Source organism: Solanum dulcamara, chromosome 3, assembly GCF_947179165.1.
Source record: "Solanum dulcamara chromosome 3, daSolDulc1.2, whole genome shotgun sequence".
Taxonomy (NCBI): Eukaryota; Viridiplantae; Streptophyta; class Magnoliopsida; order Solanales; family Solanaceae; genus Solanum; species Solanum dulcamara.
The window spans coordinates 31,770,119-31,837,613 of NC_077239.1; the positions used below are offsets into that span (position 1 = coordinate 31,770,119).

The 67,495-nt window shown below is 35.7% G+C and overlaps 3 protein-coding genes and 1 long non-coding RNA gene across 4 annotated transcripts; 2 read left to right on the forward strand and 2 right to left on the reverse strand.

The window, feature by feature from the left end:
* Positions 1 to 22,133: 22,133 nt before the first annotated feature.
* LOC129883535 (uncharacterized) lies at positions 22,134 to 22,797 on the reverse strand. The gene is made up of 3 exons (XM_055958174.1): positions 22,731 to 22,797; positions 22,322 to 22,641; positions 22,134 to 22,220 (listed from the first exon to the last, which is right to left on the reverse strand). The coding sequence occupies exons 1-3, from the start codon at positions 22,795 to 22,797 to the stop codon at positions 22,134 to 22,136; spliced, it is 474 nt and encodes a 157-aa protein (XP_055814149.1).
* A 2,541-nt stretch (positions 22,798 to 25,338) lies between these two features.
* LOC129881607 (josephin-like protein) lies at positions 25,339 to 26,840 on the forward strand. Its single transcript, XM_055955765.1, has 2 exons — positions 25,339 to 25,556; positions 25,973 to 26,840. The coding sequence occupies exons 1-2, from the start codon at positions 25,473 to 25,475 to the stop codon at positions 26,435 to 26,437; spliced, it is 549 nt and encodes a 182-aa protein (XP_055811740.1). The 5' UTR covers positions 25,339 to 25,472; the 3' UTR covers positions 26,438 to 26,840.
* An 8,349-nt stretch (positions 26,841 to 35,189) lies between these two features.
* On the reverse strand, positions 35,190 to 44,258 carry LOC129882514 (sodium-dependent phosphate transport protein 1, chloroplastic). The gene is made up of 9 exons (XM_055956834.1): positions 43,693 to 44,258; positions 43,463 to 43,618; positions 43,160 to 43,375; positions 42,679 to 42,888; positions 37,597 to 37,734; positions 37,135 to 37,236; positions 36,740 to 36,805; positions 36,443 to 36,527; positions 35,190 to 35,649 (listed from the first exon to the last, which is right to left on the reverse strand). Exons 1-9 carry the CDS (start codon positions 44,233 to 44,235, stop codon positions 35,552 to 35,554), a joined length of 1,614 nt encoding a protein of 537 aa, XP_055812809.1. The 5' UTR covers positions 44,236 to 44,258; the 3' UTR covers positions 35,190 to 35,551.
* A 4,158-nt stretch (positions 44,259 to 48,416) lies between these two features.
* LOC129881608 (uncharacterized) lies at positions 48,417 to 51,840 on the forward strand. The gene is made up of 3 exons (XR_008765633.1): positions 48,417 to 48,662; positions 48,893 to 48,995; positions 51,303 to 51,840. It is a non-coding gene; the product is annotated as an uncharacterized LOC129881608 (long non-coding RNA).
* Positions 51,841 to 67,495: the final 15,655 nt, after the last annotated feature.

The window sequence follows — 67,495 nt, forward strand, 5'->3', positions numbered from 1 at the left end:
AAGATTCCAGAGATTTCTCCTTCAAAACTTGAGGTAAGTTGGCGAGTTGGGCTACCAGATTGGCGACTCGCCGACTTGGACGGCGAGCAAGACCGATCTCACCAAATGGGCTCAATCAATATTTTAATGGTTTATTTTTGATTTTTCCTACCCAATTAATCCCTAAGCTACGACGTTTGAGCCTATTTCTAAAGACTATAACTACCCAAACCCTTTGAATTCCCTTCATTCTCTCCCAAGACATGGAAACAAAAATCATCTCTCTAGAATTCAAGTCTTCTTCTCCAAAGGATTCCTCTCAAGGTGAATTAGGGTCATTCAAGCTTCAATTCTCCTCTTTCAAGTTTCAAGGCTAGAATCCTTCAAGGTATGTTGGGAGTTCATTCATGGATTCTTTCCACCCATGGAGATCCAAATAATTTCTCCGTATTTCTACCAATTTTAATTCAATGATTCTAGGGTTTTTGATCAAATTGCATTGGGTCAATTCAATTATGTTTTTATCTAATTATCATGATATATTTATGCATGAATTCAATTTAATTACATATTTTAAATAAGTTTTGCAATGACCCATGCATTTTACTATGAATTTCACGTTTCAACTATGGAATCTATGATCACGGATTGAGCATGGTTATGAATGATTTATGAAAGTTTTGAATCATGTTTTAAAGTATATTTCAAGCAAAAAATCGTGAATTATGAAAGATTTTCTCACAATATGAAAGTAAGTATGATTTGGATGTTTAGAAAGGTAAGTGTCCACATGTTATGTGATGATCATGGTTTACAAAGAGCTATTCTTATAGATGCTATTTTACAAATGTGAATTGGTAATTAATTACCTTTTGTAATGATTATGTTTTTATATATTCCATTGGAATTGACTTAGCACCGAGCAAATTTTTGGGTGGGTATCCGCGAGGGAACCCTAGTAGCAACTCTTAATTCCAAAACTATGTGTAACACCCCGACTTTTTGAAATGTCTAAATTAACTTGTATCTTCATGGTAAGACGAAGAGTGATTAATATATTAATTATTATTTGGTATGTCACATTCTAAGTGTTCAAGTTTTGAATTTTACGTTCTGAAATTAAGCGGGTTGCGAAAAAAAAGTTCGCAAAAGTTATCGTGAGTCTCGTTTTAAGGATTTCTCTGAAATTTAGGTCAAATATCTCTGAGCTTTTCTAACAATCTATATAGAATTATAGGTCATGGGACCTATCAAATCAAAGGTCTACGAGTCTAGTTTCCAATATATTAAACCATTCATCCATTCAACTTCAAAATAGAGAGTTAATTGCGTGTTTGTGAGATGATATAAGCAGACACGTCTAGGTGGATCCCAAGACCCTACATCGGTTCAAATTTATATAAGCTGTTCAAGCTTTGTTTTAACTCAGTATAATCAAACAAAAATTCATATAAAATCAGAGGGAAATTTTATGGATCCCAAGCCCCTACATCGGTTCAAATTTATATAAGCTGTTCAAGCTTTGTTTTAACTCAGTATAATCAAACAAAAATTCATATAAATTCATGTAAAATATTGAATATTTTGCAGTATCTATGAATATATATTGACAAGGTAAGGATACTGTACACTTATTTATTTGTTAAAACGATATTCTAAGCTCCTAGTTATGAAAAGTCGCACTTGCCGCCGACTTGTAGTAGTTTCTTTTTGGTTTTTGCTTTGTTTGTTGTTACTACAAGGAGGTGGGTTATTTAGAATTGGAATTCAATCCCTTGTCAAGAAAATGTCTCCACCTATGACCCTGCATCATAATTATGTGTTTTAGTATCATTTTTACCGTCTCTAAGCCATGAAGTGGTGTTGTGGATACCGTGACTTTGGAAATCCCCTTTATCTTACTATGTTTGGTTATTGTTATTGTGTACTAATGGTATTAAGGTGCTGGAGGGATTAGGAAATTTATGTGATTCTTATTGGAGTCGCGTACGATAGTTATTGGGTTGAGCGACATGAAGTACACCTTGTTATATTGCCTAGGGAGCTTGTCGCTCCTTTAAGATGTTATTGGTATATCTTCATTCGATATAGTTGTTTTTTATCATTCTTATTGGCCTAATTTTATGATTTGGACTTGGATGGTTGCATGTGTGACAACGATGCCTTACTGATTGTTTACCGCTCATCTTTGCATCCTTTTGGTTCTCACATTTGGTACATTACATTTGGTTGGTCAAGATTCATTTCAACACCTTTTGGGCTTTAATTGAAAGGTATGTTAAGTCTATTTCTTTCTTTTGACATATTTCCTTAAATCTTAGGAGCTAAATAAGAAGGTGGTGGTTATCATTAATATACTCATAGCCATGATTGTTGGTTGTTCGAGTTGCTATAGTTCTCTATTGTCGGGATTCTTATTCTATTAGTAGCGGACCTATGGTGGGAATGACTTTGAGACTATTGGTATAGGTTATCTATAGATAAATTGCCCAATTTTAACCTATTGAATAATTATTATTATTACCCTTGGGGCTATTGTGGTTAGCTGCATGAAGGTAATTGATGCCTAAGAAGGCTACGTGCTGCCTACAGGGCTATGTTGTTGCCTAAGAGGGCTATGAGTTTCCTATGAGGCTATATTGATGCCTAAGAAGGCTACATGTTGCCTACAGGGCTATGTTATTGCCTAAGAGGGCTATGAGTTGGCTACGGGGCTATATTGATGCCTAAGAAGTCTAGTTGTTGACTACAAGGATATGCTATTGCCTAAGAGGGCTATGAGTTGACTATGAAGCTATATTGATGCCTAATAGGTCTATGCACTACCTACAGGGCTATATTGTTGCTTATGGGTCTAGAGCACTACTAACAGGGGTATATATATTGAATTGGCACCTTCTGGGCTTATGGGGGCCTAGGCAGATGGTCTTATTTCTTGGTTGTACCTGCCGAGCTTTTGGGGGCTTGGTTAGGTTGTTGTTTGATTATATTTGGTATGTTTAGATTTAGGAGTAGGTTAGTACGCTTATATTATTCTTGATTTCCTTAACTCGTTACTTTAATTTAGTCTATTATCATACATGCTCATTTAGTCTAATGCCTTTCATACTCGATACATTATTTCGTATTGATGCCCCATTGTCTGGGGGAGATGCATTCATGCCTGCAGGTCCCCATAGACGACCCGATAAACCTCATCAGCAGCATGATTGACTTCTAGTAGATTGGCTAGCCCTTTCTTCCGGAGCTGCCATATTTTTGAGGTTTGTTAGCTTTTGTTGAATATATTTTTGGGTAGGCTGGGGCCCTGTCCCTCCAAGCTTTACTACTCTAAGAGGCTTGCAGACTAGTGTGTGGGTTTTATAGCTACGTTAATAGCCATGTTGGTACAATTTGTTGTTTGCTGAGGCTTGATAGTTGTTTGATGTATTGTCTTGATATATACCTACTTTTAGCTTCTGTATAGACATCATGATGGTCTCGACGACCCAAACCAGATTTGTGTGCTAGTTGACTATTTCTTTAGATAAACTGTTGGGAGTAGTTGTTTCCTTTATAAAATTATTAATAGGGGCCTTGTCGGCCGAGGCTTATGTTTAAGCCAAGATATACTTATTTTTTCTTGATTTTGTAGCTGTTATGCGCTAGTAGTAAATGGTTCAATAGGGGCATGACACTACGTGCCACTATAGTTCTTTTAATGTCTTAGCTAGTGGATCCACATATAGCTCATGTTATATTTATGATATGGAGTCTACCTTGGAAAGTAGCCTCTCCCTTCTCAGTGTGAGAGTTACATCGGATTCCATGTAATAGCTCTCATAGTCTTAAATTTCATTTAAGGTTAATATCACACAAATTTTTTTAGAGAGCATTAACAAGATCGTGGAGATTATGGGAGTAACCTTGGAGTTGGCTGCTTACCAATTGAAAAGAGTTGCTAGAATTTGGTTTCATCAATAAAAAGGTGAGTGAGCTAGAGAAGTGGGTGCTATTGCCTGGGGAGAGAGTAAAGAGGTGTTTCTTGCCCCTTTTTTTCCTTGAGCTAAGGGAGTCTAAGATTCAAGAGCTTATCAACTTGAGACAAGGTAGCATGAGTGTAAAGGAGTATGCCCTCAAATTCACCCAATTATCAAAATATACTCCATTTATGGTTGCCAATCCTCGAGCCTGTATGATCAAGATCGTGTCGGTTGTTTAAGACTTGGTGTCTAAAGAGTGAAAAATCTCCATGCTAATTAGGTAAATGGATATCTCAAAGTTCATGACTCATGTCGAAAAAATAGAAGAGGAGAAACTAAAAGAGAGAGCTAAGGAGTCCAAGAGGGCTCTGATTGACGGTAGTGAGTTTTCGTATGGAAATTTCAATAATGGTGGTCGTTCACAATTTCACCCAAAGTACTCAGACCAAAATTCTACTAACACTTTGGCTCCAATATTCAATAAATATAGGGTGTCTAACCCTAAGCATTAAGTAGAGCTTCAAGTGGTCAACCCTTTCCCCCATGCAAAAAGTGTAGGAAGAAGCATCTAGGAGAATGTTTAGCGTGTTCGGATGCTGCTTTGGTTGTGGTAAGATAGGTCACCAAGTGAAGGATTGTCCTTTGAGTGTTATTAGAGGTGGAGGTGGTTGACCCCATACTCAAGCTCAGACTACTTCAGGCCGACGAGCTCATTATGGCACTACTTCAGTTAGCGGTCAGCGCCAAAACAAATTCTATGCTTTACAGACTCATCAGGAGTTGAAATATTTGCCCGATGTTGTGACTGGTATGTTAAAAGTATTTAAGTTTAATGTTTATGCATTGTTGGATCTGGGTGGTACTCTATCATTTGTTACTCCCTATCTTGCTATGAAATTTTTTGCTAGTTCCGAGATCTTTTTCAAACCTTTTTCAGTCTATAATCCTGTTGGTTATTCAATTTTGGTTAAAAGAGTTTATAGAGACTGTCCAATATCAGTTTTTTATGAAATCACCTAAGTTGATCTTGTAGAGATTGATATGATTGATTTTGATGTTATCCTTGGTATGGATTGGCTTCATGCATGTTATGCTTCCATATGTTGTAGAACCCATGTGGTTAAGTTTTAGTTTCCTAATGAGCCTGTCCTAGAATGGAAAGATAGTAATTCTGTATTTAAAGGTCAATTCATCTCGTGCCTTAAAGCTCAAAAGATGATTTTTAAGGGTTGTATCTATTATCTAGTATGGGTTAGAGATATGAATTCTGAAGCTCTCACTCTTGAGTCAGTTTCGGTTGTAATGAGTTTTCAGAAGTATTTTCAGATGATCTCCCAGGTATCCCTCTTGAAAGGGAGATAGACTTAGAGACTGATCTTCTTCCTGAACCTTATCTATCTCTATTCCTCCTTACCGTATAGCCCCAGTGGAACTTAAAGAGTTAAAGGATCAGTTAAAGGATTTATTAAATAAGGGTTTTATTAAACCGAGTATCTCTGCATAGGATTCTCCAATTTTCTTTGTTAGGAAGAAAGAAGGTTCTCTCCATATGCGTATCGACTACCGGCAATTGAAAAAAGTCACAATTAAGAATAAATAGCTCATTCCAAAGATTAATAACTTATTCGATCAACTTCAAGGGGCAAGTTATTTCTCAAATATCAATCTTCGATCGGGTTATCATCCACTTCGAGTAAGGAAATATGACATTCAGAAAATGGCCTTTAGAACTCGGTATGGTCACTTTGAATTTTTTGGTTATGTCTTTTGGACTAACAAATACTCCTATAACTTTTATGGATTTGATGAATAGGGTGTTCAAGAAATACTTAGATATATTCGTTATTGTGTTCATTGATGATATTTTGGTTTATTCTCGAAATGAGGAGGAGTATCCTGATCATTTGAGGATTGTTCTCACGACCTGACCTAAGGCCTAGTTATAACACGATGATCGAAACCCCGAAGGGCTCCAACCAATCCTCTTGTTCATATCATAAACATATATAAGGTAAAGTAAAAGAGGAAACACCATAAGAGAGTCTAAACTATAGATAGTAAAAAAAAGAATGTCACATGACAACATAAAATCATAACATTTGTCCAACTAGATGCCTCTACTCATGAACATGGACGGGGTCTAAGACATGTCCGTAGCTCACCTTCAAAATGAAGCATAACAAAAATCTTTGAAAATAATAACCAACTCAATAACTAGTTCCCAATAAATGAGGACTTACCATAACTTCGTCAAATAGGAAAACTCAACTAACCACGTGGATGGATATGATCCTCAACCTCAACCCCTACATTATAAGACAATGTAGGCAAAAAGTATGCATTACTACTTTTGAATGTACTAAGTATGACATGCAATATAAATAATAGAATGCAATGGTCAAGTAAAGTACACAATAAGATGAGATAAGTAAAACATGAGAAAATCATAATGACCAAAGCATTTGAAAAGCATACTTGAGCTCATGAAAATACATAAGAGATCATACATATGTGGGATAGGAACCATAATCAATAATAAGACCATGAGAGCTATAACATGGAATCCTGATGTTACCCCTACACCGAAAAAAAATGGGAATCTACTTGCCAAGGTAGACTCTACCCCGCAAGGTAGGTCACAACGTACGCTATATGTGGATCAACTAGCTAGGCCAAAAAGGACAAGCCTACAGTGGCACATAGTTATGGGACAAGAGACTTTATATAAGGACCCCATATTTCAAGCTCCCACCTCAAGTCCATATTCAGGACTAAGTCAAATTCCACGGAATACATACATAGCATAAAAATTATAATGAACATATATCATAGTCATGATCATAGGTTTGAAATCATGGAGTATCTCATTTTCATAACATAATTGCAATGATGTAGCATCCCTAAAAAATGCTCACAAGTGTTTTAAGAATGCCTTGGGAATAGGCCGCTCAACCAATGCATTATTCTTAATCTTTTTGGAAAATCTGAGTTCGGAATATCGATCAGGGGGTCAAAACCTGCAGGAAAATAGTTTTGGTGGATTTTTAGGACCCGTAGATCGAAAGATAGATTTCTCAAGAAACTGGACAAAACAGAAAGGTTTATGACAAGTCCGTGTTGCGGACCTGGCAAGGGTTTTCTGGCCGAGTTGGCTTTTTAGTAAGGGCATTTTAGACTTTTCTCAAATTGTTAGCTAATGAACCTAGTCATTTTTAGGACCTAATTCAAATCTATAAATTAACCTAAACCTCTAATTCTATTTATTTTTCTACAATTCACCTACTCAAATATTTCTCTCTCTACAAAAGACTCTCAAGGACTCCATTAAAAACTTCAAGTAAATTCACTCAAGCTCTTCATCAAAACGCTCAAGTACTTCCAAATTATTTAGTTTTCTCACTTAAGGTATGTGGGTATTGATTCATGGATTCTTTCATCCATGAATCTCAATCAATTTCTCAAGGTTTTCTATCAAATTAAAGTATGATATTTTATGGGTTTTATGATCCCTATTCCTATTGCATGAATTATAATTCGAAGTATGATCATGAGTCTATTTTGATATAAATTGATGGTTATTGCATTAAATTGAAGAGTTTTCCCATTAATTCTCCTATTTTGATTTTTAGGATTTGTGATGTAAATTATGAGTATTTTAAATTATACTTTCAAGGGATATTATCCTTATGAATTACGTATGGGTTGATATAAAATTTATGATCATACATGTTTTTAAGTTAATTTCATGATTTTCAAGTCAGTTGATCATGCATTCATGTCTTATCCTAATTTCAAGTATAAGCCATGATCATGAATTTCCAAATATGAATTATGTCTATGTAAGTATGATTGTAATGATGAAAGGACAATTCTCACATTACAAGTATGTTATGAAAATGAGCTACTCCATGATTTCAAACCTATGATAATGACCATGATATATGAAATTTTGATTTTTATGCCATGTATGTATTCTGTGGGATTTGACTTAGCACCGCATGTGGACTTGAGATGGGAGGTCAAAATACGAGGTCCTTATATAAAGTCTCTTGTCTCATAACTACGTGTCACCGTAGGATTGCCTTCATGGCCTAGCTATTGGATCAACATATAACGTATATATGACCCGCCTAGTGGGGTAGAGTCTACCTTGGCAAGTAGATTCCTTTTTTTCTTTATTGTATGGGGAGACAACAAAATTCCGTGTTATAGCTCACATGGTCTTATTGTCGGTTATGGTTACTATCCCACATATGTATGATCTCTTAGGTATGCTATCATTTTAAATTATGCTTTTTAAATGTTTGGTCAATATGATTTTATCATGTCTTTACTTACCTCATCTTACCATGTGATTTACTTGACTATTGCATTCCATGATTTACATTGCATGTCATGCCCACATACTTAGTACATTACAACGTACTAATGCATACTTTTTGCCTACATTATCTCATAATGTAGGGGTTGAGGTTGAGGATCACATTCATCTACGTGGCTAGTTAAGCTTTCCTATCGCAGTGGTTGTGGTGAGTCCTCATTTATCGGGGACTAGTTATCGAGCTCGTTATTATTTTCTCAGACTTTTACTATGTTTCATATTGAGGGTGAGCTAGGGACATGTCTTAGCCCCCGCCCATATTCATGAGTAGAGGCATCTAGTTGGACAATTATTTTGAATTTATGTTGTCATGTGTCGCTCTTAAATTTTTATTCATGATTTAGACTCTCTTATGATGTTTCTGCTTTTATTTTACCTTATGTATGCTTTTGATATGTACGAAAGGCTTGGTTGGAGCCTTTTGGGGTTTCGATCGCCGTATTACGACTAGGACCTAGGTTAGGTCGTGACAAATGCGAGTGTTGTCTTTCCACATTACAAATCATACATACATAATCATAGTTCATACTTGGAAATTAGGGTAAAACCTGGATGCATGATCAATTGATTTGAAAATCATGAAATTGACTTAAAAACATGCATGATCATATACTTTCTATCAACCCATACATAATTTGTAAAGATAATATCATTGAAAGTATAATTGAAAATACCCATAATTCATAATATGAACCTTAAAGATCAATATAGGAAAATTCAAGGAAAAACTCTTCAATTCAATGCAATAACTATCAATTTATATTAAAATAGACTCATAATCATAATTTGAATCATATTTCATGCAATTGGAATACAGATCATAAAATCCATAAATCTCATATTTGAATTTAATAGAAAACTTGAGAAATTAATTAGGCTTAATGGATGAAAGAATCCATGAATCAATACCCACATATCTTGAGTGAGAAGACAAAAGAATTTGACAGTTTTGATGGAGAGATTAAGTGAATTTCTTAGAAGTCTTCAATGGAGTCCTTGAGAGCCTCCTGTAGAGAGAGAAATATTTGAGTAGGTGAATTGTAGAAGAATGAATATAATTAAGGGTTTAGGGTAGTTTATAGACTATAATTAGGCCCTAAAAACGTCCAGGTTCATTAACTAACAACTAGAAAAAAGTCTAATGTGCCCTTACTTAAAAACTAAATTCGGATGAAAAACCATGTCTAGGTTCGCGATGCGAAGTTGCTCCCTACTAGGCCAATTTTTAGCGAATGAGATTTTATACATATTTTGACTCAGGAAAATTTACACTAAATGGGAAGAAGTGGGCGACGCGGAGCTTCCATGCACCTTACTGTTTTGCAAAATTCCTTGAAAAATTTATCTTTCGATATACGTGTCCTAAAAATTCATCAAGACCATTTTTCCACAGGTTTTGACCCCCTGATTGATATTCCAAACTCGAATTTGCCAAAAAGAATAAGGATAATGGGTTACGCGAGCGGCTTACTCCCGAGGACAAATAATTGTTTACTAAATTTAGCAAGTATGAATTTTGGTTGAGGTTGGTTCCTTTCTTTTGCCATATTGTGTCCGGTGAAGGGATTATGGTTGATCTTCAAAAAATTGAAGCGGTAAAGAATTGGCCTAGACCTTTATCTACTTTCGATATTCAGAGTTTCTTAGGTTTAGCTGGTTATTATAAATGATTTGTAAAAGAATTCTCTTCCATTGCATCGCCCTTGACTACTTTGACTAAGAAGAAGGTGAAATTTTAATGGTCTGAGGCATGTGAGAAAAGATTTCAAGACTTGAAAGATAAACTTACTTCTGCTCCGATGTTGACTTTATCGGAAGGATTCAATGGGTTTGTGGTATATTGTGATACTTCTAGGATTGGTCTTGGTTGTGTTTTGATGCAAAAGTTAAAGTAATAACTTATGCTTCTAGGCAACTTAAGGTACATGAAAAGAACCGTCCTACTCATTACTTGGAGTTAGCAACGATTGTGGTTGCTTTAAAGATTTAGAGACATTATCTATACGGTGTCCATGTAGATGTATTTAACGACCATAAGAGTTTTCAATATATATTCAACCAAAAAGATTTGATCTTTCGACAGAAAAGATGACTTGAGTTATTGAAGGATTATAATATGAGTGTGTTGTACCATATGGGTAAACCAAATATGATTGCCGATGCTCGTAATAGATTATCCATGAATAGTGTTTCCCATATTGAGGATGAAAAGGAGTTAATTCATGATATTCATAGACACACTCGTTTGGGTGTTCTCTTGGTTGATTCAAAGGATGGTAATGTTGTTGTACAAAATAATTCCGAATCATCTCTTGTGGTGGATATTAAGGCAAAACAAGATAATGATCCCACTTTTTTGAGTTAAAGAAAGCAGTTTCTGAAAAAGACATTAAGACTCCCAGGGGGAGATGATGTACTTAGATATCAAAACCGATTGTGTGTTCCCAATGTTGATGGTTTGAGAGAGTTAAGCTTATCTAAAGCTCATAGTTCGCAGTATTCTATTCATTCGGGTTCCACAAAGATGTATCAATATTTGAGGTATGTGTATTGGTGGAATGGCATGAATAAGGATATTAAGGAGTTCGTGGCCAAATGTCCTAATTGTCAACAAGTGAAGGTTGAGCATAAAAAATTGAGAGATTTAGCTCAAGACATTGAGATTCCTACTTGGAAATGGAAAGACTCGAACATGGACTTAATTATAGGTTTTCCTCATACCTGTAGGAAACATGATTCGATTTGGGTTGTTTTTGACCGAATAACTAATTCGGCATATTTTCTTCTCGTTAAGACATCCTATTATGCTGAGGATTATGCTAGACTTTATATTCGTGAGTTGGTTAAACTTTATGGAGTTCCCTTATCCACCATTTTGGATCGAAGTACTCGATTCACATCTCAGTTTTATAGGTCTTTCCAAAAGGGTCTTGGTACTCAAGTTAAGTTGAGCATAACTTTTCACCCACAAACCAATGGTCAAGCCAAGCATACTATTCAAACTTTAGAGGACATGTTGATATATTGTGTCATTGACTTTAAGGGTTGTTGGGATGATCATTTTTCGTTGATCGAGTTTGCATACAATAATAGATATCATTCGAGTATTCAAAAGGATCCATTCGAGGCTTTATTTGATAGGATGTATAGGTCTCCTATTGGTTGGTTTGAAGTTAGTGAAGTTGACTTGATAGGACCCGAGTTGGTGCATGAGGCTATGAAGAAGGTTAGATTCATTAGAGAAGGATTGAAGACCAGCCAAAGCCAACAGAAGTCCTATTCAGATATGAGGAGAAGGGAACTTGGATTTGAGGTTAATGATTAGGTTTACTTTAAAATCTAACCCATGAAAGGTGTGATGCATTTTAGAATAAAAGGGAAGTTTAGTCGCAGATACATAGGCCCATATCAAATTTTGAGACGTTATGTTAAGGTGGCATATGAGTTGGCTTTGCCTTTGGAGTTGGCATAAGTTCTGCTTAAGATTCTTGAATTGCAAGTTTAAAGGTTGAGGAGTAAGGAATATGCATTCGTTAAAGTATTATAGAGGAACCAAGAAGTTGAATGTGCTACATGGGAGGCCAAAGCCGATATGATATCACGATATCCTCATATTTTTCCTCCCGTTCCAAGTTGAGGTAACAAGTTCCTTCAAGGTTCACTCTCACGAAATTCTAAATTTCAACATTTCCGTATCTTTTCATATGCATGCATATTTATGAAGTTGATTTAAAGTCATATTTTAGCTTGGGATTGAATACTCTATATTTTTTGCATTTTTATATGTTATTGCATTCATGTTGGGCTACTATGTCTCTTTTCCTACTCTTTTCATGCTAGTTGAATCTCATTCGAGGATGAATGTTCCCAATGGGGAGATATTATAAGGCCCAAAGAAATATTTTCTAAGTTTTGATCTAATTCAAAGGAAAGTTTTCAGCAGAAACTCGCCAAAACATCTGGCGACAGGCCAAAGGGCGCTTGAGCTGGCAAAACTATTCTAAATAATTTGTTCAGAAAGCAAGAAAAATCGGTGAGATAAAGGGGATTTTGGCGACTCACCTAGTGGTATGGAGAGCTAACGTCTGTCACAGAAAGATTCAGAGAAATTGGTAGGAAAAGAGAAGAGATTAGATGAGGAAGGAGCAGGTTCAGCGACTCGCCAAACAAGTTGGCGAGTAAAGGAACCTCGCCAAATAGTTTTAAGATTTTTCCTCAGACAAAGCGCCAAGTTGGAGAGAGGATTAGGAAATTGCGATTTTCCGATTGAGTCGGTGAGCTAATTCATCCTCGCCAAAGATTACAAAGATTTCTCCTTAAAAAATTGAGGTAAGTTGGCAAGTTGGGCTAGGAGATTGGCGAGTCGCCGATCTGGATAGTGAGCCCGGCCGATCTTGCCAAATGGACTCTGTCAGTTTTTTAATGGGGTTATTTCCATCTTTTCCTACCCAATTATTCCTTAAGCTATGACATTTGGGTCCTATTTATAAAAACTCTAACTATCCAAACCCTTTGAATTCCCCTCATTCTCTCCCAAGTCATTGAAACAAAAAGTATCTCTCTAGAATTCAAAGCTTCTTCTCCAAAGGATTCCTCTCAAGGTGAATTAGGTTTATTGAAGCTTCAAGTATTCTATTTTAAGTTTCAAATCTAGAATCCTTGAAGGTATGTTGGGAGTTCATTCATGGATTCTTTCCACCCATGGAGTTCCAAAGAATTTCTCTATTCAATGATCCTAGAGTTTTTGATCAAAATGCATTGTGTCAATTCAATTATGCTTTTATTTAATTATAATGATATATTTATGCATTATTTCAATTCAACTACATATTTTTAATAAGTTTTGCAATGACCCGTGCATTATACTATGAATCTCAAGTTTCAACTATGAAATCTATGAACAAGGATTTGAGCATGCTTATGAATGATTTATCAAAGTTTTGAATCATGTTTTCTAGTATGTTTCAAGCAAGAAATCATGAATTATGAAAGGTTTTCTCACAATATCAAATCAAGTATGATTTGGATGTTTAGAAAGGTAAGTGTCCATATGTTATGTTGTGATCATAGTTTTCAAGGAGCTATTCTTATATATGCTAGTTTATAAATATAGATTGCTAATTAGATGAATTTTCTAATGATTATGTTTTCATATATTTTGTTGGGATTGACTTAGCATCTAGCAACTTTGGGTGGTGATCTACAAGAAAATCTTAGTAGCAACCCATAGTTCCAAAACTATGCACCACCATAATGCCTTAATGGCTTAGCTAGTGGATTCACATAAAGCTAATGTTATGTTTATGATGTAAAGTCTACATTGGCAAGTAGCCTCTCTATTCTCGGTGTGGTTGTTACATCGAATTCCATGTTATAATTCACATGGTCTTAAATGTCAGTTAAGGTTAATATCCCATATATGTATATGTTATATCTATAGTTTTAATGATGTTCTATGATGCATTGACCTTATGAAAAGTCTTCAAAGTGCTTTTAAATTTTATTCATGTTTTCAGTATATTGATAATGCATCACATGTTCATATTGACTATGTCTGATTTTCATTGTATATTCATGTTTTCATATACTTAGTACATTTTATGTACTAATACATACTTTTGCCTATATTATATCATAATTTTGACGATCACTCGCATCTCGTTCATGGCTAGAGCCTAAGTACTACTTTTCTATTATTGGTGAGTGTAAGATCCCATAAGTTGAAAAGTCAAAATGATGGAGAAGCCTTAGAAGAATGGGCTACCCTCAAGTCTACGAGTCTACCTATGAGTACAAGGTGCTTCTACGAGTCATAGGAGTGACTCATAGAGAAGGTACTAAAGGAAGGAAATGGGTTGAGGGTCAGTGAGACTCTACTAGTCAAGATTACGACTCATAGAAAATAAGGTGAGTCATAGAAATGACTCATAAGAAACTTTAGAGCCCTAGACTTGTAGGTTGTTCAAACCCTGCAGAACGACTAAGTCTACAACTAGTAATCAAGTCGGCATTCGTAAGAACGAATCGTAGAGAAACTTTAGAGACCCTACAGGAGATTCAGTCTTACGAGTCATAGAAGGGCCTACATTTCGTAAGGTTGTTTCATAGGGTATATCCGGTTAAATTTTTAAAAGGGGTATTTTAGTCTTTCCCTATATTTATTCAGTAAAGTGTGGTTGTTTTGGGATAAATCTACCCTATCTAATGACCCTAAACTATCCCAACCCCTCATTCTCACACTAAGTTTCAAATTCACAAAACCCTTCCTTCCCAGAGCTTCTCTCAAGGCCTTCTTCATCTCAAGCAAAGTTTAGGGTTCATCAAGAACAAGTCTCCATTTTCAAGCATTGCATTAGGGATTTTTCCCCAAGGTATGTGGTCTTTATTCATGAGTTCTTCCACCAATGGAGCCCAAGTATTTTCTAACTTAGTAGCTTAATTTCAATTGTGAATTTTATGTGTTTTTATAGCGTGATTTCTAATGCATAGATTATTGAGTATTTAAAGTTTATTTACCTATCTTAGATTATATTGGCTCTTAAATGCATAGAATTGTTGATTTATCAAAGATCCTTATATGAAGGCATGAAAGGGTTTTAAAGTGAATTGGTGGGTTGTTTCAAGTATATTTTAAATTGGTACATTTCATTACTCTCATGCATGCTAACATTGATTTTAATGAGTTGAAGTTCAATTAGCTAAACCCACCATGATTTACCATGATTTTCTAAGAATGTTTGAAGGTTAATTGAATAGAACCCACCTAGTTTTTTTATGTTTTCAATAAATTTTGCCTTGAAAGCTTTTGACTCCAAATAAATGTTTATAAAAGCAATGTCTTTGATCAAAAAGGGAATTTTATGAAATTAAAGAATAATGAAATGATACGAATGATGGATTCTTATGCAATGAGGACAATTCTTGCATATTTGAATCACCAAAGGTTTTAAGAAGCTATTTCACCGAATGATGATTTAAACTCTTAAGCTATATGTATGTTTATGTTACTATGATGTACTATTTCGTGGGATTTGACTTAGCATCGAATGAGGCATTGAGGTACAATTCGGTAAGGGAATCCTAGTAGCAACTTCTTGTCTCATTAACTATGTGCCATCATAGGAGCCCTTGTAGGCTAGGCTATGAATGAAGCTTGATGAAGTTCTACCTGTCAAGTAGTCTCCTTGTGCCAACGTAGGGGGTTATGTTGGATTTCATGTAATAACTCACATGGTCTTAATGTCGGTTATAGTCATCTTCCCACAAATAAAAGTTTCAAATGTTATTTACTTGATGTCTTATGCATGTATCTACTCATGTACTTACCTTATAATGCTTTAATATTTTTTATTGTATATTACATGTCTACATACTTAGTACATTCAAAGTGCTAACGCATACTTCATGTAAGGACAGGAGCTCGTCCTTGTTCTTCTCCACATGGCTAGTCGAGTTCTTATTTGAAGACTATTTTTGGTGAGTTCTCATGTTTCGGAAACAATATTCCTTTATCTTTCTAACTTATGATATGCCAAAACCTTTAGATAATTATTATGATATTTTATTCTATTTTATTGAGGGTGAGCTAAGGACATGTCTTAGCCCCTTCTATGTCTATGATTTAGAGGTATTGTTGGACATATGTAAGTCTGAGGCTTGATAACTATGGTTCTTGATATGATGTTCCCCTTAGTCCCTCCTTTCCCTTATTTTACGATTGATTATTTATTTTCATTACATATGAAAGGATAAATGAATGCTAAGAGTCTTAAGTGAAGTACCTCCAGGTCCCTTATTTGTCGTATCATATCTGGGCCCTAGGCTTGGGGCTTGACAAACTTGGTATCAAAGCTTGAGGTTTTGAATGATCCTCGGAGTCCAACATACCGTGTTAAATAGAGTCTTATTCATGGTTGTGAAGCATTCCACAATTATGAACAGAGGATTAGGAGGTGTTTACCAAAGTTTTTCCTTCTTTTATTAGTCATATCGTGCCCTAGAGTTGTCCTAAGACTTCCTCTAACTAACAAAGCATTTTATGTTCTCTAGATCATTCCTCCAAGAAGGGTACCTCCACTAAGAACAATGGATGCTAATGAGGACCAAGATCCTTCGGTTCCCAAGGCTCCATTTCATAAGAAAAGAGTTACACATACGGAATTCTGAAACATCATTACCTTATTGGACAAAGTCGTAGCCAACTAAGATAATCAAGGCATTTCTCCTCCTCCTCCTCCTTAAGTGCCTACTCTAGATTCTAGAATTCGGGACTTCAAGAGAATGAACCCACCCAAGTTTGATGTTTCCAAGGTAGATGAGGACCTTATGGAATTTATTATGCAAGTTTATTAGATTATGGATATCATAGGAATGCCTCCAAATGAAAACGTCGAGCTAGTGACCTATCAACTCAAGGGCATAGCAAGGGTTTAGTATGAGCAATGGGTTGTTGAGAGGGGTAAAGATATGGAGCCCATTTAATGGGAAGAGTTCAAGCGCACCTTTCTAGACCACTTCTTTCTTTGGATCTAAGGGAGGTAAAGATTCAAGAGTTTATCAACCTTCGCCAAGGGGGCATGAGTGTGAGGAAATATGCCATTAAATTTATTAAATTGTCTAAGTATGCTCCTTTTCATGGTCTCCGATCCAAGGGCAAGGATGAGCAAATTCATATCTGGTGTTTCTAGTTTGGTGTCCAAGGAAAGAGAGAGGCCACGGTGGTCAAAGAGATGGACATCTCCCGACTCATGAAATATGCAGAACAAATTAAGGAAGAGAAGTTGAGGGAGAGGTCAAGAGGGTTCAAGAAGGCTATAGTTGATGGTGGATGGTTCAATCACCAAAAGTCCAGTTATAGTGGTGGTAGAAAGGGCCAAAGTGGGAACAATTTGTGGTGCAAGGTTCCACTAATATTCCTTCTCCAAGGTTCAATAAGGACAAGGGTGCTAATGCAGTAGTTCTAAGGGAAAATATGGGTGCTCAAGCTTTCCCCACTTGCAAGAAATGTGGGAAGACTCACAAAAGAGAGTGCTTAGCTGGCTCTAATGCATGCTTCAAGTGTGGTAAACTGGTTCACCAAGCTAGAAATTGTAGAGATAGTGGTGGTAGTCCTCAAGGCCAAATTACTCATGATCAACAAGCTCAAGGTAGTGGCAACGCACCAACCAATTTTATGCCTTGCATGAGAGACAAGAAGTTGAGGAAGAGCCCAATGTTGTTACTGGTATGTTAAAGGTTTTTGATTTTGATATGTATGCATTATTAGATCCGAGTGCAAATTTGTCATTTGTTACTCCATTTTTTGCTAATAGATTTGATGTGCTACCAAAATTTTATTAGAACCCTATTTGTTGTCTATCCTCGTTGGTGAGTCGGTTGTTGCTAGAAAGGTCAATAAAGGTTGTCCCATTTCTATCTTGCATAAATTTGTTCCTTATGATCTCATTGGGCTTGACATGGTGGATTTTGATATTATTCTTGGGATGGATTGGTTGCACGCATCTTATGCTTCTATAGATTATAGTACTCGTAGAGTCAAGTTTTAATTCCCAATCGAGTCTATTCTTGAATGGAAGGGTCATGATTTTATAGTTAAGGGTAGATTTATTGCGTGTCTTAATTCTCGAAAGTTAATTGCTAAGGGTTGCATCTACCACATTGTGAGGGTTAGGGATGTCGACTCCAAAATTCCTTCTCTTGATCGGTTTCCGTGGTTAATGAGTTTCTGATGCCTTCCCTGATGACCTTCCTAGTGTCCCCCCCAAAAGGAAAGTTTATTTTGGTATCGATATTCTCCCCAATACCCAACCTATCTCTATCCCTCCATATTGAATGGCCCTGGCAGAATTAAATGAGCTAAAGAAACAATTAAGGGACTTAATAGAAAAAGGATTAATACGGCCAAGCATTTCACCACGGGGTGCTCCTGTTTTATTTGTGAGAAACAAGAATAGGTCGCTTCAAATATACATAGACTACCATCAATTGAATAAGGTGACTATTAAGAACAAATATCTAATTCCTAGGATAGATGATTTATTTGACCAATTGCAAGGGACAAGTCATTTCTCAAAAATTGATCTTTGATCCGACTATCATCAACTAAGGGTGAGGGAGTGTGACATTCCCAAGATGACATTTCGAATAAGGTATTTGGGTTGATGAATGCCCCGACAGTTTTTACAAATCTAATGAATAGGGTGTTCAAACCCTACCTTGATACATTTATGGTGGTCTTCATTAATGATATCTTGATTTACTCTCGGGGTGAAGAATAACATAAGATTCCACTTGAGAGTTGTGCTCCAAACCTATATAGATTGATAATTATTTGCCAATTTTAGTAAATGTGAATTTTGGTTGAAAGAGGTAGCGTTCCTTGGTCACATAGTTTCCGGTGATGGGATCAAGGTTGATCCTAAGAAAACAGAGAAGGTGAGGAATTGACTTAGACCATTGTCTCCTTCGAACATAAGGAGCTTTTTGGGTCTAGCTGGGTATTATAGAAGGTTCGTCGAAGGGTTCTCTTCCATCTCATCTCCCATGAAAAAATTGACCCAAAAGAAGACAAAGTTCTTATGGATGGACGAGTTTGAAAAGACCTTTCGAACCTTGAAAGATTGACTTACCTCTACTCCAATTTTGACTATACCGGAATGATTAAAAGGGTTCATGGTATATTTTGATGCTTCAAAGATTGGTTTGGGTTGTGTCTTAATGCAAAACGATAAGGTTATAACTTATGCTTCTAGGAAATTGAAGGTGCACGAGCGTAACTACCCTATCCATGACCTCGAGTTAGTGGCCGTTATATTTGCTCTAAAGATTTGATGGATTATCTCTATGGGGTACATGTGGATGTGTTTACCGACCACAAAAGTCTTCAATACGTTTTCACTCAAAAGTACCTTAACCTAAGGCGAAAGAGTTAGTGTGAACTCCTCAAGGACTATGAAATGAGCGTGCATTATCATTCGGGTAAATCCAGTATTATTGCCGATGCACTTAGTAGGGTGTCTATGGGGAGTGTGGCTCATGTTGACGAAGGAAAGAGAGAGTTGGTAAGGGATGTTCACCAATTGGCTAGATTATTGGTAAAGTTGAGTAGTTCCGAAAATGGTGGTATGTTAGTGTAAAATGAGTCTAAGTCGTCATTGATAGTAGATGTTAAGTCAAAGTAAGACCTTGACCCGACATTGGTGGAGTTAAAGAAATTAGTAGAAGAAAAGAGAGTAGAAGTCTTTTCACAAGGGGTAGCCGTACTTCACTACTAAGGTCAGTTATGTGTACCGGATGTGGATGGTCTAAGGGGTTTAATCTTGAAGGAGGCTCATAATTCTTCACACTCTATTCATCTCGGTTCGACTAAAATGTACCAAGACTTAAAATGAGATTTATTAGTGGGATGGCATAAAAAAGGACATAGCAAGGTTCGTGACCGAATGTCTGAATTATCGACAAGTTAAGGCTGAACATCAAAGGTCGGGTGGCCTAGCACAAGACATTAAAATCCCCACTTGGAAGTGGAAAGATGTGAATATGGACTTTGTAGTGGGTTTGCCTCATACTCAAAAACATCATGACTCGATTTGGGTGATTGTTGATAAAATGATGAAGTTGGCTCACTTTCTACCGGTCAATTCATCTTATAGAACCGAGGATTATGATAAGTTATATATTCAGGAATTGGTAAGGTTGCATGGTGTGTCTTTGTCAATTATCTTAGATCGTGGCACCCAATTCACTTCTCATTTTTGGAAATCTTTTCAAAGGGGACCTGGTACTAAAGTGAAACCAAGTACCACATTCTATCCTCAAACAAATGGGCAAGCCGAGCGGACAATTCAAACACTAGAGGATATGTTAAGGTCTTGCTTGTTGGAGTTCAAAGGGAGTTGGCATGACCATCTACCTCTTATTGAGTTCACTTACAACAATAGCTACCACTCAAGTATTAAGATATCGCCGTTTGAGGCTTTGCATGAGAGACAATGTAGGTCTCCGATTGGTTAGTTTGAAGTGGGTGAGATAAACTTGTTGGGTCTTGATTTGGTGCTTGATGCTTTGGAGAAGGTGAGAGTCATTAGAGGAAGGTTGAAGACGGCTCAAAGACGCCAAAAGTCCTATTCCAAGCTTGAGTTGTATACTTGAAGGTTTCGTCCATGAAGGGTGTAGTTTGGTTTGGTAAAAAGTAAAAGTTGAGCCCTAGGTAAGTAGGGCCTTATAGAATCTTGAGACGAGTTGGCAAGGTTGCTTATGAGTTGGAGTTGCCATTGGTGGGGTGGCATGAAAAAGGACTGTGGTTGAAGAACTGACAACCTCACAACATACTTATACTTTCTCAAGCATTACTCTGAGGATATTAATTGTATAACCACAACTCTTCCTCATACATCGTTGATCACCACTCCCAACATACTTCCACTCTTATATAATCAAATTACTTGTTTAAACTTATTTAATTGAATAAATTTTAATAATATATTTTATTATTAATCAATTATTCTCCTTTTTTAATTTTACTAGTTATGATCTATATGTAAGTATCATGTTCAAGTAGGTGCAATATAGATAATGTTTAGAATATTATATCAACCCGCATATACCTGAATAATGATGAGTATATATCTCGTTGGTCCAACACAAATCACTCACATGGAAAAGTATCGAATGTATAAATAGTATATATATTATGATCACCAGTGACAATATTCAAATATCAAGTTCTCCAACAGTAAAAAAAAGTATAAATTACTACTCTTTCAACGGTAACATCTATTTTTTGTATAAAAGGAAGGCAATCCCTCATATATTTTTTGACCCATTAACTCTTCCATCTTATTGTATTTGAAACAGCTCAAAGTTTTCTTTTTTCACAATGTCTCAAGCATCTCAAACATCCAATGTAAAAAAGTCTTACATTTATCGTTATGGTTTTTCAGCTGTGTTGAGGACATCACGCACCGATACGAATTCAGGTAGATAATTTTTCAACTATGCAGTTGGCATATATTTTTTTTAAGTGGCTCGAAAATGATTCATCAACGAACAGTCCATCAAAATTGAGTCTGGGATCAGAGACATCAAATCTTCAAGACATTGTCAAATTTCAACTATTATAAAGGCTTCGGAACTCTAGAAAAAAAAAAGAATCTACTAATGACTTTATTCAAAGAAGTCGAAGAGAAAATAAATCACTTGAAAGGATTGTTAAAAAACACCAAAATAGAAAGTGATCAACTAAAACAAAGGTTGATTTTGGCGAAGAAAAAAAGAAAGGTCTAAAAATTATATTATATGATTTGTTGTTTGTGTTTGCTTTTTGAAAAACTGTAACAGGGATGCAACAGTACTGAATAAATAAAAATATTTCTCTTATATAAATTATTCATGATCTATAATTTTATAAATCAACAATGATAGCAGTATACTAGTAAGAATGATTTCCATTCACGCAGTCTATAATATTAAATATATAATTTGAACATCGTTAATTGACAATTATTTAATATTATAAATAGTTAAAAAGACCTTGTACAATGATAAAAAATAATATAGCTAAGTACAAATCACATAACATATTCACATACCATAAAACATGATTACATATCATAAAATATATTAACTTGTTTGTCAAAAATAACCATACATATAAACATTCATATTTACCCTGCCATCTATCAAAACAACAAAAAAATTACACACCCCATCCATCCATCAAAATAATAAAAAAATAATTGACACTATCACCAAAGCAACAACTGCCTTTCAAAATAACAAAATATTTCAAAAGATAATAACCATCCACCACGTCAACTGTTTTTCTCATCACCAACATCCTCACCATTGAGTTCCTTTAGACTTCTCATCACATTCACTGAATATGCATCATTGTTCTTCTGTTCATCATTTACGACTGCCTTATCTTCTTCATTCTTTTCTTCTTCATCTTATGCATTCTCCTTCTCTTTTTTTCTTCTTCCTTCTCTTCTTCATCTACTGCCTTCTTATTCTCTTTTTCTTCTTCTATCTTTTGTTCTTCAAATTCATCAACTGCCTTCTCCTTCTCTTTTTCTTCTTCTTTCTTCTCTTCCCCAAATTCATCAACTAGCTTCTCCTTCTCTTTCTCTTCTTCTTTCTTCTCTTCTTCCATTTCATCAATTGCATTCTCTTTTTCTGTTTCTTCTTCTTCTTTCTCTTCTTCCATTTCATCAACTTCCTTCTCCTTCGATTTTTCTTTCTCTTTTTTCTCTTCTATCATATCACCAGCTGATGCTGCAAGGTATTCATAGACTGCAGCTTCAAATTCTTGTTCAATTTCTATGAATTCTTCAACATTAGTTGCAAGGTCAGTGGGGGCATTTATACAAATAAATTATTTAATTAAATAAGTATATAAATTAGTTTACCTTGCTTCTTTTTGTTCTTTTTAGCTTTCCTCAATTTCTCATCCCATATATAAGCAACAACTTCCATCATTAATTGCTCGAGGGATGCTACACGCTTACACTTCATCAATAAAAATATTCGGGATATTTTTTTGTTCATTTGAAACAGAATTCTCACAAACTTGAATTGGAGAGTGATCACCCAAATATTCATCCTCCGTCGCTATTGTTGAAGTGAGGACAGTGACACATTTTAAATCGGCTTTCAAGGTATCAAGGACCGTGTTCTTAACTTCGTCCGTATATGACTTAAATATTTTCATGTATTTCTGTTTCATCTCACAGATAGTAGGGACAAGGAATGGGTGCACAATCTACAAAAAAAAAGGAAAATATAAATATTAACACAACATTGACTAGCTTAAAAATATAGAAAATGTCACATAAATTTATACCTTTGTATTTTTTTCTTTGTACTTAAATGGATCACCTTTCATTATATTATCGCTCTTTGATGTGTGCAATATAAGTAAATGAGGAATGGACAGAGGAGAATTCAAACACTTCCCGACATACTTTTCAAGATGAGGAAAAGCCTCATGTATCCAAATCTGAAATTAATAAAAGGTCAAAAAAATAATAGGGTCTATAAAATACTACATAAATAAATAATATTCTATCAACAATGAAGTACATGATCAATAATAATTATCAGGAATGCCTAGAATCATTTGATGCATACGATGCATTCTTCTTTTCATTGTACATTTTCTCCTGCTTTTTCAAATTAATTTTATTCTTCGAATACAACAATGTTAAATCTAAACACTCCTTCCCCCTTGGATTACTCATGAAGAAATCTAAATCATTTGTCATCTTGATGTGGTTTGAATCCACAATCTTCGATGGATCATGGGCAAACAACATTGCGTGGTCAAACCAAATCAAAGAGCACCTCAACTTCTGCTCTTTATTCAATCTATGACCATTAATCAAACTCAACAACTTTGCACCAGTGATATTCTTATTCTTGATAGCCTTGTAATAAAAAATTTGTCCTTTTTGAAGGACTTTGTTCATTTGTGATTTACGGAGGTATGCCGAGCAATTCAGCTCCGTAATTAATGCAAACTCTATTAAGCCAAAACATGCAGGCTTATCATTTACACAGAATCAAATTTCATGCAATTTTTTTGTCATTCTTGAACTTGAAATAATCTAGAATATACCTTAAGTGGCCAAAACAGGTACCCTTAAAGTCATGATAAATCTTTTCAGCAACTAAAACTTTTCAAAAATCATGATAAAGAGTCATCCTCGCTCTTACAGAAATTTTTGCAGAGAATGATCCTATACTATCCATCCAAGTCTATAGGCCATAAGAATCATCAGAGATATCTTTTGCACAGATTGACAAGGATAAGGGATCAAGCTCTCCTCTAAGGGTATCTCTATTATATTCATCATCTACGCTATCGCTTTCCGATTCATTAGACTTGATATCACTGCATTCGACACTACTGTCGTGGTGGTTGGCAATATCAGTCATTGTTCCAGGTTCTGACTCAGACTCTTCGACTATATTTTTTTTTGAAGTTTTCAGAACTTCTTCAGTAGCTTTTCGTTTCTTATTTCTAGGAGTAGATCATTTGATGATACTGCCGCCTCTAGTTTTAGCCATAATATACTATTTACATGCATGATAACCAATCAGAGTAAAGTTATCGACCACTGGTCTATTAACAGAACCATAGTAATGCTCAAATAAGAAATTCAAAATAAGTACTACTTTCAATAAAAATCGACAATTCAATAACAGAAATCTCCCGAAACATCATTAAATTTGACCTCCAAAAAATTTCGATCTTCAAAAAAATTGGATCTTAAAAACAGTAAAAATTTCAAAATATTCAAAATTGACTGGGATAAACATAAATATTCAAAAACCTTTTAGATATTTCCCAAATCGAAACACCATAATAATGCAAAATCAAGAACATGAAAAGAAACTAAAAAACTATTTAAGAACGATGAAACTTACCTGAGAGTTTAAACTTGAGGATTACAGCTTTGAACTCTAGAAAACTTGAGGATGAGAGCTTTGAACTCCAGAAACGACTTTGTTCTTGGAGAAAGGTATGAGTTATGGAGGTTGATGGTTTCGAGTAGTCGGATTAAGATGAAGAGGCGTCTCAAAGAAAAGAAGGTCAGAATGAACTTTTCTTGAATGAAAAGTTCTAGAATATATTTGAATCCCGAGGTTTTTTTAAAATATTATTGGGATTGTAACATGTAATTTTTTAATATTAAAATTTATATAATATTTCAAGTATTGATAAAATATATTTGTATAAAACTTGTATTTTATCTCCAAGTTTTTGTAATGTTAACAAAACCCCACAACTCAAATTTTTTAAATGTTAAAAAGGCCCTTGGCCCCACAATTCAACCCCATTTTTTCACTTTTTCGTATCCTAACTCTAAAAAATAATTTTTTTTTTAAAAAAGCAACTATTTGTTGAATTAAGTTCGGGTGGAAGGAGGGGGGGGGGGGGGGGTTTCCCAATCCAATAATTCTCGATTTGGTGTTGGATTTGGAAATGGTTTAAGTAAATTCAAAATTTACCCCGTTAGTTGAAAAGTAAAAAGGTTGTCCAACTAATAGTCGGCGGTGTTCACAACATAACAGTGGAGCTCTTTTTACTTGCTCTCAATTGTTGTTGATTTGGAGTTTACGTTGTGTTTTAGCCATCTCTGCAGAATATGGAGGAAGAAAAAATGAAAATATATCACGAGAGGCAAAGATTACAGTTTTGCCTCTTACATTCCCTCAACAATCTCTTCCAGGTACTCCTATAAATCCCCTTTTTGCCTATATGACTGAAAATGATGGTAAGGCAAAACAAATTTTCTTTTCTTTTCTTTTATTTCCCCTCAAATTTTGATGCAACTACAATTTGCCTTAAATAATGGGGTGTGGTTATTTGTTGATGTCATAGTATGATGATATGAGACGTTTATATGGGTTTTCGTTCTTGGTCCAATTCTCTCCCTTTTATGTTTGTTTCAAATGAAATATTAAGCTCTTGTCGCTTATACACTTCCCAAACTATTTTACGCATCTCACATACCCTAATCATAGATTATTCTCTGCATAAACTAACTTTTCTAGTTTGATTGCTTTGTAATTTAGCTTTATTATTGAAATGTTTTGGAAGAAAAAAAAAACCATGTTGGTTTGATGAGATATTGGTTCTACTCAGGGGAAAAATGCATTTACAAGATCTGATTTAAATTCCATTGCTGAGAAACTTGATGTGGATGACCCTAACAGGGGACGCTGGAATCCTGTATCAATTGTTTTTAGGCCTCATCATAATGAAATCACCGGGAACTATGATATCAACGTATTGATTGTAGCGCTGGAACAGAAAGGCAAAACTGTTGTTTGGCATGATAAGCGAAATGGGGCTTCTTCAATTGATCTTGATGGAACTGATGATCGGTTGATGGGAATTGTTCTTAATGTTCCTGTTAGAAAGTTTAGCGGCCTTTGGAGAAGCAGGCATTGGGTTACGTTAAGATGTATTCAGGGGGTTTGGTATAATCTGGACAGTGATTTTGCTGCTCCTTATGCTTTTAAAGATACCCAACAAGTTAGGGAGTTCTTGGATGGTATCATTACTGCTGGTGCTGAAGTTTTACTGATCATGAATGATAAACAATGAGTTGTAAAATGTTCTCAACTGTGGCTGTAGTAGTTTGATTTCCTTTTTGACTTAAGCTATTTGAAGCACTGTGGATGGTACATGTTGCACTATGAAGACTTTAGTTCACAAATTTGCTAGTAATACATGCCCTGGGCACATGCTGGAGGTTGTTAGTGCTGTGCTGAGTTTTCTTTTGGCCTCCTACCTTTCCTGTTTCTCAGCTGCATGTCTGCTCTGAGATGTCAATATGTATTCTATATTTACTCTGTGGAGGTTTAGCAGCCTCAGCAGATTAGTGGATAGTTGCTGATAAGAGACTGCATCCTCAGAATTTCTTCTTCTTTTTTTGAGACAGGAGCATTGTATGGATTGTATGTATCACGTTGAATTGTTGATTTGTGTTGTCTCCTGATTGTGGTAAGCTTGCTTGAAGCAGGATAACATCCTAAATCATAAATGTACTGGTCAGTGCAGCATGTTAGGCAGTTTTCTGTGAATTCTATTGATTGTTTTAGAAGTTATGTTATACTCTTATCTGATCGACTATAATTGAAAATAATTTAAGTTTTGACTTATCTTAAAGGTATACTTTATTGCATGCAGTTTGATTTACAATTCAAAAGTGGATCTTCCTTCAAAGTATGAAATGATCTTGCTATCTTGGGTGGAATTTGTTATTTCAGCTTCTTCTTAAACATTATCTTTGAAAATAACCATTACTTTTTGGCAATGAGAAATTTGGTCGCTCTTTTTACAGTCTGAAACAGAAAAAAGGAAAAAGGTGAAGTATATACATGTAAAATATGGTTTTATCTGTAGCAAGACATTGGGCTCTTTTATGTTCAGTGCACATCCAATCAAAGGGATAGAATTAGTCGAAGAAAGAAAAACTTAATGGCATACTTGTAATGGAGCTATTATTAATAGCTAGAACCTTGGCCTCCAGCGTATTTGTTTTTGGACCAAAAAGGTAGCAGCGGCTGCATGTTCTTCAACTTCTTGTCTGCAATTTCTCTCTGTGCTTCAAGAAAGCAGGAGCTGTCACTTTAGCTTATGATTCTCCAGGAACTAAACTTTTCCTGTTAGGATTTCTATTATAATAGATAAGATTGAACTTTTCCTTGTGATTTTTATTCAAAATCTAGTTGCAAATGCTACTTCTTTTGCCTTTTGTCTTCCCTGGTGGCTCTTTTTAGTTATGAGTAGATACTTGGAGGAGAGACGTTGTCAAGAAGTGGCTGCATGTTGAAGATTCGTATTTCATCATGTGGCCGAATCTAGTTCTCCTCTCCTAAATTAACTCTTGCAGTTATGCTCTTAGTATCCTGGTGTAAGTCCAACTTTCTTAGCCACTATAATCTTTTTTCACAAAGGAAAACTGTCTTTTCAATGTTTAATTGCATCCAAACTGCCTTTTCTAGTGTCATTATTTATGAGCATGCTAAACATAGGAGTATTTAATTGTTATTGAGAAAATCATTTCTAGCATTCTAAATCCAAATTGAATAGAAAAGTTCTATGTTGAAAAGACGTATGTGTTTCTATCTGGAGCACTGAATCGAGTTACTGCTGGGTATCCGACTGCCAAAATGTTCAACATGCTGCTGGAAATAATACAAAGTTTGCCATAGCTGAGGAGAAAAGTATCCCATTCTATCTGGGATTCAGCTTTAGTGTTACTGGATATTTACATTATTTCATGACTTCTAAATCTGGCCAACTTCTGATGCTATTTTTCTGAAATATTGCATGGTTTCTGAGTTTGGGAATTCTGTGGGATGGATATGTCTGGCACTTTTTCTCTCTAATTGGGCATCTTGAACAATTGAGTCGGCCTAAATGGAGCCAAAATTCCACCTTGAACCTGAGGTGGAAATCAAACGGTTGACAGTGGACATAATACATACTCAAATGAATCCTAAATTGGGAGGTAATCGGCTTTGCCTCTTGGTCTTTCATTACTAATTTCTTGGCCGAAATGTTGAATTGTGAGTATACTGACTAAGAGATGTCAATAATATCTCCAGTATAGTTATTTTAAGCTTGAGTACAATTATTGGACGAACCAGTCTTGGATAATCAAACAGTTGGCTCCATTTGGCTTGTTTACAGCTCTGAACATGACAGTTGATCGTTCCTTGATGATTCTCTTGACCATATCCTCTAGTAAAATCTTAACCTAATTGTATTTTCTTTTCTTTACAAAATAAGTCATATGTGAGTCACTGCCAACTATAACCTGAGATGTTAAAGAATAACTTAGAAGAAGGAATGTGAGATGTCTCCAGCAACCTGGAAATCTTCAGAAGAAGATATGCTAATGGTTATAGTCTGCATCCTCCTGTAGTTTATCCATTGACTATTCCAAGATGATGGAAATTCCATATCGTTTCGAGTACTCAAATATTAACTAGTATCAGAACTTGATTTTGGGCATACTTGAACAGCCAACATGAGAATGTCTCCACAGCGACATTTTATGCTTAAACGGCTTGAGGAAATTCATGATTTATGAACTTATCTGAGCTATTCTACATCTAAGCTCAAGATGAAGAAGAAGAGGAAGATAGAGAGAAGTTAGAGTAGAGAGAGAGGAAGAGATTTTTCATTTTGGGCTTTTGTAAAATGCCCTAACTTGAGTAGCCTTAGTTACATACACATATATATAGGTAGTTACTTAGGCTAACTATCTAACTAATTGGTAGTTAGTTTGTTTAACTAAGAGGGCTGGAAGTGACCATAATACCCCTGCTTCTAACTAATTTCCTAACTAATCTTTACATCTCAACACTCCCCTTCAAGCTAGGAGGTGCAAAAATGTTCAAAGCTCCTAGCTTGGACAAAAGATGCTCATGCTGAACTCTTGACAGCCTTTTGGTTAACAAATCTGCAGGTTGTTCTTGAGATGGTAAGTAGCTTACTTTTATCAGGCCTTGCTGCAGTTTTTCTCTGATAAAATGGCAATCTATCTCTATATGTTTTGTTCTTTCGTGATATACTGAATTTGCTACAATCTGAATTGCAGCTTTGCTATCACTATACATTTGAACAGGCAGCTCAACATCTGCATCCACTTCTTTCAACATGCCCAGCAGCCATACAAGTTTTGATACAGTCGAGGCCATACTTCTATATTCAGCTTCAGCTGAGCTCCTTGATACTGTGGTTTGTTTCTTTGCCTTCCATGAGACCAGGGACTTTCCCATCTTGATCATGAACCCTGTGACTGACTTCCTGGTTAGTGGGCAAGCAGCCCAATCTGCATCACAAAATGCAGTGACCTGCCTATCTGACTGGCTGGACAATAATTTACCTTGTCCAGGTTGCTTCTTCAAGTATTTGACAATCCTTAGTGCAGCCTCCATATGAGACTTTTTTGGTTGATTTAGAAACTGACTCAGTGTCTGAGTACTGAAGGAGATGTCTGGCCTTGTCATGTTGAGGTACAGTAGCTTACCTATGAGCTTCTGATATGCAGCTTGATCTACCAAAGGATCTTCTGATTCTTCCAGCTTCTTGTTCACATGATCATTATATTGCCTTGATGTGTTGATGTTGGTGTCTATGGGAGTTCCTGCTGGTTTGGCTGCAGACAGTCCTACCTCAGCTATAAGTTCAAGGGTATACTTCCTTTGATGCATGAGTATACCTTCTGTGGTTCTTGCAAACTCAATTCCTAGGAAGTATTTAAGCTTCCCCAAGTCTTTCATTTTGAAGGCTCTTTGTAAAGCCTGCTTTGTGTCTTCTATCAGTTTAAGGTTGCTACCAGTTATTAACATGTCATCTACATATACAAGTACAATTGCAATACCTTCTGCTGACTTGTTAATGAATAAGGAGTAATCATATTGACTTTGTTTGAACTCAAGAGAGGTTAGAGCTTCAGTGAGTTTGTGATTCCACTGCCTTGGAGCCTGCTTGAGCCCATAAAGGAACTTTGTTAGTCTACACACCTTCTCTCCTTGATTGATAAATCCCTGAGGAAGCTGCATATATATTTCATCCTCCAGGTCCCCATGTAGGAAGGCATTGAAGACATCCATTTGATGGATGTGCCAATTCTTAGAAACTGCAATTGAGAGAATGGCTCTAACAGTGACCATTTTCACAACAGGAGAGAAGGTCTCCTTGTAATCAATTTCTTCCTGTTGACTGTATCCTTTTGCAACTAACCTTGCTTTGAACCTCTCTATTTCACCTGTGGATTTGTACTTGACCTTGTATATCCATCTACAGCCAATAGGTCTTTTTCCTGCAGGTAATGAAGTGATCTCCCAGGTGTTGTTGCTTTCTAAGGCCTGAATCTCAGTCTGCATAGCTTCAACCCATCTTGGATCTTTGATTGCTTCAGCATAGCTTGTGGGTTCTATCACAGAGGATATAGCTGCAATAAAACACTGATGAGATGGTGAGAGATGTGAATAGGCTACATAGTTGGACAGGGGATATTGGACATCCTGTTTGGCAGTCAGAGAGACAAAGTCCTTCAGCCAAATGGGAGGCTGTTTGGACCTGACAGATCTTCTAGTGATAGTTGGTCCAGATACCTCAGAGCCACCTGCATCGGTGGGTGGTTGTGTAGGCACACAGTGTTGCTCATCACCACTTGGATGCACACATGTATCCTCTGTTGATAGTACAGATGGAGCAGTACCTGAAACTATGAATGGAGGCATTTGATGGAGCTGTGGAGCTATATTACCTAGGCTTTGTAGGTTATGTACAAACAGCTGCTGTGATGGAGAATTATCATTCTTGGAGAATGGAAATATGTCTTCTCTAAATTGAACATTCCTGCTGACAAAAAATGAGCTGGTGTGCAAATCAAACAGGATATAGCCTTTTTGCACTTCAGAATATCCCATGTGAACTGCTGATTTTGATCTGGGCATAAGTTTGTCATGTTCAGTGAGGTTCTTGGCTAGGGCTAGACAACCAAGTGTTCTCAAATGAGATAAACCTGGCTTTTTGCCATACAACCTTTCATAAGGAGTGTGAAACTCAAGCATAGTACTGGGAGTTCTGTTTATTAGATAAGCAGCAGCTAGCACACAGTGACCCCAAAATTTGATAGGTATTTTAGCTTGAAATTTGAGGGCTCTGGTTACTTCTAGTAGGTGTCTTTGTTTCCTCTCAGCCACACCATTTTGTTGAGGAGTGTATGGACATGACCTTTGATGTATAATACCCAGTGATTTGAACATACTATCACATACTGAGTTAACAAACTCAGTACCATTATCAGATCTTAGAACTTTAACCACCTTCCCAAACTGATTCTTAGTATACTGTAGAAAGAGTTTAAGAGACACACACACATCTGACTTGTGCTTAAGTAAGAATAGCCAAGTCATTCTTGAAAAATCATCAACAATTGTAAGGAAATACTTATTACCATCAAAGGTAGGTGTATTATAAGGACCCCAAAGATCAATATGTATCAAATCAAAACAGCTACTACTTTTGATGATGCTAGAAGGAAATACAGGTCTAGTTTGCTTGGCAAATGGACACACTAAGCACTCAGACACCTTACACATACTACCTTTATTCATATTGAATATCTTGGCAAGTACAGCTGAAGATACATGTCCTAGCCTTTTATGCCATAACTCCATATTGGATTCCTTGTTTGTTGACTGACCAGCATCAACAGAGTAGGCAGAATCCTGAGTCTTACTTGCATTACCTTGATTTAATTGGCTCCATAGCAGATACAGGCCACCCTCTTCTCTACCAACTTCCTTCACCTTCCCAGTGTAGAGCTCCTGGAAAACACAGAAATTAGGGAAGACGGAGACTGAGCATCCTAACTCCTTGGTTATTTTGCTAACAGACATTAAGTTGTACTTGAATTCCAAAATATGGAACACATTAGTGATCAGACTTCTAGATGGTAGACTACAAGATCCAATATGAGTTACTTGAGTGGTACCACCATTTGGTAAACACACATCCTTCGGAGTGGCAAGTTTAAGTACAGACTCTTTTAGTAGCAGCTCCATCTTAGACACCATATGGTTTGTTGCACCTGTATCCACAATCCACACATCACTATTTTCAGTTACAAATAAGGCCTTACCTGCATTGTTTGCCTTATTACAATCAGGTGCATTGGCTCTTGATCCTGACTGTTGATTCATCATCATAAGAATCTGCTCATACTGATCTTTTGTGAATGTACACCCCTACAGTAGTTGCTTGACCTCTTTCTCAGCTGTCTTGTTAGAAGTAGTTGCTGATAGTTTGTTTGCAGTGTGCTGTCCTGTGTTGTTTCTATCCCATATTGCTTCATCAGTCACATTTGTGTTCAAACCATAAGAGAAACTAGCCTGACCTGACTGCTGAGATTGATTAGTGTCTGCATGAACCATGTTTGCACTCTGAACCTTCCTTTTGGACTTGAAATCTGGGGGGTATCCCACCACCTTATAGTAGGACTCTTTTGTGTGGCCTCTATACTTACAGAACTCACAGATTAAGGATGTATTTTTCTTAAACCTGTTATTAATACCTGAACTGTTTCCAACTCTAGAGTACATAGCTATTGAATCAGAATTTGATGAATAAAGCCCCAAATTGTTGATGCCTGTCACTACAGCCTTCTGACTTTCATCTCCTACTATCATAGCATATGCTTGGTTGATAGTAGGTAAAGGATCTATCATGAGAATCTGACTCCTAGCTTGATGATATGTGTCGTTCAACCCCATTAGAAATTGATACAGCTTTTGTCTATTCATGTGAACTACAAATCCTCTGGATTTCTCACAACTGCAACACGGTGGAGGCACTAACACTTCAAACTCATCCCACAGTGCCTTCAGCCTCGTATAATATGTTGAAACAGACGTTGTTCCTTGTTGTAAAGTGGCTATTTCTTTGTGTAGGCTGTAGGTTCTTGATCCATCAACCCTGTCAAATCTCTCTTGCAGATCAGACCACACATTTGAAGCATTTGACGCAAATGCAATTCCACTAAGTAGGCTCTTCGTTACTGAGTTCATAAGCCATGATAACACAATCGCATTTACCCTTTCCCATTGGCCCCATAGCTCTTCACTATACATTTCTTTTCTGCATGTACCATCCACAAGTCCTAACTTGTTTCTACCTAGCAAAGCTAGTTGGATTGATCGATTCCACAAGGTATAGTTTTCAATGCCTTGCAACTGGAACGATATGATACTAATACCACTCACATCAGTAGGACTAAGGAATAAGGGATGATTTTAGTCAATACTTTGTCCATTATTACCTGCCGAGCTTGATGAACCTGATACAGCTACTCATTGAGCTGAATCTGTGGCTTCGCCTGTCATCTCTTTATCTTTTAGCTCTTTGTTGCGGAAATTTGTTTGAGCTTCGATGAAGCTTCGATGAAGCTTAGATCTGTAAAAACTGAGCTAGAAACTTGATTGAATCCTTGACTCTGATCTTCGAGTCTTTGACTCAACTAGATGAGCTTCTTGCTGCGATCACTGCTCTGATACCATGAACTTATCTGAGCTATTCTACATCTAAGCTCAAGATGAAGAAGAAGAGGAAGATAGAGAGAAGTTAGAGTAGAGAGAGAGGAAGAGATTTTTCATTTTGGGGCTTTTGTAAAATGCCCTAACTTGAGTAGCCTTAGTTACATACACATATATATAGGTAGTTACTTAGGCTAACTATCTAACTAATTGATAGTTAGTTTGTTTAACTAAGAGGGCTGGAAGTGACCATAATACCCCTGCTTCTAACTAATTTCCTAACTAATCTTTACATCTCAACAATTTATTTATGCGAGAACCAGCTATGGTGCATGACAGAGTTTCTTTCATTGTGTTTGAATATTCTTTGGGAAGCCAAATTTATTTACAATTATTGTTGCTGACAAGTTAGTCTAAGCTCCGATCTGAATCTGAAATGGCTGATTTGGACTTGGAAGATTCATCCACTTTGGGCGATCTTTTGTTTTGCATTTAGCACAAGTATACATAAATACTACTACTTCCAAGTTCCACTATCTTTACTTTGTTATATTTACCCAAAGGTTGGTTTTCTGAGCGTTTTCTCAACCAGAAAATCCTTAGGTCATATACAGGCAAAGTTCTTGCTTTCCTGTATTTTACTTCACCTGCGTTTCCCTTTTGAGCTTTATAATTACATGGCAATTGACAAAGATAAACTACAGACTATTAATCAAGGTACTTGATTTAACTGTTACCCTTGAAAATCATGAAAGTTGCATGTGTCTTTCTCAAGTTTTGCAGCTTCTTCAAAAAACAAATTGTATATTTTCATTCCTAAACATTTTAAATACTAATGATTATTTTGACATCTTTTTCCTTCACATGAACAAATGCGTGGGCAAGAATTAGTATATACGATAAGAAACTCTTAATTAGTGATAAGATACGTAATTATTCGGAAGCATATGTAGAACTATACGTCTAATAAGGTAGTTTTCTCATAATTTTAAGTTAAATATTAATCCAACTTTATTAATCAATAATTTGACTTGGTCAACATCTCATGAATTTAAGATTTAATACAAAATTTAATATGAACTTATCTCTGCCTCGAGGCTTTGTTGGGGCGCTCGACTTGTCAAACCTTTAAAGACAAGACTTGAAGTTTTCGTGAAGCACATGTCTTTTTCCACGTAGTTGATTTCTCGCGAAACATTTGACTTGGTCAACATATCATAAATTTAAGATTTAATCTAAAATTTAACATGAATTTATCCATAAAACTTCATTGTCTTCATTTACAAAACATAAGAAAATATTAAAACTGCTTCAGGTATATTACTGCAGGATTGGATTAGTAACTTTACACAGATTTACAAACTTTGTCAATCATGTATCCTTCTTCATTTGGTTGTTCAATCAAAGTCCAATATAGTCTGGCTGGTATCTTCGTGGAAATCTTGGAGCCTCCTGGTTTAAACCCACCCAGTGTCCCAGACATGTGTTCCCTCGTCTTCTGGTACACTGCCAAAGATACTCCCACCTATTCTCAACTAAATCGACCTAAAACTCTTTTTTATCTTCAATTCTTAACCAATCACGCCTTCCTAATTGCAGCGCATTTCCAGCATAACACAAACGGCTTAAGTTGCTATCTCCTTGGAAATCACTTACAAATTCAATCAATGATCTTCTCACCAGTCGAAAAGGCATTCCAAACTACCGTTCCAACCAAGTAAAGCCCAACTGAAACCTTAAAGACATCATCCCAAGAACCTGAGGAGACAGAGAACATAAAATATAATTCATTAAAGGGACACATGCCTTTTGAATGGCTATGATGTCTTTATTTGGTCTCAAAACTCAACACACTGTTCTAGCATGACAGATGATGAGGAAATGAGTAGCCATACTGACTGCATATAAGGCCTTCCTTCCCCTCAAGAGTGGACAGTGAAGTTAAAGTTACCTACTGACACTGCAACACGATTAAGACCATTTCTGTAGCTCCTAAATTGTAAACTTAATGCTTTTGCAAACTATGGTTACAAGACAGTGGTGGTTAGTCTCTTGATCAGCTGAAAGCAACTCTCCATACTATTAATAAGAATAGGTCCAATTCAAATGGTCTATTTTCACAAAGCATAACTAAGCATGTGAGTATGTGACAATGACTATATATTATGTGAATGGGTAAAAGGAAATTGATCATAATCACCTAAACAACTGACTGTTGAAACCATATTTTAAAGATAAGATATTAGTTGTTATTAGTAGCAAAGTGAGTTTCCCCGTGTAAACCACCCACAATAATTATTTAAAGAACTGATATTTACTAAAAACAAACATATGAAATCAGGTGTAATTGAAACCAGGTACGCCCTTAATCCGTTTACTCTACATGGTTAGCAATGTCTTGAAGTTCTCAGTCGTACAATGGACACAGAAGTCAAACTATCTTTAGGTCGTTCCCAATAGCACTACCGCCAAAAATGAAAAATATAGGTTATCAATTTTGCAGCACAGGCAGCCCACAATTATCTAGAGTAAAATGAGAAGGATGAAATACCATGTTGCAAGATGTAACCGGTAGCTGCTGTGCCAAAAACACCAGCTAGCACCCCAGCAGTATTGGAAAGTCCAAGGAGCACTCCCTGCAAAAGTATCATTCATTAAACTCATTTTGCCCACAATATCATAAACTATTTATATTAACATGCAGCAATGATACATCAGAAACAATTCTCGCCTTGAGAAAACAAATAAGTCACATTCACAACGGCTACTCAGAGATATTATTTGAAGCTCATTCTGCATTAAGAAACACCAACACGAAGAGGCTGAAAGACGATAAAGTAATACTCACAGAATACCGTGGAGCAATATCCTGATGATTTGAATACAAACCAGATTGTGAAAAAGCATCACTTCCCTGTTTCAAGAATGAAGAATATCTCAAAGGCGGCACTTTATAAGCTGAAGCAAGAAGAGATTACATGTCATCAACAAGAACTAATTTGATGGATATCTGAACAAAGGCAATATCATGAATTAAACTCCTTCAATACTTCCATCTGCTTGGCCCTACCCTATCCATTCACATGAAACTGCATTCCACAGTGTTAACTCATAAGCAAACTGAGAGAGATGGTGCATGCTTTGACAGTTCCTTACTAGTTATACATCATAGTTTTAACAGTTGAACAATATCTTTGACAGCTTATGCAGGACTCAAATATTCTTGTTCAATATAAGACAAACCTGACTGCATGCCATACATAGAACTGCCATTGCAGGAGAGTCAACATGGCTCAACTGGGTTAAAAAGAAAGCAGGTCCAAGAAATCCTATTGTTTGCATAATCTGCAACAATGATAAAATGAATTCATAAAAGCTGTTCTTAACATTAACAACCAGTGTTATTTCAAAAAACAGTAAGGATAAAATACATTGACTTCAGCATAGGATGGGAATCTACTAAATATGGCGGCATTTCACGACTAGGAAGTAAGTAAGCCATGCAAATGACCTAAATCATTGGAGTCAAAATTATCTTCTCTGTCTGTGAGCAGTCACGTAAGTTGAACATGCAGACATTAAAGTATCACAACTGCTTTAGAAAAAATTGTTCTCATAGGGATCTTTAGAAAAAAAGAAAATAGGGTATTGAATATATCAAGATTTATATTGAAGTGCAATGACATCCGTAAAAGTGAGTAGTACCTTTCTGACAACAGTCACTGATGTGCCTCTCCTCACCAAGGAATCTGCAATCCACCCACCAATATTTGCAGTGACTGCCATTGTGAGCCATGGCAAGACGGCAAAAAGTCCCGATTCTGTAAGATTAAACTTTAATACCTGCAGTAGAAATGCAAAAAACACTTCTAATTTAACAGTAGAAGTCACTAAAATTATGACCACCACTAGGTAGGAAACATTCTAATTTAATACTAGAAATCAACTCATGTGGCATGAAGATTAAGCATCACGGCTGATGATTTAGTGAAGGATGAGACTCGGATCCTATTCAAGATATGAAAGTAACAGGTAAGTAGGAACAATTCATGTGTTGCTTACGTTGGTACATAAATGACATTGTAAAACAAAACTTCCTACCCTCAGACCCTACTGTCTCAAACTCTATAAAACCATCCTTCTCTGCCTTTTATCCTTCTGTTTACAACCTTACAATCATCAGACCTCTTTCTTTACTGCATATGTAAGCCAACTGAATCAAACCCCATCCCCCACCCCCACAAGCGCGCACACAAAAAAAAAGAAGGAAAAAGAAGAATCCTACACATCTGCATATCTACTACTGTTAGCATACCTTCAACATACATTACAAGTTCAGAAATGCATTCACCTCTAAGGATTACATTATTTTCCAATACCAAGTGCAGATGCAGAATGTCACAAAAAAATTGTGAGTACAGTATACCTCTCTATAGGAAACTGTCCAGTCTTATTCCTTGTAACATCCCAACCCCTTATTTTCTATTAAATAATTCAATTTCATGTTTAGGAACTTTGTCCAAGTCATATTGACCATTTAGGACTTGTTTGGGTTGGGACCCAAGGGGTTCGGGTAGAAAAAACTAGATCTGGACAATGCAGGATTTTATATTTTTCTGATGCAAGCAAAATCACGCTGGCAGACCGCGATTGCTCAAAAGAGAATTCCCGGGCTTGTGCTATCTTACAGTCCAGGTGCAAACACAAACAAGACAGTGCAATTTTTTCAGCACAAACCATAATTGAGCATGTTTGCAACAAATTTTAATGTATGGAAAATAAACTCCCAACCACAAATAAAATATGAAAAGAATAAATTATTAATAAACAGTGCGGGTACTATTCTATTATTCCATTGATTCTTCCCTCTGAATTTTCTCCAAGGGCTGTTAGTAGTGTATTTCTCAAACATAGGATGATTTGAACCTCCTTGATATTTATTTGATATCCATATAAGGAGTATTTCGGGGGGATCTTCTTGAAGTATTTGATTGTTAAGAAGAGTCCGGTCATATCTTGATCGCTTTATGAATATCCCAAGAGTTTATCAGATATTCAAGATGCTTCTAGATGCCTCTCTAAGAGGATAATTTACCCTTCATATAGGCATGATGTAAGACCCCGTAAGTTGAAAAGTCGAAACGAAGGAAAAATTTCAAGAAAATGGATTGTATGAGCTTCTACAACTCAACCTACGAGTCGTAGGACTGACTTGTAGAAGTGATGTGAGGTTGGGAATTGGACTAAGTGAGGAAACAAATCTACGAGCCAAGGTTACGACCCGTAGAAAGTATGACAAGTCGTAAACATGACTCGTGGAGGTAGTTCAGAAACTCAGTTCTCAGACCCTCCAGGACGAGTTCAAAGGGTCAGGTTTTTCTCAAACCCTGTAGGACGAGTCGTCCGTACGACTCATCGACACCTCTACGACTATTAAGGACCAAATCATAGGGTCTGTCTGGCTCAGTTTGAAGAGGGGTATTTTAGTCTTTCCCTATGTTTTATTGGTGAAGTGTGGTCGTTTTGGGACTAAATCCTCTCTATCTAATGACCTTAAGCTTTCCCAAACCCCTCATTCTCACAATAACTTCAATTCACCAAAACCCGTTCCTCTCAAGGCTCTTCTCAAGGCTTTCTTAATCACCAAGTAGATTCTAGGGATTCCTCAAGATCAAGTTCCCCTTCCAATCTCAAAGTCAAAATCTATCAAGGTGGGTACCCATGGAGTCCAAAACGTTTTTCAATCAAATCTCTTTATTTCAAGTAAGATTTTCTTATGGATCATTCAAATTTCTACTTAATAGCATGAATCATGATTAAACCATTGATTATTGGTCTATTTTGATGCAATATGATTTCAATTGCATATATTGAAAGTTGGCAAGTATTTTCTCCACTTAGTTCCTTAAAGGTTCTTGAGATTCATTGTAGGTTGTTCAAAGCATGATTTCAATTGATGAATTTCATAGTGTCTATGCATGATTTCAATTACATACATGTTGGAGAGTTTTATTGACTTTAACCCACCTAATTTCACTCTATTCTCATTAAAGTATGATTTGAAGGTTATGGACTCCATTTAAATGTTTAAGAAAGCTAACGACTATAATTAAGGGAATCTTTAATGAAATGATGAATGTTGGTGAGAGGCTTTCTCACCTAAGTTAATGGATTCTTTATGTGATAAGGACAATTCTTGCATACTTGAGTCACTAAAGGTATTACGAAGCTATACCGAATGAAGATTTGATGTCCTAAATTATACGTATGATTATGTTACTACGATATATTATTCTGTGAGATTTGACTTAGCACCGAATGAGGCTTGAAGTGGAGTTCGGTAAGGGAATCCTAATAGCAACCTCTCGTTTCATTAACTATGTGCCAACATAGGAGCCCTTGTCGTCTAGGCTAGTGGATCCACAAATGGCCATTTAATGTTAAAGAAATGAATGTTGACGGAGTTCTACATTGACAAGTAGTCTCCCCTTCCAATGTAGAGGGTTAAGTTGGATTCCATGTAACAACTTACATGGTTTTAATGTCAGTTAGAGTCATCTTCCTACAAATGAACGATTTAAATGTTATTTACTCGATTACTCGTATATGCACTTATCTAGGTACTTTACTTCATAAATTGTCTTAATGTTTTCCATTTTATTGCATGCCTACATACTTAGTACATTCAAAGTACTAACGCTTACTCTTTTGCATCCATGATATCACCATGTAGGGACCGACTTACCTTCTCGTTCTCCTCTACATGGCTAGTTGGGATCGCTTGAAGGCTACTATTTGGTGAGTTCCCATGTTTCGAAAAAAATATTCCTGTCCTTTCTAGCTTATGTTATGTTGAGACATTTAAACATCTATCATGGTATTTCATTTCTATTTTTTTTTTTGATTGAGGGTGAGCTAGGGACATGTCTTAGCCCCCGTCAAGTCTAAGACTAGAGGTATTGTTAGACAAATGTAAGACAAATCTTGACTATTGATGTTTGCTACAATGTTTCCCATAGTCTCATTTTCCCCTTTTATTTCCACTTGTCATTTATTTGTCAGTACCTATGAAAGGCTAACTGAATGCTAAGAGGCTTGGGTGAGGTATCTTCGGATTCCTCATTCGTCGTTCCACATCTAGGCTCTAGGCTTGGGTAGTGACACATGAGTTAGGGTTTAGGGTAGACTAGGCTCCAAGATTCCAAACTGAAATTGAATTCGTCTTGTAGAGTCCCAGAAAATTTCAATGTCTATAAATGCCCCTTTCTTCAAGGCTTGTCGAAGTGTAGACTTGATTAAGCTCAAAGACGTAACTTGAAGTATCCATAAAAATGGAGCTTTGATCTTTACGATTTTGTGGCTTTAGAGTTGTAGATCTGATTTTTGAGAGAAAAGATGAAAGGCAGATTTGTACTGGGCGTGCGAGTTTGTTTGCAACATTTTTTTTTCAAATATGAAAATATACTGCAATCACAAAATAAATAAAAATAATGATTTAATTCATCAAGATTGTAAGTACAAATTTGTTTATCCCAAGATTCCTCCCTCTTAAGATTTCTTCGTGATTCAAGGGTTGTTAGTAACATATTTCTCTAATGTAATATGATTTGAACCCCCTTGAGAATGATTTGATATCCATGTAAGCAGGATTTTGTGGATCTTCTTGAAGTATTTGATTGTCAAAAAGAGTTCGATTATATCTTGATCTTTTTATGAAGATCCCAAATGTTTATGGGATATTCAAGATGCATCTTCAAAAGAATATAATACCCTTTATACAGGGATGAGTTAGGGTTTCGGGTAAAGTAGCCTCCAATAACCCTAACTGAAATTGAACTAGTCCAGTAGAGTCCCACGAATTTTGATGTCTACGGTGAGGCTCAAGAGTGATCCCGCTAAATGACTGTTCCAGGTATAAAAGTGCAGAAATCAGGATTATTGGTATATTTCATCATTTTTGGGTTGTGGGATATCGGGAAAACTTGGATCCAAGAGTGATTCATCTAAAAACATTGGGTAAGTGATCTTATCGCGTTTTTCACAAGTATAATGATTACCCACTTGATTTAATCCCTAATAAATCATGGATTCTTAAGTGGGAAACTAGGAAGCTTCAATGACTGGCAGACTGGGAAATGACAGAAGCTGCCTCTTCTTTGCAGAATGCAGAATTTGACATTAGATGGTTGCAAGGAAGATTCTCAACGATACTTGGCAGGTAAAGATGGAGCATTTACTCTTAAGACATGCCATGAAAAACTGCAAGAACTTTCAGCTGAATATGAAAAGAATGGCCTTGGAAGTTGATTTCGAAGACTAAAGTACCAACCAAAGTGGCTTGCTGCCCTCGAAGCGTGCTTAACGCACAATAGACTGCAAAAGAGAGGATTTATTCTTTGAAAAAGGTGCTTTTTATGTGAAGATGCTAGGAATCAGTGGATCAATTGCTACTTCACTGTAGCTTTTTATGGCAGATTTTCCTATATTTTTATGCACTTCTGGAGTTGACTGGGTAATGCCATAAATATTGGGCAACTTTCATCCATTCATGGAGCGAATATGTGCACTTGAACCTATATATTAGTGAATAAGATGTCAAATCTATATTTCTACTAAATCTCTGGTCCGGCACCTTCTTGGTGAATAAGTTTTTCCATAAGTTTGTATCTTATTTAAGAATAAGAAAAGTTTGTTTTACACCAAATTACATATATTTGTAACAATTATTGTAAGTCATAATCATGTAGAAAGAAAATGAAGCAACATAATGGAAGTGGAAAATTGCACCTGGTGATAATATGTTGGCATCCAGGTAAGAAGAATAAATGTCCCCCAGTTGTGACAGAAGTGAGACACGATCAAGGCCCATACAGGTGGCTTTGATAGAATCAATTTCCAAGGGATTGATTTAACAGGTTCCTTAGAAACACTGCTACTAAGAATAAGCTTCTTTTCTTCAGGCCGTAGCGTAGGATCATCCAGGGGTGAACTGTATGCCTACATAAAAAGTTTCTGACATGGATAAGCAGCATCACCAATAGCCTAGCAAGAAATTCTGAGTTCAAGAATTTGCAGGGGATATATGTGGTTTGTATGTCTATGATCAAACAGATTGGCTGTTTTACAAATGAAGTTCAAAGCATTAATTATAAATATACCCCACGTCCCCAACACAGCTTTTGACAAATATACAGCACGATCTTGATGATTAAAGTATCACTTCAATTAGTAATAATTACATGAATGTAGGAACTAAAATATACTGTACCTTACTGAGCCATACTGCAAACCATACAGTTCCTAAAGAACCAAAAGAAAAGAAGACAGAAGGCCAGCCAAATTTGTGTATGAGGAATGGGGAAAATGCTAGGCCAGTGACAGATCCAAGATACATTCCACTATAGACCAGTGCGAGAGATCTACTTCTTTCTGATACAGGAACCCATTTAGAGAGAATGTTATTCATTGCCGGCATGGCAACACCCTGGATGTGACAAAGTCAAAACAGCTAATCAGAATTGAGTTACGAGGGCAGCACGCAGAGTAGTTTAAAGAGGTGAAGAAAACCAACCTCACCAATTCCCATGAAAGCTCGAACAACAAATAAGAAGGGCAATCCAAGCTTTGCAGCAATAGGTGTGAGAACTGTAGCAACGGACCACCAGACTACTCCAAATCCCAAGACAGCCTTCCCACCAACAGTGTCTGCCCATATACCTCCTGCTATCTACATGAAGCTTACTTAGGATAAAAATTACTCACTCTACTAACAATGAGTAGAGTAAAGGTTGATTTTGTTACCTGAGTGAGAAGATAACCCCAGAAAAATGAAGATTGTATTAAACCAACAGTGGTAGGACTCCAGTGATATTCGGATGCCATGGGAAGTATAGCTATACTCATGTTTACTCTATCCATATTGCAAAGAAGAAAAGCGGAGAAACAAAGAATCACAATTACCCAACGCTTTGGAAACTCTTCCCACCAGGGAAGAGGAACAAGACCCACTAACTTATCTCCATCTTCTTTCTTTCTCAATAAAGGATCGTCAGCAATTTTGAAGGGCTTTGACTTGACATCAGCCCACAACTTCCAACTACTACTATTCCTCTTAATTAACCCCTCTTCCCCATATCGAAATGGAGCTCGACCTTGACCTCGACCTCGACCTCTCCCACTGGCACTAGTATAGTAAAATGAATGAACATTGAAATTTATACGAGGCAAGTTGGGAGGAGAAAAACTGTAGTGGGAGAGAAGAAATGCTTTCGCACTCATAGCAGCAGAGAAGGGGAACTCTTGATTTTTCAGTTGCAAATGTGATGGTGTCAACATTAAACCCATTTCCACTTTCTACTACATAGTAGGGGATATTTATGGCCACTGGTTCTGTTTATTACACGTGTGTGTGACTACGGTTAAGGATAATTACACCATTCTCCTTCCACCTCCTTGGTGTCTTTTCTTTTCGATGGGTCTCACTGAATTGTCCATTTAGGCATTCAAATCTTAGTCATTAAGTATGTTTATTTTTAAGATCTGAATCTTATTAATCACTCCGATGTCAGTCTTCAAGGTCTAAATCTTAATGGTTCAGATCTTAATCAGTAAGTGCATTTGTTTTTCTTAGTTTATAACTACTTAATGGGTCTGAATAGATAAGATCTATAACAAAATTTTAATATCATTAAGATGTCTATTTAAAAATTTCTACAAATATGATAGGTCATCGTCACTCCATCTATTTTCACCCACCACACACAACCACTATCAATCACCACCAGCTACTATCCACAACCATCATCCTTAACCCAACCACAACTATCACCAATCACTACCACCTATCACCCACAACCATCATCCTCAGCCCAACCACAACTACCGTCAATCACAAAAATCAACCATCATCATCATTAGCCACCAATAATAATCATCGCCGCCAACCATTATTACATTCATTAATCAATATCGATAATTACTACCATTAGTCATTATTATATATCGTTAACCCCCATCATTATTCACTATTATCATTAGTTATCAGTATCAATCCACTATTAATTATCAATTGCTACCAACAATAACTACGTTAATCACTAGTACTAACCACTATACCACAATACTACCCATAACCATCATCATCAGTAACACCATCTCAAGTTGGCACATAAAGACAATTTTTATACATTCGGATGCTTAAAAAACAAACAATTTTAAATATTTTAATATTCAGATCTTTACTTAAAGTCTTAATATTCAGTTGTGTATTCAGATTGAGACCTCTAAATCTTAATACATATCTTAATATTTAGATATGCATTCAGATTCAAACGTCTTAATCTTGATGCACATCTTAATATTCAAATGTGCATTCAGATTCAGATGCCTTAATTTTAATAAAAACAAATGAGGTCTTACTTGAACTACTTACATTTATGCTACATATTTCTTAAGTTCTATAAATTATTTTGAATAACCCAAAAATAGTTTAGCATGAATTTATTATAAATTCATTGAATTAATGAATTGTCTATTTATTTAATACATGAACTATACCTAATACATGAACTACTTACATTCATGATACATATTTCCTATGTTTTATAAATCATTTTGGATAAACCAAAAATATCTTTACATGAGTTTGTTATAAATTCATTGAACTAATGAATTGTCTATTTATTTAATACATGAACTATATCTAATAAATGAACTACTTACATTCATGATACATATTTTTTAGGTTCTATAAATTATTTTGGATAAACCAAAAATGCCTTTACATGAGTTTGTTATAAATTCATTGAATTAATGAATTGTGTATTTATTTAATACATGAGCTACTTATATTCATGATACATATTTTCTAGATTCTATGAATCCTTTTGGATAACAATGTATCTATTTATTATAATATTTAACATTGTGACTTTTAGAGTGATTTCTCAAACTATAAATAGCGTTGTCATTCACCATTGTGAGAGACACTTGAAAACATTTGAATAAGATGATCTCTACATTCTACTCTTTATATCTCTTTTTTGTATTACTTGTTTATTATTACTTATATTTTATAACACATTATCAACACGAGACTCAAGCCAATTGAGATTGAGTTTTAATTTTTCTTCAGCTCATGTTCTAGTTGAACTCGTTATGAGAATCGAGACTTATATGCATAAAATCAAGTATGTATTTTTAGAATCTTTTTATGATTTAAAAATAAGTTTCAATCGATACTCTACAGTACAGTATCGTTCGTCACTAACATTGACCATGAATCGAAGGCATATATAATCCTACAGGTTGAATATTCTCTACTCCACAAAAATTCTTAAATGGAAGAAGATATAAAGTTTTGATAGCATAAGTTTGTGTATTATTTTGATTATGCTAATTTTGAGGGTAAATTTTATATTTTTTCTTTTCATAATTGACTATATTGTCAAAGGCATTAGTTGAAAGAAGTGATCTTATTTTATGAATTTATTTATATATATTGAAAGACTCAAAGGGCGAGTCATGTTGTACTTATGTCTATTATACCACTAATTGAGGATAAGACGGTGGAATCAAGTTCCATCGCACCTACACCAAAAGGGTAAGACATTGAGTTAAAGTCCTAGTGCATTATGATGATAAAATGTTGGGTTCAAGTCCTAACAAATGATTGTCTAATACACTTTTGTATGGGTAAGATATTAAGTTAAAGTACCAATGCAATATGATGATAAAATATTGGGTTGAAGTCCCACAAAAAATTATGACATCTTTATATGAATAAGACATTGAGTTTGAGTGTCAATGCACCATAGTGATGATATAAGGATGACTAAGGCAAAAATAGTATTTTGATGAAAATTCATGAAATTCGTTCTATTGAATTTGTTCTATTCTCTTAAGCGAATGTGGTAGTGATGTACCGTGAATCTACGGTACTTGCAATTCTTAAAATTTAAGAAATTGCATGTCTTTTAAGCATATGTTAGTAGATTAGATGTTGTTTTGTGCTTGATTGGCTGGAAATAGGTTTTGGTAACGGAAATTGAATGAAGGCGGTGTGGACACAATTTTTTGCAGCCTACGAGCTTATCCTATGAGTCGTGGTCCTTTCCAAGAGCCGTAGGTAAGAGTTGAGGAACTGAGAATAAGTCTAAAGCTACGAGTTGGCAGGATGATTCATAGGTGTGTCTATGAGTTGTAGACTATCCTCGTGCATTGAGAATCAGAAAGGTGAAAATTGAAGACTCATCCCAAGAGTTAGCAGGGTGAGCTGTAGATGGACCTACAATCCGTAGGTATCGTTCGTAGAAAAAGTCCTGAAGACTGTTTAGCCATTGGTTTTGACGAGTGCATCACTCAGGCCGTTCAAGTACCTACGACCCGTAGGTCATGGGTCGTAGAAGCTAACCGACCTAGTTTTTCTGATTTGGTTTATTTAGGATTATTTGTCTATAAATAGATTTTTGGATTTTTTTTATTGTATTATGCACGTTTTTAGGTTGAGGAATTAAGCATAAACTACTTTTCGCTTTAATTCTTAAATTCGTGGATTTTTTTTATTGACGTTTACTTATTGATTCAATTGAAGACTTTGAATTTTCTTACTCTTTATTGCAAGTGTACGCGGTCGTGTAAGTAATAAAGTGGCTGTTTTTTGGAGCCGGATGTTGAACCCACAAGGACTTATCGATAAACTATTTACTAAATTATAATAATTTTATTTATTTATTCAAGCGGTAGTTTCTAAATATTAATTTTAATTAACTAGACTAAAAATAAAGATAAAATAATTGGTGAATAATTTATCAAGAAAAGTGCAGATTGTTAATCAATCATTGAATGAATCGATCAAGGATTATGGTTTAACTAACAATCATGTTTAGTATCACTTTCATCAACTTATTTGATTATCTAGTTGTTGATTCACAGGATTTATAATATGATCATAATCTCCCGACCTCTAACCGTCTACCACAATTGACAGTCTAACTACATTGTTGAGCAGAGATAGACATGAATCAATTGAGGAGCATTAAGATTTCATCTTGTATTTGAAACAAGCATGGTTCTAGGTATATCTCTATGCTAAATACAAATCAATCTAAGTTTTCATCAAAGAAAGATCATACTCCTTATTAGGGTTGTTCACAGTTTTGGTTATAACCAAAACCAAACCAAAAATTTAACCAAACCGAATAAAAAAACCGATATTTGGTTTGGTTTGGTTTTAAATTTGAATAACCGATAATATTTGATTTGGTTATGATTATAGAAAAAAATAATCGAACCAAACCGATAATTATATATATAAAATTTATAATTATTTATATGTATAATATTAGTTTTTTATAATAATTAAAGATATTTTATAATGTGTCTAACAACCCAAATCCAACAATCCAAACCCAACTCTCAAGCCCAATTCAAAAAATAAGATCTATTGCTCAAATTTTACCTCCCTTCTCCCTTGAAATTTTTAATACTCTATTTCCTAAAAGGCTAAAACATCCAGCAGCAGCCAAGCCCACCACTCCAGCAGCATAACATAAGGACTAAGGGTTTAGAGTGAAAACTTAAAAACCCTACTCTCTTTTCCTTTTACAGTTTTGTTCCACTTCCAAGTTCCAAGTTCCAAGTTCCACCGAAGAAGTAGAAGCTTCAAGCCTTCAAGATCACGTTGGTTTCTCAGTTCTCACAAAGTCACAGTAACAATGAAGGCTCAAGAACAACCTCAACTCCTCAAGTACAAGATTGTAAATTTTGAGAAGGTTTGTAAGAATTTTTTAGAATTTTAAGTTGATTTTAAGTTGTTTCTTTTTTTGTTTCGAATGTTTAAGTTGTTTTCTTTTCTTTTTCTAATGTTTAAGTTGATTTTAACTTTTAAGTTGTTTCCTTTTCTAGCTACTTGATTTTAAATTAAGTTGTTTCCTTTTCTGTTTCGAATTTTTACCTTTATTTTTTTTGTCCGAATGGGTCCTAAACTTCTAATATTTTTCAGATGAAAAGGACAGTTACAAAGGTTCAAGATTTGGAGGTTGAACATTTGGATCTTCCTAAATATAGTTCAGTAACACCAACATCTGTTGTAACTCAAGCATATGGTAATGCTCCTAGTACTTCTTCAGTGCATAAACCTCCTAAAAAGCAGAAAAGAACTACTCCTTGTAGTCGAGACCCTAGGCCTGGGGATAATGGTAGAAGAACATCTGAAATTTGGGATCATTACGCATAGTTTACTAATAAAATGGGGGAATTGCGGGCAAAATGCAAGTACTGCCCCAAAGACTTTGCTTGCCCTTCTAATTATGGGACTTCTAATCTTTGGGGACATTTGCTTAACAAGTGTAGGAAATACCCTTTTAAGACCATTGATAGGAAGCAGACAACATTCAATATTAAATCTATTAAAGGAGAGGGATAAGGAGGTTTGGAAAAGGTTGTTTATAATATTATCGAAGTTAGAAGGGCCATTGCTGAGTTTGTTATAATAGATGAACAACCGTTTAGAGTCGTTGAGGGGGAAGACTTTAAGAGGCTAATGGCGGTTGTTTACCTAATTTTGAGTTACCTTCTCGCATTACTGTTGCTAGACAATGTTTAAAAATTTATGAAGAAGAGAAACAAAAGCTTAAAAGGCTTGTTAAAGATCAACGTGTTTGTCTTACTAGCGACAAATGGATGTCAATCCAAAATTTGACTTATATGGTCATTACTGCTCACTAGATTGATGATTAGTGGAATTTGCAAAAAAAGATTCTTAACTTTTTTCAAACTCCACATCATAGGGTGAGACAATTGCAAAAGGAAAGCTTGTTTGTTAGATTGGGAGATCGAGAACATATTCACGGTGACACTAGATAATGCATCAGCTAATGATGCTGCAATCAGGTACTTGAAAGGGAGAATTAATGATTGGAATGGTGTCATATTGAGAAATGATTTTTTACACGTTCGGTGTAATGCTCATATCTTGAATTTGATTGTAAAAGAAGGATTGAGTGAACAAAATGAGTCCATTTCTCGGGTAAGGTGTGCTGTAAAATATGTTAAGTCTTCTCCTGCAAGATCAGCTTCCTTTAAGTCATATGTTGAGAAGGTAAAACTAGACACCCATGGCCTTTTGAGTTTGGATATTGAGACGAGGTGGAATTCTACATACTTGATGTTAAATACAGCTGTACAGTTTGAAAAAGCCTTGTCAAGAATGTATATTGATGATCATAAGTACTTTAACTATTGTCTTGAATTGAGTGGAACTCAGGGCATCCATCTTCGGAAGATTGGAAGAATGTGAAAGTCTTTCTCAAGTTTCTTGAGATTTTCTATAAAACCACCTTGAAATTTTTGAGTACTTTGCATGTTACTTCAAATTATTTCTTCCATGAGCTTTTAAATCTTCAAAGCATAATTGTCCAGTATTCGAATTGTAGTGATTTAATTTTGACTGATATGGCTAGGAAGATAAAAATTAAGTTTGATAAATATTGGGGTAATTTTGAGGATATGAACATGTTGTTATTTGTTGATGTTGTGTTGGATCCTCGCTACAAAATGAAGTATGTGAAGTTCCTTTTTAACAATTTTTATGATCCTGTGGTGGGAAATGGAAAGGCTACTAAAGTGGTAAATACTTTAACTCGCTTGTATAATCATTATAAGAATTCTATTTCTGAGCCTTCTAGTGAAAATACTGGAAATCAAACTAGTGTGATGAGTAAAATTGATGCAATCAATAGTTCTGATGTGTGGCAATCGCAATGGGAGAAATTTCTTGAAGATGAGAATGATGTTGATAATAAGTCTGATCTTGAAAAGTATTTAATGGATGATCCAGAGAAGATTAAGGATTTCAATATCTTGACTTGGTGGAAATCTTCATTTGAAAGATATCCTATTGTCTCTAGGATTGCAAGAGATGTGCTTGTTATTCCTACATCTACTGTTGCGTCGGAATCAGCTTTTAGCACCGGTGGTCAGATACTTGATTGTTATCGAAGTTCTCTATCGACAAAGACGGCTGAAGCTCTTGTTTGTTGTCAACAATGGTTGTGGTCAACATCTAAAGAAAGCAAGCTTGAAGATCTTTTAGAAGAAATTCAAAAACTTGAGATCGCTGAAAAAGATAATTTTACATAATTAACTATATGAATTTTTGTTTCACTTGCTGCAAATTACTATCTTAGAAATATAGTTGTTGAAACTTTGAGCTTTTTATGGTATTTTAGCTAATTGTTGCCACTTTAATATGTGTTGCTACACTTTAATATTGAGAGCTGAAAACTGAGTTGCTGCTGTTGCTGAACTGTGCTGCTGGCACAGTTTCAGCAGAGCTGCTGTCGCTGTTGAACTTTGCTGAATTTAGAAAATAAAATTCCTTCTATGTTTGATCCATTGTTGCATGTCTGCAGGTTGTTGCTAGTTGTTGGATGTTACAGGTTCCAAGTATGGTTGTGTTGGACCCATTTTGCTTGTGAAGAGGATGTATTAGGGTGTGTATGAGGCTGGTATTGGTTTTTAAAAGGGAAAATGTTTTCTAAAATTTATGATTCTGTTGGACTGGTATGTTGGTTTGCCGATGATGTTCCTTTGAGATTTCCAAGACCACTATCTGAACGAAAATTCAGACTGAAATAGCTTCAGCAATAAAGAAATGCATTCTAGTTTACTTTATTTCTAAAAATTAGATAATCGTAGGTGTTTACTATTGTCCAGTCATGTTATCTATTATTAAAATTAGCTCAAACTTTGCTTGACATACTCTGGGTGCAACAAAATCTAAACTTACTAGGCATTTACTTATGTTTCACTGTGTCGACAATACTAGGCATTTACTTCTGTTTAGTCATATTATTTATCATTAGGCTGATTTCAAGGAAATCTAAATATCGCTTTTCTTGTTATTGTATCCCCGTGCATGACAGTGTGGATGTGTATTGAGTTGCACTAAGTTTTGGGACAAAGTTGTTGCTATATTTATTAGCTGAGCTGCTATACGCCTATACCTTTATGTTTTTAGACATTTAATGCCTAGTATCGTTATTTCTTTTGCAGATTCTTTGGGCAATGTTTTGAGCATTGATTAGTTTGGACTTTGTAGGTTAAGCTAAGTAAGATGGTTGAAGTACTTTTGATTATATTATAGATTCTCTAGTTAGTTTAGTTTAAATATGTAATTTTTTCATTTTAATGGATAAAGTTGTTTGTATTTTAGAATCTCTATGGGCCGTGAGGAAAAAAGAGTTTCATAAGAATTTGAAGAATGTAGAGAGAGAATATTTGAATTATCTCGGCTAGTCATAAACCGAATAACCGAACCAAATCGACAATAACCAAACCCATGGTTATTATTTTACTTGGTTTGGTTATGGTTTTAGACATTTAATAACCGATTAAATTGGTCTGGTTATGCAAGATATACAATAAAACAACAACTTCTAACCTCCGAATCTCAAGGAAAGACTCTAACTCATCAAATTTAAACTTGCTCACCTACTCCATCAAAGAAAGCTAATAAAATTGCCTATCTATCATGAAACAAGTGCCCTTACAAGAAGAAATAGTACACGCACTCAATTTAAGAATCAAATATAAATAAAGGACTTGGCATCAAAGAACAACTCTCGCACTTACAAAAGAATTCGCATGTATACGTAAAGAACCATAGGTTTGCCCTTTATGTAAATCTCTACTAATTAAGCATGCTCGAATAGAATCAAATAGGACTTTAACGGGTTGTAATGTAGGGTAGAGGATGAGTAGAAAAACTATATAATAGTGACTTACACTTCCCTAAGCACTTTGCACTTTAAGACTTCATCATCCATTATCTTCTTCTCTTTATTTTCATCCCCCTTTTCAACAATTATTTCACTAATAATTTTATCTTATCAAGAACGTTTCAATCATATATTTTTTTTCAAACAGTTTTTTTCTTCGGGTCACATTCTTTCAAAGAGGGCTCTTTCATTACTTTATAGCTATCATTGGCTACCTTTTGGACTCAACTATCCCTTTTTTAGATTTAACAATTATAATAAGTATGTGCTACAATGCTCAAGAAAGTAAGGTGTAAAAACTAGGAATTCAATAAAAGAATCACGACAAAAATATGACTACCAACAAAAGGCTATAGGCTCAAAAGGACTAACTAGTGATATAATATATAAAAAGGCTAAAATTTATAAGACAAATCAAAGAAAACCTATTATCATCTTCTAAACTGAGCAATACTTTTTATTTTGCTTCAATAACATGCAGGGCAAGTTCTAGACTAAAATGCAAAATATTGAATATATGTCAATTCTCACCACACATGACACAAGTTTTAATCAAGACAAATCAATTCGGCTTCTAAAATAGGCAGGGCCCTAACAAACTAAAAAATAAAATAAACTATATACAGAGTAACAAAAATGAGCCTAGGTGTCAAATAGTTTGCAATTTAATGAACACTCAAGCATTCACAAGAAGGCACTACTCAATATTAGGCCTAAAAACAACTATCAAAACGAGTCAAAATTCTTCTCTTTTCTCTCAAAAATAAATAAATAAAATAATATAAAAAACTAAAAAGAAAATTCAAGCCTAAAAAAAAAAATCCTCGGTTCAAAGGGACCCTCCCTAGAAAAAGAATCGAAAAGAAAAACCAATGGGTGGGAAAGTGTGCTTCTACTAAAGATAAAGAGTTAAAAATTAAAACAAAACTAAAATCTTTTTATTCTTCTATTTTTTTTAATTATTTAGAAAAGAAAAGAATTTTTTTTGGTGTGGACTTGTCGCACACTTCACTGTTTAGCATTTTTTTAAAAAAAAATAAAATTAAAAATGATTAAACTAACCTAAAGCATACTCCACCCTGAACACAAAAATTTGGAAGAATCCCCACACCACACTTAAAAAGATGCTATGTCTCCAACGAATCAATTAGAATTTAGAACAAGGATTAGGAAAAACCTCCTTGAGGCCTAACAAGGATTATGAAAAACCTCCTTGAGGCCTCTAGACCTAGCTAGTAACACATTATCTCAATATTCATCAAGGGTCGTACGTACCCCACACTTAAGTTCAAACATGCTCTTTTGCTCCAAATTTTTGGGTACTCAAACTTTTCCAATTTCGTAAATACAAAAACAACACAAAAAGTGACAATAACAGAATATAAATAAATAAATAAATAATAAAATAAGAAGCTACACTGCTAATTGGGTTGCCTCTCAATAAACGTCTGATTTAACATCGCGGCACTACTCAAGTAACCACCCATATTTCTCTCAACTTTGAGGATATGAATTACACCCACAAATTTGTATTCATTTTTCTTTTCCGCTTAAGGGGCGGTGGTATAAAGATGAAGCAGCCAAGAAATAGCTTTAACATTTTGCACTTCTTGGTCCTAAAATGAGGAATGTAATTCTCTTGTTTTAGCGCAACAAAGTCAAGAATATAAACATATTGATCCTCCTTCTTACATTCTTTCATAGGCTCGGATAGCTTGGTTAATATCTCGCTATCTAAGCATAATGTAGAAAAGTGATAGGAATGAGGTCCTCTACGTCCTAACTCATGAATTTATTACTATTTACATCCCCATATGTACTCTTCTTATCAGTGACAACATCAATAACAATATGTAGTTGACCATCCAATTTTAATTTCTCAAGTCGGCTTACAAGTACTTTTTCAGCCTCACATAACTCATCTTTTACGTTGTGAATATTGAAACTAAACTTTCCAAAGTCTTGAATTAGTTTAACTCTTCATTAATAAAGTATGACCACACCCTTAAAATTTTCTCAAAACAACCTTCATGTTCTTCTAATAATTTTCTGTAATGATTCATACTATCAAAAGCATAAACATTATTAGAGTTATCATATTTAGAGTTTAGGAGGAGTTATGACATTGAGAATAATCTTTTCATTGACCACCACACCATTTAGATGTCATCTCAAGAAGAAGTAAAGTATTACATAATTGTTTTTTAAAAAAATGAGATATATTCAAAAAAAGAAAAAAATTAAATATAATCTAGAAAAATAATTAATTTGCAAGCCCCCGGCACGGTGCCAAAAACTTATTGTATCTAAACGCACACACAAGTATACGTGATTGTGCAAGTAACAAAGTGGCTTTTTTAGAAGCCAGATGTCGAACCCACATGGACTTGTTGATTAACTATTTACTTAATTATAATAATTTTAATTATTTATTCAAGAAGTAGTTTATAAATATTAATTTTAATTAACTAGAGTAAAAATAAAGATAAAATAACTGGTGAACAATTAACCAAGAAAAGAGCAGATCAATGAATGAATCTATCTAGGATTATGGTTTAACTAACAATCATGTTTAGTATCACTTTCATCAACTTATTTGATTATCTCATTGTTGATTCACGGGGTTTATCATATGTTCATGATCTCCCAACCATTAACCATCTACCATAATTGTTAGTCTAACTACATCATTGAGTGGAGATAAACATGAATCAACTGTGGAGCATTAAGATTTCCATCCCGTATTTGAATCAAGCATGGTTCTAGGTATATCTTTATCCTAAATACAAATCAATCTATGTTTTAATCAAAGAAAGATCATGCTCCTTATATTCTACGTTCTATCTCTCTATTCCTCTCTCGAGTTCAAAAGTAGACAATACATTTATTTTAATGGCGGCCAAACATTAAAATAGTAAGCATAAGAATATAAGAACAACTAATATTATAAAAAAATATGTCAAATCAAGAATTACTAAACAACCATCTTATCAGTTACCATAATACTAGAACGAGAAGTTTAACTCCTCATAGACATGAAACAATTACAATAAATCATTCAAAGAAAAGATGTAAAATGAATTAATAAAGGAGAAGAAAAGATGAAACTAAAATTCTCCGGCCATCACGGCGGCTCCCAGCTCTTCCTAGGTCAAAAATTATGTAAACTTTTATGGAATATTTATAAGTGTAGGAAAAAACCTTAAATAAAATAACTAAGTCCAAAACTAATTGAGAAATACAAAACCCAGAGAAATGGGTTTTGCCTGAACTGTGTGCCGCCTCTAATGTTTGCTCGCTATTCTTCATGCCACGTGGCAGCCTTGCTGTGCAGTTATGCCAATATTTTTTTTGGAGAACAGACCTTACCCAAGTATCTCACCCCTCGTGGTGGCCAGGGGTTGAGCCGAGCATCCCCAAGCCTTATTATAAATATGAAGCAGAAAAATATACATAGAGAGGGACATAAACCTTACATCCATGATTAAGGTGGTTCATAAGTTGAGTAGCTTATTAAGGTCATTCGACTTATCCCCATTTACCAGATGGAGCAAACTTAGACCATGCACCTAAGAGAGGACTCCTCTCAATATAATAATTCTAAGAAAGCGCAAATAAGGGAGACTCTCCCCTTACATATATAGAGGAAAAGTCTATGCAAATATAAAAGGAGGCTAAAATTACATATAGAAAAGGAACACCTACTGTTTAGTCCTTTTCAGATTTGTTCTTCTAACGCTTGCCATTCCTTGTTTGTCCTCCTCGAAGTAACTTTGGTTGTGTGTGCTCAAGTATGTGGTAGTACTTAGATAACTTGAAGTAACCTTTGGAAAATGTATGCATTGGAAGAATTCAATGAAATGGATTAGCTGCTATAGCTCTGCAGTACAACCAATGTGACATTATGCCATGCTTAATAGAGAATCCAATGGTCTTCTCCACAGCAAGATATTGCAAGTTGTTGATGAGTGCTGCTCCTAGGTGGCTTCATCTTGCAGTGCTCCCTGCAATATCACAAGCTGTTGAATATTGTTGTCAAGCTCAAAGGACAATACAATGGTTATGGTCTTCTCCACAGCAAGTTGTTGCAGGTTATTGCTGAATGCTGCTCCTTGGTGGTTTAGTATGCACCATGTAAGGCTTCTAGTAATATCACAAACTACAGCTTCTATAGTTCTGCAGTATACCTGCATAAAGTAAAAAATAGAGAACAATGATCCCTAGGTAACTATGCACCTATGAGAGGACTCCTCTCAATACAAGGTAACTAGAAAAATAATAAAACAAGGGAGACTCTCCCCTTTACAATATAATCCTAACTAAGCATTCTTCAAAGAAGCTATAACTACAATTAAAGACAACCAATGTGAAGAACTACATAGCACCAAAAAAGAAAAATAGAAAAATAGATAAGAAGAGCTCTTGGTGGTTTCTTGATCCTCTTAAGTCAATCTTCAGCAGCTCACTTAAGGTGGATCTTTGATCCTCTTCAGCTTTTGCCTTTTGAAATTTGCCATTCCCAGTTTGTATAATATTACCCTCTTGTCTCCTTAGGAAGTTGCTGAAAATTGTAGAATTGATACAATCGGTCAACCTTATGGTTGTGCTTGGAAAAAGTGTCTTCTGCAAAGTTAGCTTCCCTAAAATTGTATTTTTATTAAAAGTGATCCAGCAATGTGATCAGATCTTGCAGTTCAGTGATGTAGTTCTTGATGTTCCAAGGAGGTTTGGTCTCTTGTTTTAGCCATTTCACAAGCAGCTCTGAGTCAACCTCGAAGAGAACCTTACTGTATCCATGTTGAATTCACCAAGTGATGCCCAATAAAGCATCCAGCACCTCAGCTTGGTTGTTAGAACCAAGTCCAACAGGTGCAACAAAACCATAGATGAACTTTCCTTTGTGATCTCTTAAGATACCCCCAGCTCTAATTCTTTCTGGATTATCTAAAGCACTCTCATCAGTGTTTAGTTTAACCAAATTATAAGGAGGTTTGTGCCAATTAACTTGGATAATTTTCATGTCATGACTGTATCTTTCCACCATAGATAGTAACTCCTTTCAGTTATTTGGCCAATTAATGTAAGGGAAAGCTTTAAAAATCAGCATATAAAGATCTTTGATGATTGAAAATTTGACTCTAGTACTATTAGATCCTTTGCCTCCATATTTTCTAGCACATCTATTCTTCCATAGATTCCAACAAATAAATATAGGTGTAGCTTACAATAATAGTTTATGAACCTCATTATTTAGTTTAGACAACTATCATTTCATTAAAAAACATCTCATAGGGTTGCTGCTATATTATATACCCCAATAGTCAGAAAAGTACTTCCAAATGTATCTAACAAAGTGGCTTGAGATAAATATGTGATCTATATTGTCCCACCCTGGTCTATAGCAATAAGAACATTGGGCAAGTTTATGACCAAAGGAGCTAATACTCCCATTTGTAGGAAGTTTGTTTCTGAGAGATCTCCAAATTAGAAATGATACCTTGAAAGGTATATTCTTGTTCCATATAGTGTTGTCAGTCATGGTTTTGATCCTTTTTTGCCCGACTTGGTTCCAAGCTGATGCAAAAGTGAAATTCCCATTTAAATTAAGCTTCCAGCATGCTGTATTTGGGATGTCAGGTTGATGTTTGAAGGAGAAACTGAGGATTTTCTGTACCAGGTGTTGTGGGGCATGTTGTCTCACCATCTCTTCATTCCACACCCCATTAATCAAGAATTTAGAGACTGTGATATTATTATGTCTAGGAATATAGTCATTGTGATTAGCTAGAGGGCCAATTCCTAACCAATCATCCCACCAGAAACTGCAGGAGCCTACCACTATATATGAGGCTCAATAGCATATTTATTTTTCATCATGTGCTTCCACATAGGTGATTGGCCAGTGTGCCATTTATTGATTACTGGATGTGCCCTTTGGCAGTGCTTGGCCCTCAAAAAATTCTCCCACAGAGTCTTCTTAGACCTGAAGATCCACTATTGTTTATATTGCAAGGCTAGGCACATATTTATCAGCTTTTTCAAGCCAATACCTCCTTCTATAGTAAGATAGTTGAGAGTCTCCCATGATGCCCCATGATATTTTTTCTTCTCTTTGTCCCATCCCCAAAAGAAGTCTCCTATGAGAGACTTAATTTGTTTAAGGGTAGTGATAGTAGGAGCAATATCAGACAAGAGATGAATTGAGAGTGACTGCAACACAAATTTCACACGAGTAGCTCTTCCTCCATAGCTGAGAATTTTAGTCTGCCATCCTTTAATTCTGGAGATCACTTTGGACACCATAATAGTAAAGTAGATGATCCTTTGATGCCCAATGTATAGAGGACATCCCAAATAAGTAATAGGACCATGAGTTGATTTGAAGCTAGTAGAGGTAGTGACCCTTGCAATAATCTCAGGATTAGTATTCAAAAGGATCATGCATTGACTCTTTTCTTTGTTGATAAGATGGCCTGAGGTCTGTTCATACACATGCAGTGTCTTCATGATCAGTTTGAGAGAATATTTGCAAGTTGAAGTGAATATACTTATATCATCAGCAAAGCTCAAATGATTGATCAAGAGACCCTTCTTCTCCATGTGAAAACCTCTGTACAAGTAGTGTTGATGAAGGTTGTTGAGCAATCTGGAAAGAACCTCAGCACTTATTATAAAGAGAGAAGGAGACAATGGGTCTCCCTATTTGAGACCTCTTGTAGAGTGGAAGAAACCATATCTGCCTCCATACACAATAACTGTGTACCAATTGTTGGACATTAGCCTCCAAACCATATCAATAAGTAATTCTCTAAATCCCATTCTTCTCATCACTAGACATATAAATGACCAAGACACCCTGTCATAGGTTTTGGCCATGTCTAGTTTGATAACAACATTATCTCCAAGCTTAGGTTTTTTGATGCTATGAATGATTTCTTGTGCCAACATGATATTTTCTGAGATGTTTCTTCCTTGGAAAAATCCTGATTCATTTTCAGAGATTAATTGAGGAAGAATGGGAGCTAGCCTGAGGCACAACACTTTTGAAATGACTTTGTTTTTAAAGTTACTGAGAGATATGGGCCTGAAATCTGACAACTTATTAGGATGGTTTACTTTTGGGAGTAAGACCAAACATGCATGAGAGATAAACTTGGGAATAGAATCCCCACAAAATAAGTATTTCAACAAGTTTAATAAGTCTTCACTAATGATATCCCAGCAAGTATGGAAGAACTTGCCATTAATTCCATCAGGACCTGCAACAGACACAACATTTATTGAAAAGACAGCCTCTTTCAGCTCCTCTTTAGTAGGCATAGCATTAAGGGACTGGTTTTGTTAATCTGTGATGATGTTGGGGATACAATTTAGGATATCTTCATTGATCAACTCCTCTTTCCCAGTGAAGATCTTCTCAAAATGATCACAAGCAGCAGTAGCAATATTTGGATCACCCTGAATGGTATCACCTTGGTCATCAGTGACTTTATGGATAAATAGTCATCTTCTCCTTCCTCTGATGATAAAGTATTTGGAGTTGGCATCTCCATCCTTAAATCACTGAAGTTGAGTTTTTCGTTTAAGGATGGACTGCTCTATCTTTAAATATCTGATATACTGAGCATTCACTTGATTGAGCTTGGTCCTATTACCCTCAGAATTGTCATGAATGATATCATCTTTTGCCTGCTTTAACTTTTCTTCAAATTCTTTGATTGTTTCAAATATATCACCATATTGTTGTCTTGACCAGCTGCTGAGAGTTTTAGACACCCTCTTAAGTTTCAAGTGAAACATTCTCATAGGATTACCTTCCATAGGTCTTTCCCAACAAGTTCTAACAGAGTCTAGGAATGTTTCATTCTCCACCTAGAAGTGAAGAAACTTAAAATATTTGATGGAGTTACTGTGAGTATCCTTGCATTCAAGTAAAAGGGGGTAGTGAATATAATAAAATATTATATTTAATCCATTAAGCTGTCAGCTTGATTTCCTTCTATAATTCGTTTCAGTTTTAAATTTTCTCATCTTCGCATAAATTTAATCCTACAAAGAAAATATATTATTTAGCATAATTTATACTCAAAAAAGACAAACAAAAAAACTAAATGTGAGGCTAATAATGACTAAAAAATAGGTATTTTTGGCCTCGCATTAGTAATTACATGAATTAATTAAACTTCATTATTATGAATTGTGATTACTCGATTATGAGTAGCTAAATCCACAACTAAGGTTGTGGGAACCATGAATAATTAACGACGTAGAACTAATAAAATATAATTCTTGAATAGTGTGCATGCATGTATTGTTTTTTCTTTCATTTTGATTGTCTTTTAACGAGGACTTGTGTTAGAACTTGTCTTATCCTTACTTTACAGAACAAGGATATAACAGATGAGAAAAGAAAGTAATAACGAGATTTTACGCTATCAACCCTCAACTAATAGATTGAACAAATCAAGAGATATATACTCTAGGATTACTGGTAAGGCATTGTTAGTAAAGCATACACCCATATACGAATTAAGTTGCGTGGTGATAATCACTTATTTATCGAATCAAGAAACTAGGTAAAATTAATTACCAATTCTGCATATAACACACTAAAAAGGATTACTAATAAAAGATTCTACGTAGTTAAGAATTTGTGGAGAACACATACACCCTAGTTTCATCTCTTATTGAACTAAATCATATTATACTGTTACTTTGTTATTTGCGATCCAATCAAATCATTATTTTTATACAAATTATCCCCTTCCCCGTCCTTAAGGAAATAATCCTATTATTAACACAAATAATAAACAATTAACATAAGTCTAAATAATATTCCTCGTGGGATCATTCCTAACCTTCGTTAGGTTCTATATTTTATCAACGACCACTTTATACTTCTTTAGGGAGGTAATTTGGGTGTATCAAATTTTGGTGCCATTGGCGGGGAATAAGACTTTTAGATTAGATTATTCGGATACTTATAAAGAGCATTCAGTTAGAGTTTCGACCTCGGTTACAATGATTCTTCTGATCGATTACTTTGATACTTCTGGTGAAGATTCAGTTAGAGCTCTTGCCTCCGCATTGTCAGATTCTACTAGTTTGGTTTGAGGTTCTAGTTCTGCGTTCTTCAATCTTGGGTTCTTAGGTTTAATCTTGGTAGTTATAGCTATTCTGTGTACTCGTCGGCTTGTAGGGGTTCATTCAAGTTTTTATTTAAACTTGCGAGTGTACCTTCTAGGCTTTTGGGGTCCAGTTAGGTGTAGTTTGCTTGTGGATTACTTTAGTTAGGGCCTTTTCTACACTCATGTGCATTTCATTACTTTAGTTTAAACTTCCATTCTGATCTTTATTATGTTCTATTCCTTCTCTTCATATTACTTTTACTTTTCAAGCTCATTCGACCTATGATGCCTAGTAGGTACTTATTGTCTTGGTAATCATATTACACTCTTCATCTATTTTTTGTAATGCAGGTTCGAGCACCAGTGGCCAGCGTTAATTCAAGCTTATAATAATATGATACGGTGATAGGGGTGAGCACTTGACGTTTTGTATTTCTCTAGTCTCCATCTATATATATTTGACTAGTCTTTTGTTTTTGAGACAAGTCTTTTTTCTGGGTCCATTTTTGGGACTTATACTCTTTTATTTAGTCATCTCTGTACTTTTGACTTCCAGATCTGGGAGGGAACATTTGTGTATATATTTATTTTGGCTTTTTTCACTTATCTATCTTGTATATCTGTGAACTTCTTATTCTTGTTTAGTTACTACCCTTAAACTCATTACTAGTTATTTCGGATTGGCTTACCTACTCGTGAGTTATAGTAGGAGCCATCATGACTCGAGATATTAGGTTGTGACAAGTTGGTATCAGATCCTCAGGTTCACTAGTCTCACTTGTACAGAGCTAAAAACTAGTAGAGTCCTGCGGATAGGTGCTGAGACATCCGTGACTTATCTTTGGGAGGCTACAAAATGTGATTAGGAAGATTTCCTCTTTTGTCTCGCTTTTATTTAGTGCAATGTGTATTTTATTGGTTCCTTAAAATCTCACTTGTTTCACTCTTTCACAGGATGCCTCGCACGCATGGCAAAGCGGCTGAGGGGATGCACTCGGGCCCAAAAATAGAGCCCAACTAGGGGTAAAGAGTGACCTAGAGGTCTTGCAAGGGCTGCAACACCAGTACATTATAAATAGGAGACTCTGAAGCCCATGTATGAGGTCTAGGCAACATTTGTACCTCCACAACCGGTGGATCCAGAATAAGCCCAACCACCACCCACACCAGTTGCAGCTCCTTACCATTATACCATGCTCGCCCAAAGATGCGGTAGGCACCAACTCCAGCACCATAGGGTCATCCTGCAGCAGTGGCCAGAGGTTCATCCACTACTAGCTCATGTGGACGCACAATCAAATTTAGAGGACATAGTTATGCCACTATGCGAGAGAAAGATGCTCGGGGTATTTCAAAGATTTTTACTACCGATATTTACTGGGGTGATTTGGGAGGACGCCCATAAGTTCTTGACTACATATCAAGAGCAACTTCAGTCTTTTCGCCCGACTTCACTGCATATTAGTTTCGCGGGCCATCCAGGTAGTGGTGACGCTCGTACTTGCAGTCCACGCCAGCTGGGTCACCTTCTCCCTCTTAGGAAGAGTACTTAGAAACTTCTTAGCCCGCTTCATGCCACGGAGTGTCAGGGACATGCTTCATAACTAGTTCTCCTATTTGGAGTAGGGATCCATGACCATCTTAGAGTACGAGGCGAGGTTTTATGAGGGTCTCGCTATGACGCCATGATCTTACCCATAGAGGAGGAGAGAGTCTGTTGCTTTTAGCATGGGCTGCATTTCCGATTGAGGGTTTACATGGAGCGTCTGGCATTAATAGGGCATTCATTTTTTGATGTGGTCGATCATGCCAGGTCTATGGAGCATATTCACCGTGAGGCCCAAGGGGTCAGTGATAAGAGGTCTTGCTACCAGGGCAGTTACAACGAGTCTTAGACTAGAGGGAGGGACTCTTATGATAGGCCTCCCTAGAGGTTCTAGCAAGGCCAGTTTGACTGGCCTGTTTAGGCGGTATTACATGCTTCTGAGGTTAGCCATCATCAACAAGGTGGTCCTAGCACATGCCAGAGTTCGAGGAGACTTGATGCGGGTTATTCAGGCCATGGTGGCTATCTCCTTACAGGTCTATCTTCTCAGAGCCATTAGGACTGCTTCATCTTAGACCATTGGTCAAGAGAGAGTCCCGGAGAGGGCGATGGGCGATTGTACAAACTAACCCTATAACTAGACCAGAGTGGCAGCAATGGCCCTTCAAGTTAGAAACGGTGGTCAGTATCAGGATTGTCATGGCGTTCAATAAGGTGCTAGAGGTGGAGCACAGGGAGACGGTGTCACGACCCAAGCCTAGGGCCTAGACGTGACATGGCGAATGAGAAACCCGAAAGTACCTCAAACAAGCCTCTTAGCATTCTTTTAGCCTTTCATAGGTAATGATGATAAATAAATAAGCAAAAATCATAATAGTAAATCTTCAACTTACATATGTCCAATAATACCTCTAACTATTAGATTTAAGGGGCTAAGATAAGTCCCTATCTTACCCTCAATCATAATAGAAGAAATACCATAGTAAAATATCTTAACATATCATAAGCTAGAAAGATAAAGGAATATTGTTCCCAGAATATGGGAACTCACCAAAAGTAGTCTTCAACAAAATCTCAACTAGCCACGTGGAGGAGAACGAGGAGGAGCACTGGTCCCTATATGGTGATATCATGTAGGCAAAAGAGTATGCGCTAGTACTTTGAATGTACTAAAAGTATGTAAGGATGCATGAACATTGTGGAAACATTATAACATTTATGTAATATAGAACATAATGTAATGCATGCATAATAAATCATATAGATATCCTTTAAAACATTTATTTTGTGGGAAAATAACCATAACCGACATTTAAGATCATGCGAGCTATTACATGGAATCCAACATAACCCCCTACGTTGGCCGGGGAGACTACTTGCCAGGTAGAACTCCGTCAACTTTATTCATTTCTTTAACTTTAACTTTAAGGGCTATTTATGGATCCATTAGCCTAAGCCTACAAGGGCTCTTATGTTGGTACATAGTTAATGAGACAAGGGGTTGCTACTAGAATTCCCTTACAGAATCCCACCTCAATGCCCCATTCGCTGCTAAGGCAATCCCACGGAATAGTTTAATCCTTCAAAATATTTATAGCATATAGCTTGAGAATTCAAAATATTATATTTGGTGGAATAGCTCATTAAAACATTTGGTTATTCAAATATGCAAGAATTGTCGTTATTGCATAAAGAATCCATCATTCATATCATTTCATTATTCTTTTATTTCATAAGACTCCCTTTTGATAATAGATATTGCTTTCATAAGCATTCATTTGGAGTCAAAACTTTCAAGCCAAACTTTATTCAAAACATAGTAAAACTAGGTGGGTTCAAATCACTTCAACTTGCAAACATGTGTGTAAATAAATATACATAAATACTTTGAAATCCATTAATTAAAAATCATGCTTTAAATAACCCACCATGAATTTTAAGAACCTTTAAATAGATAAATAAAGGAACCATCAATTCATACATATGAAATTATGTTGCATCAAAATAGAATAATAATCATTAGTTTAACCATGATTCATGATATTTAGAATAAATAAGAATTTCTCATAAGAAAATATTACTTGAAATTAAGAGACTTAATTGAAAGAGTTTTTGGACTACATGGATGGAAGAATCCATGGATAAACACTCACATAACTTAGAGTAAAGTTTAAAGAAAATAAATATAATTTATTATATAATCAAAATAATTTAGACATGAGAGTGGAAGAAATACTCTCATTGAAGCCTTACATACCTGGAATCCTAAGCTTTAGTCGGAACCGAAAGACTTAATGAACGCTCTTGAGTCCTAGCTTTTCTCCTCGCCAGAATATTTTGTGTACTACCCAGAGTATATGAATCACTGGAATAGTATTTCTTCTACTAAGAACTAAAACTATATTTGAGAATATGTAAAGAAGTGTATAGAGAGAAGATTTGTTTGAAAAAACTTGATGAATAAAATGAGGAAATAAGGTGGGTATTTATAGATGGGAAAGAGGGACCTAACAATAAATAAAATAGTTATAAAGAAAAATTTGAAAATTTAATGGAGAATTATGATGTCATTGATGATGTTAATTGGAGGACAATTTATGTAATGAGTGATGTCAAATGTATCTAGATCTTTTCAGGGTAGGTGAAATGAGTTATCTTTGACAGAATACTCCTTTTTTAGAGTTGTGTTTGGATAAGATAAATTCATTATTAGGATTTGGTATCTCATAAGAATTGTAGATATAGAAGTCTAGTTTTCTGTCGTTCAAGAATCAACTAATTTGGAGCATCCTACAGTAGGATATGAATTTTATTCTACAAACACTCCATTTCGTCACAACACACTGTCTTACAATAATTAATTTATTTGACCTACTTAACCTCCGAAACTTAAATTATAGTCTTCACCAAAGTTGTAGGTAATGATGTTGTGGTTACTTAAAAATTTGAATCACCCAATTTGGATAATCCTATAAAAGGTTATAACCAAAATACAGAGGTTGTATCATTTTTAGGCGAGAATTGAAACATCGTATACAATATTTTTAGGGGATGTTACAGGCGGGTCAGGCGGTAGATCAGAAGCACCGGGCAAAGGTGCAGCCTCAGTGAAGGCAGAGGCTAAAGCATCTAACGATGTCTTTAGCGAGGCCCTCTTATCTTTTAGCATAATTAGTAGCTTAAGAGACTCATATTGCTGTCTTAAGACAGTTTGTAGTTTTTTCCTCATGGTTTGAGAAGTGTTTTGAAGTCCTGGGAGGTCATTTTTCTATGAGAATTGTTTGTGGTTGATGGAATTGTTGGAGTAGTGCATGGGGATCTTTGGGAGTCATTTTGGCATCATTTCGGAGGTAATTCCCCTGCCCCTTTACCTCTAATGGCCTCTAATGGTGATTTTTGGATATTTTAATGCATGGGCTCATTTTTTTCCTTTATGAGCATCGAATTGTGTTCTATTTTTGGATACAAGCTTAGTAAGTTGATATGCATCTTTTGCCGGAGTCAATTTTGGGATTCTTATAACGGGTCTTACTATTCAATTTTAGACCTAATTTTGGATCCATTTTTAATTACTGCAATTTTGGTGTCTAAACGTCCGTAATAACACCATGATCAATATTTTGTTAGTGTGGTATCGATTAGAGGTCTTTCAGAAGAAGATAGCTCTTTTGCCTGTAGACTCGGAGTGCGTGTGATCCACTTTGAGGTAGGCTACGGTCTTCTTTCTTTATTGAGCTTTACTAGATATTGTTTTATATGAATTAAATGTGATTTAGGTTGGTATTTGTCCAGTGCAAGAGTTTCTTCCTTTTATTCTATATTTTCTTGATTCCTAATTGAGCCTTAGACTAGCGTAGTCTTGTGAAATTCTTAGTTTAGGCTTGTGACCTTACTTGGGGTTTGTTTTAGTGTGATTATTAGTATTAGGATTGATACTGGATGGTTGTAGGATAAGATTAAGCCTTAGATGCCTTAGTATGTGCTTATTTTCCCTTGTAGCTAGGTGTGGCTTCCGTAGGGCTTATTTTAGATGATGTATCTTGCGCAAGTGCTTGAGACCTTAGTTTTCACACCCAAGCCTACATCTTGGACATGGCTGACACTCAGAAATCATTGTTGGTCCTAAGTAGTGAACCCTTGGTTGGCTGACT

Excerpts from the sequence above, each read along its gene's own strand:
- LOC129882514 (XM_055956834.1), bottom strand. The coding sequence starts at position 44,235 with ATGGGTTTAATGTTGACACCATCACATTTGCAACTGAAAAATCAAGAG. Across the intron at positions 43,376-43,462 it reads CTTTCATGGGAATTGGTGAG|GGTGTTGCCATGCCGGCAAT; the intron begins GTTGGTTTTCTT and ends TGTCACATCCAG. Across the intron at positions 37,735-42,678 it reads TGCCAACATATTATCACCAG|GTATTAAAGTTTAATCTTAC; the intron begins GTGCAATTTTCC and ends TTTCTACTGCAG.
- LOC129881607 (XM_055955765.1), top strand. The coding sequence starts at position 25,473 with ATGGAGGAAGAAAAAATGAAAATATATCACGAGAGGCAAAGATTACAG. Across the intron at positions 25,557-25,972 it reads CCCTCAACAATCTCTTCCAG|GGGAAAAATGCATTTACAAG; the intron begins GTACTCCTATAA and ends GGTTCTACTCAG.
- LOC129883535 (XM_055958174.1), bottom strand. The coding sequence starts at position 22,797 with ATGGAAGTTGTTGCTTATATATGGGATGAGAAATTGAGGAAAGCTAAA. Across the intron at positions 22,642-22,730 it reads AAAGAACAAAAAGAAGCAAG|AAATTGAACAAGAATTTGAA; the intron begins GTAAACTAATTT and ends AAGAATTCATAG. Across the intron at positions 22,221-22,321 it reads AAAAAGAGAATAAGAAGGCA|AAGAACAATGATGCATATTC; the intron begins GTAGATGAAGAA and ends AATGATGAACAG.